At 43.5% G+C, this 61,949-nt stretch overlaps 2 protein-coding genes across 2 annotated transcripts; both read left to right on the top strand.

Annotated features, from left to right (window-relative positions):
• Window positions 1-32,438: 32,438 nt before the first annotated feature.
• Window positions 32,439-45,560, top strand: LOC310782382 (uncharacterized protein; the record flags this gene model as incomplete). Its single annotated transcript, XM_083643047.1, has 3 exons — window positions 32,439-32,557; window positions 42,015-42,562; window positions 45,422-45,560. The coding sequence occupies exons 2-3, from the start codon at window positions 42,021-42,023 to the stop codon at window positions 45,558-45,560; spliced, it is 681 nt and encodes a 226-aa protein (XP_083499173.1). The 5' UTR covers window positions 32,439-32,557; window positions 42,015-42,020.
• Window positions 45,561-57,032: 11,472 nt separating this feature from the next.
• On the top strand, window positions 57,033-61,347 carry chrna2b (cholinergic receptor, nicotinic, alpha 2b (neuronal); the record flags this gene model as incomplete). The annotated part of the gene is made up of 5 exons (XM_083643090.1): window positions 57,033-57,101; window positions 57,991-58,035; window positions 58,261-58,370; window positions 59,721-60,882; window positions 61,222-61,347. Exons 2-5 carry the CDS (start codon window positions 58,006-58,008, stop codon window positions 61,345-61,347), a joined length of 1,428 nt encoding a protein of 475 aa, XP_083499216.1. The 5' UTR covers window positions 57,033-57,101; window positions 57,991-58,005.
• Between the last annotated feature and the right edge of the window lie 602 nt (window positions 61,348-61,949).

Below are 61,949 nucleotides of genomic sequence, written 5' to 3'. Positions count from 1 at the left end.
TACCAAATAACAGGCTGGTTAGCTCAGATGGTAGAGAACCAGACTTACAATTTAATAATCTTGGGGTTCAGGGTTTGAATCTCACCTGGAGGGAGGGTTTATTTGATAAGGATATCTTTCACTTTATATTAGGGTGCGAAAAGAGTAACTAATGGACAGGTAATGATTCAGTATTCATAAACTACTGAGTATGATGCACCACTTTACAATAGGGTACACAAAAAGATTAACTAATGATTAACTAATGATTAACTAATACATTCACGCACTGACATTTTGGAATCATTAAGTAATGATTAACTACTCTATTCACGAGCTGACATTTAGTAATCATTAGGTAATGATTAACTACTCTACTCAGGAAATTAGATACTAATCATTAACTAATGACTACCTACTCATTAACTATGATTAACTAGTGATTGACTAATGCCAAATTTTTCATTAGCTACTCATTAACTGGCTATTAGTTAATGGTTAGTTTACTAGTAACTACTATAGTATTTGTGTACGTTATTGTAAAGTGTTACCCAATTTCCTACTACTCACCCGGGGCCGACATTACTGTCTTTCAGATGCTCCAGCGGGCGTTAAGAAGCTTATTTCATATCTTGAAACTTTACAACTGCAAACTAGAGACCTAGGGCATTCAGGGGATATAGCTTTATATTGACAATAAGGGAGTTTCTGAGCAATTTCCAGAACAGAAGTGCACCACCCAATCACCAAAAAGTGCTATTCTTACAGAAATCTCCAAATGTCAAAAGTTTTTAATAGCAAATCCCAGCATGAATTTTTCCAATTCATTCTAATGTGTCTTAATGTGGTATTTTGGAGGGATATCAGTCGTCCTGCACCATAGTTTATTACAGTAGCCACAATAGTTACCATCGTCAAAATACATGAAAAAGGAATTGTCCCCCTTTTTTATTTCATAGATAATAATATTGGATATTTTAATGATATATTGACTGCCGAATTGGAAATGTCCCCGATTTTCATTTAAGAAATCTGGTCACCTTACGCTAGTCAATGTCGACGGCCTCCCATCTCTTTCAAAAAGATGCAATTACCTCTAATTGTAATCACAGCTGTCTGTGCGTCAGAGGGAAGCATGAGAGCTACTGTAACGGGGTAGCGGGTGTCAAGGTTTTCCAATTTACAGCCTCAAAGTTAAATTGATCAAGATTACAAGCAGGTTGAATGAATTATTCAGGTCAAGAGTAATCCTGGCCCCAAGTGATGAGGGGGGTGAACTGTACATCAATCATTTGTCTGCCTAGTGCTGAGGAACGCGCGTAGGCCTTGGTTTCAGGATATGTTTGAGATAGCCGTTGGTTGGTGGTGTTTATGGCGAGTCTCCGTATGGGAGGGATAATTGACATGTCACTCATGAGATAGTACCTCATCCTGCCTCCCTCCTGTGATGTTGAGAGATTTATGATGCCGTGATTCACACAGATTTACAGGTCTGCCATAGTGCACTTATTTCTTTTGCAGAGGACAGCTTCTCTCACGGCTTCACAGTCCAGAAAAGAAGAAGAAGAAGAAAAAAGAATGGACAGTGGCTGGTAAGCACCACACACAGCCTGCCCAACTATTTCTGTACAACGCCACTCAGTACATGATGCCTTCCCTGCTTTTTTAAAAAGAAAGTTGTTAAAGTCCCTGGAAACCAGAAATATTTTTTTATTATTTAGCATTTTGAGCTGCGAGTGCACAGCGCTACTGTGTGTGTCAGTGTGTGTGTGTGTGTGTGTGCGCGCGTGCGTGCATGCGTGTGTGTGATTCGATTAAATCTTATGACGTGATAAGATCATGCATTTTAGCACCGCGCACACCGCTCTCTTCAATGAGGAAATGGAAATCCAGACCTTGTAGAAAAGTGTCGATTTTTGGGGTTAGGGTTGAAAGTAATGTCAACTTACTTTCTGAGGCACACAATTACTCACATAAGACCCTAAATTTAAGGGTTTAAGGGAGTACAGGGAAATAATACAATGTGCACACAAGAGAGAAGAGGGAGCCACCAAAACAAAGACTACTAAGGCCACGAGAGAAGGAGAAAGAGACAACTACAGCATAGTCCAGAAGAGAGCTACAAAACGCATTCTGAGGTAAGAATAGGACAATATACAAGCTCACTAGTACAGTGATTCTCGGTGATTCTATTTCCATATTAAGGACCTCTGATAATCAGAGGTCTGATCTGCTGGCCACTGAGCAGCTCCACTGGAGCGGTTGGGGTTAAGGGCCTTGCTCAAGGGCATCTCATTGGTGGTAATGATGGAGGGGCAAGCGCTGCCTTTTCACTTTCCCCACACAGATGTATCCTGCCAGTCCTGGGGATTGAACCGATGACCCTCCGGTCACAAGCTTGCCTCTCTAACCTTTAGGCCAACACTGCCCAGCCACCCCTGCACGTTCACAGCTGCACTTTACGATTGAGCAGGAGGGAGAAAAAAACATCCTCTGTGATGATCAGAGCCTTACAGTGTATTTAGTTTGTAGTATCATGATGACAAACAAATCCATTGATGTACTGACCTAGCCTGGCTCCAGACCTTCGAAGCCACACCCACTCCACAGTTATGGATTTGGCTCTTCTTGGTCTGGTATTGCTCTGTGCAAACGCCTTTTCTCTGGTTGAAAATCCAATCACGGGCGCTGATTGGCTAACGCTGTTGTCAGTCTTGACAACAGAAACAGACACAGCTGTGGACAAAGCTAACGTAGTTAGCTAATGCTAGCCAGCTTCTCCACGTTGAGCAGCCAAAGTGGGCCAACTTTGTACTTTTCGTTTTAACGAAGGTCTTATTAGTTACTGCAGTGTACAATAAAGACTTGCGTTAAAACGACAAGTACAAAGTCGGCCGACTTTGGCTGCTTAACGTAGAGAAATTGTCTAGCATTTGCTAGCTACGTTAGCTTGTGCTTGTGACTAGCAAAACTGCTGCGGCTGCTCTGCCGTGCCGCCCGGTTGCCTTGAGAAGAGCCTGGTGACACGAGGTTAGGTTGCCGTGGACACCTTGGTATCTAGTGATTGGTTAGGGAAGACCAAAGCCCCGCCCCCTGATAGAAATGCTCTGAAGTGAGTGCAATCTCAGACGAAGAGGAAATGAGTTTATGAATTGACGATGCAGTCTGAATATCAGGCTAGTACTGTCCTTGTTTGAGATGCAAAATAAATAAATTACTTCTTATCAATTACATTGATGAGCAATGAAAGTTAGTCAGTTAGTTAGTTGTTTATAAAGAGGCTCATATAGGCTATTGATGCTCTCTCTGTGCTTGTTTAAAGTGAAAAGTGCAAAAAATCTTTATAGTTTAGTTTTAATAGTCATAAAACCCATGGTAACCTACATGTGAATGTGGTAGAGCTACATGCATTGAACATGAAGGCTAAACATCATGAAGTCAACATTCTAAGGACTGAGCGCTCCTCCATGTTTGTTTGAGTTCTGTGACTCCCAGCAGAGTGAACATAGTCTGTTCTGAGCGAGGGAGACTATGATGATGAGGATGCTGCTGCGCTAAAACAACAGAGGAAGATGTCAACACAGCAATAATCCTAAAATGGCAGCTGATTAGGCTACATGCCAAAGAGGGTGTATAACAATTAGTTAACTTTAATGTCCCACTGTTGATTATTTTGGAAGCCATGCCTGTCTGAATACTAATTAGCATTGTTTATGTTCTAATGATACTGCTTAGTGTTCACATGGGAAATGGCTGGATAGCTACAGTATAGTTGCTAGTTTCATAGACAACTTTTTGCTACAGTATTGTTCATTTGCATGCAGACATAGTATACAGTATACAGTGTTAAATGGGGTTGTGGGCCTGATGTCTCCAATTCAATGTGGACTGCATAATAATCATTCAGGAAATGTCTTTTAGCCATTTGAATGGAAAACTTTTGGACTTTGTTATAGTTCTGAATATTACAAGGAAGAGGGACATACATGTAGCAATTTTCACTCTATCTATTTCAGCCAAATAATATCAATAATTAAGAGTAGATTCACATGGAGGCTGCATTCTATATTGCAAAAATGACTTGAATGTCACTTGTAGGCCTACTGGTCACGTGAAGCTGAATACCATTTATCGTCATCACACCCTGACATGCTGTCTTTCAACATACTTTGCTCAATCCAGAAACTGACAAGCAAGATTTATGGGGCCATCAGATGTTCTTTCTGAATGAAACCTTGGGGTGGACGTGGTTAGTAATTGAAGGCACAGATTAAAAGCTCAAACCAGCGCCCTTTGCTGCACAGGAAGACACTTAGAGAGTATGGTTGAGCGAACTGGAAAGGGGCATGTCATGTGACTGCACTTTGACTGTATTACCGAGTGAAAATGTCACAGCAGCACAATGTATTTGAATGCGTTCAAGAAGATGTTGGTTATAGCTTGAAATCTATAATGGCTTTGACATTTACTGTATATGCTTTACTTGAGATATTTTAGTCTTTTTCATGTTAATTAGTATGCTAACATGTGCCATGTCCACACAGACTTCATACTGTACTACTGTACAGTAGGCTATGTCTGACATCCGAAGATAGCCACTATATACTGTAATGTCTTATAAATCTGATCAGTCGAGAGAGACTAACTTCAAAATGACTGACGTGTTTTACATTAACCACAATTACGATAAAAAGTTACTGAACCCTTCATAAGTGACATATTAAATCACCCATGTGTAATGTGATTTAGACATTCTGATCCAATGTCAGCTAATTTTTGATGTACTACTGAGCCCAACCATGTAATTATTGCCTCTATATTAGAAGAATTCCATGCTTGACTCATCCTTTGCAGAACCTTGCTGTCCAATTATTTTAAATTTTATTCAACAGATGATCACTTGTCCCTCATGGGGGCAGTTATTAGTGACGCTATTCCCTTCAATTAGGCTTCCCATTGATCAACCAAGAACCAGTGACCTTGTGTCTGGAAAGGACATGCAGGCCCTGTAGTTGAGGTCTCCAAATCAATCAAAAGAAGCACTCTGCTTGGCTTTACTGCTTGACAAAGGGTTAAATGACCTTTTACAAAATGTTACACTCAAAGTGCAAATGAGTCTCATTCCAAAAAAAAGGTTGTTTATTCAGTGGTTTTTCATATTCTGCTATATTTTAACAAAATAATCAAGCCTTAGGACAGAGTTGATGAGATTGAGACCTGTCTCATATATATTTAGCTCATGCATCTGCAATATTACACCAGGCACGCACAGCCTGGCAAATAGAGATATGATAAGAATACTGAGAAAACAGACTTTAATTTCTTGTCTCTATATATTTTTTATTATTATTTCTTTTTTACATGTGTGCTTATTTGCATATCCACTGACTGTAGCCAAGACATCTAGCTAATGAGAAAACATTCCTGTCATTCTCAATCTTCTCTGCTTGGGGCCAGGCTTAGTTTGGCAGGCACACTATTTCAAAAAGTGTACATTATTGTGGGTTTAATTTCCTTCCAATTGTATTTTCCCCCATTACTTCCTTATCGCAGACTTGCGTATCATATCATTTTCTGGCAATTTTAATTAACTACTGTATGGTTAAAATCAACGTGATTTCAGATAGCACACAAGACCTGCATATATTTTAGCGATACAATAGCATACAAAAATGTGCTGGTTTCAGGCTTGTTGCTACCACATACATGCATATTGTTTTGTCAATTGTGTTCCTGAGCCTTCACTTTAATACTCTTATTTTGCATCTCAAGATATACCAGCTGCAAACAAGTGAAACTGCAATCCACAGTATCAAACCATTAGCAATAAACCTGGCTAAAAACCATCTGCTGTGAGTGCAGTGTGATGCCATGACTTTGTATTGATGTTTGCGTAAAAGAGACAATATAAATAATGCATTTCATCTGAAATGAAATTGGACTCCCATTCATACTAGTAAGCAATGTCTTTGTGAGCTGGGACATATTGTCCTCTAATCCCTTGGTTGACTCAGCATCAGGACCAGAGACGGCTGGTGTGGACTGTGTGTCCACCACACAGCTGATTAGCAGAACCGCTCTGCTGCTTCAATCAAAACAATGGAAGAGAGAGGTGACACGACAGGGCAGCAAAGTGGATTTTAATGGTGCCAACCCTGCATCAGCAGGAGAGGGCACTGTGTGTGTGTGTGTGTGTGTGTGTGCGCGCGCGCGCGTGTGTGTGTGTGTGTGTGTGTGTGTGTGTGTGTGTGTGTGTGTGTGTGTGTGTGTGTAGGGGGGTAAGAGGGAGGGACAGAGAGAGAGAGAGAGAGAGAGAGAGAGGGAGAGAGAGAGAGATGAACGTCCCCATTATGTAGGCTACACCTCTTAGGCTATACAAATGTCTTGTCCTGCTGTTCAGTAAACAGCTTTTAAGATAATTGCTCTAAAATGAGTGTTGTGAGATCCACTTTGTGTGGGATCACCAGATTGGAGCTAATACATTCAGGGGGGTGGGGTTTGGGGGGGTTCTTTATGTCAGAATTATTTGTGGTCCCTTATATGTTCAAAGATCTTGTCCACACACTAAGTCAACTCAACAGAAATGTGAAAGCATAATACAAAATGTGAATTTTGAAAGAAATCTGTGTTGCTTGTGGGCTCTAAAAAAAAAGTCTGCCTCCTGTGCTGTGATGTAGCTTCACGTGTAATCACAGGCTATCAGTTAGATCGCCCTCTATCTGCAGGGCAATGAACAGGTCAATGGCTTACATTACTCCACATAGCCCACCTGTGTTCTCTCTGGCGTACAGTAGGTACTGTAAGTCTCTTTTGAGGCACCATCATCGTCTGTGTGTCACATGTATAAAGTGTGAGGCCAGAAAAGGCCCACAAGCAGATTGCAGTTCAGCGTGAGGTTGCACACTGAGGGATATGAGGGGATAATACCTTCACTCCACAGATGATCAACAACACTCACTGTGCTCTTGACTGTTGTTGCAACTAGCAACCTTCCACCTGACGAGGGATATTAACAGTATTTGACAAAAGCTGATAGCGTCAGTTATACCCAAATGGAATATGAAAATATTTGCTTCCAATCGGAGTTGTAATTACGAGAGTGAAGACAGATGACTGCAGTGGATTAATACAGCTCCTCATCCAATCAAGTGAGCTGTCAGCGCTGGCTCGTTTCAACGTACCGACACTTGGACAGACTACAGCAATGTGCTCGTCCACTGTAGGGAGGTAATACAAAGTGGCATCTTCACTTGCAGGACACAGGAGAGATGGGAAATTAGCCACACCACCTGTCCACGGTCTTTGCCATGCCTGCTTTCAATATAATGAATTTCTGCAGGCAGCCTCCCGCAAGAGACTTCGACTTCAGCACACTGCATACTGTAACAGACCTCCACTTCAGCACACTGCATACTGTAACACACTTCCATTTCAGCACACTGTATACTGTAACAGACTTCCACTTCAGTACACTGCATACTGCATACTGTAACACACTTCCACTTCAGCACACTGCATACTGTAACACACTTCCACTTCAGCACACTGCATACTGTAACACACTTCCACTTCAGCACACTGCATACTGTAACACACTTCCACTTCAGCACACTGCACACTGTAACAGACTTCCACTTCAGCACACTGCATACTGTAACAGACTTTCACTTCAGCACACTGCATACTGTAACACACTTCCACTTCAGCACACTGCATACTGTAACACACTTCCACTTCAGCACACTGCATACTGTAACACACTTCCACTTCAGCACACTGCATACTGTAACACACTTCCACGTCAGCACACTGCATACTGTAACAGACTTCCACGTCAGCACTGCATACTGTAACACACTTCCACTTCAGCACACTGCATACTGTAACACACTTCCACTTCAGCACACTGCATACTGTAACACACGTCCACGTCAGTACACTGCATACTGTAACACACTTCCACTTCAGCACACTGCATACTGTAACATACTTCCACTTCAGCACACTGCATACTGTAACACACTTCCACGTCAGCACACTGCATACTGTAACAGACTTTCACTTCAGCACACTGCATACTGTAACACACTTCCACTTCAGCACACTGCATACTGTAACACACTTCCACTTCAGCACACTGCATACTGTAACACACTTCCACTTCAGCACACTGCATACTGTAACACACTTCCACTTCAGCACACTGCATACTGTAACATACTTCCACGTCAGCACTGCATACTGTAACACACTTCCACTTCAGCACACTGCATACTGTAACACACTTCCACTTCAGCACACTGCATACTGTAACACACGTCCACGTCAGTACACTGCATACTGTAACACACTTCCACTTCAGCACACTGCATACTGTAACACACTTCCACTTCAGCACACTGCATACTGTAACAGACTTCCACTTCAGCACACTGCATACTGTAACAGACCTCCACTTCAGCACACTGCATACTGTAACATACTTCCACTTCAGCACACTGCATACTGTAACACACTTCCACTTCAGCACACTGCATACTGTAACATACTTCCACTTCAGTACACTGCATAGTGTAACATACTTCCACTTCAGCACACTGCATACTGTAACATACTTCCACTTCAGTACACTGCATAGTGTAACATACTTCCACTTCAGCACACTGCATACTGTAACATACTTCCACTTCAGCACACTGCATACTGTAACACACTTCCACTTCAGCACACTGCATACTGTAACATACTTCCACTTCAGCACACTGCATACTGTAACAGACTTCCACTTCAGCACACTGCATACTGTAACACACTTCCACGTCAGCACACTGCATACTGTAACAGACTTCCACTTCAGCACACTGCATACTGTAACATACTTCCACTTCAGCACACTGTATACTGTAACACACTTCCACTTCAGCACACTGCATACTGTAACACACTTCCACTTCAGCACACTGCATACTGTAACATACTTCCACTTCAGCACACTGCATACTGTAACACACTTCCACGTCAGCACACTGCATACTGTAACAGACTTCCACTTCAGCACACTGCATACTGTAACAGACTTCCACTTCAGCACACTGCATACTGTAACATACTTCCACTTCAGCACACTGCATACTGTAACACACTTCCACTTCAGCACACTGCATACTGTAACATACTTCCACTTCAGCACACTGCATACTGTAACACACTTCCACGTCAGCACACTGCATACTGTAACAGACTTCCACTTCAGCACACTGCATACTGTAACAGACTTCCACTTCAGCACACTGCATACTGTAACATACTTCCACTTCAGCACACTGCATACTGTAACACACTTCCACTTCAGTACACTGCATACTGTCACATTTAGCAGCAAAACAATTGTGATTGGCCTCATTTGGCAGATAACAGGAAAGAACAGTTTGCCACAGAAGTTACTTTCACAAGAGTCGAGTGAGTCACCTTGTCGGAATTAAACTGAACTAGAGATAAAAGGCGTCTGTTTTGTTTTGTGACTTGCTGCTGTCAAAATCCAATGGAAATATTTTCTCCTATTTTCTAGGAAAAGATATATTATTTAGGACTGACCTCCTCTAACCTTCATGAGAGTGAGATCATTCTAACATAGTTAAGAGTCCAATTTTGCTCTCTCATTTTAAAACAGAGCCAGGCGCAGGTGCTTGTTCATATTGTATATTTTCTACCATTAATTTATCTGGTTCTGTCTGTGTCCTGGGTCTGTATTAAGGCCATAACTTATTCAGATATTACTTCTATTCGGATAGACCTGAGAGACCAAAGTGGGGTGTGTCGGACGACTTGATGAGGAGCATAGATCTTTCTCATCCTATGTTTTGAAGATAAATATGTGTGTAATATCTGGAGTATATCAAAAATGTTACCCAATAAACACACATTAGCCAAGAAGAAAAAGTCTTGTGGAAAAGGTGTTGGCCACAGAGAGGTCGAGTGGGTCAATTTACCACGAATAATGCTAATTCTATTATGAACACAAATAGGTCTGAGCAACCGCCCCCCTTCCCCTCCCCGAGAACAAATCTCACTCCAAGCTGAAGTCGAAAGCTGGCAGCCCTGGAATATTAGTATGCTCCCATAGAAATCTCACTTAAAATATGATGTGCTGAAGTTGGACTACGACTTAAAATGCGTGTTGTGGACCGGATGCTACCGATCTTGTGAGGAAGTGTGGTGACATAGAAAACAGTGCTGAAATGTACACATGTGCCTCCATTAGTCAGTCTGCGCCTTAGGACCCTCGATACCGATAAGAAACAGAAAGACTGAGGGTCCAGGTCCCTGCTTAGTTATTCAAGTTGTAAACAATAACAACATGTTAGCAGGAGATTGAAAACTCTTTAGGGCATTCTCACACTGACACAGGGGCAGGGGGGCCTTTTCTGCCTTTAATTAATGTCTCCATCTGGGGATAAATGACTTCTGTGGGGTTTTGGGAAACATCTCTATTCATGACGAACGCTTGAAGCTATCAAAACTGTCAGTCATGAGCCAGACTTGGGGGCTGAAAACATTTGTCACGGCTTCCGTGCCTCCTCATCGAAGAAGTACATCCTTCACTCTGCCACCGCTCTCCATCAGCTAAATCTAAGCTAATTAGCACCTAATAGGTCCATTTGTCACGCGACAGAAGCATAGGAGACCTCTGATAGATTGTGATTAATCTGTTTCAAACTAGCATTTGTTGTTGGTACTTTGTGGTCGACATTCATTCTGAGATGTATATATCGTCGAAAGGTCAATTATTCAATCCACTAATACGCTAAATATTTGAAAATCACCTGGTATACTGTATGTTCATTTATGCATTCATCTCTTCATGTGACGCTTTTTGCAAAGGCGGCACTAAGGGCGTATTCCCACAGGATCGAGCGCTGTGGTGATTAGCGTAAGGTTGCGTGGCTGTGGGAGTGTCACTACATGGCCCAGAATTTTGTGTTGTGAACTTTAACCCCCCAATCCAGAAGGTGGCGTTAATGCATATAAAAGCAGTTAACCAATCGCCATTAAACAACAAAACAATCCATCTCTCTTCCATCTTCACAGTTGCTTGGTAAACAGCGGAATGCTACACTGTACAATGCTACATGGTAAACAAGGTTCTTCGCTGGCTACACGATTGGCTACTGATTCTGGTTCTTTTCACCGCAGGACCGCTGCATTTCCCCCCCCCCCCCCCCCCCCCCCAGCACCCCCTGCTGAGCCCACCACCACAGCCTAAACGCACTACCCCCATCAAAATGAATGACTGACGTTTTCGCCGCAGAACCTGATCTTGTGTGAATGCAGCATATGACGCTGCATAAGGGACAAAGTGTGCTCATAACACCAGGCAGTATGGTAGAAGTCAGACAAGCTTCAACCTTCAACCTTCAACCTAATCTACGTCTGGTGCACAACTCTTGAGAAGTGGTTAAGGACCGCCCCCTAAGACCAAAACAAATGGGTGACACACATATGAATTGACCAACCATGGACGGCGTGACGCAACTCGTGGGGCGGTACATTTTGAACGATGCACCAATGCACGCAGACAGCCAGACTTCAGTACAGCCCAGCCAATCAGGGACTTCTCCTGGCAAAACCAGGAAATGCCGACTTGTGATTCAGACCCTCCATCACTGGAAGCGTGCTGAGGTAAGATGCTGGGTCTGACCACGTGAGACGATAGTTTCAACCCAACTGGAGGCTGGTGCGCTGAACATCCACATATATACCGGCAAAATAGCTATTCTAACTATAGCGGCTGATTCAATGCATGAATTTGACCACATCACTGGTGTGAAGTTTTTAATGTCAACGTAGCTTCACTCACTCCAGTCATGCATAACCCCTGAGCACGTAAAAAGCACAGCAACCCACAATAAGGGGCTTTTGTAAAATGTATGCTGTATGCAATTACGGTATGTATTCATCACTAGCATAAGTATGGCAAACTGTAGCCAACCAAGAAGTATATCAGAAATATACATCACAAGAGTAGCAGTAATCAACTGCAAACAAAAGTGGTGGTTATTCAATCCACATTAGACAAGCCTTCTACTTTGTTTGGCTAAGTTATTTGTCAAATAAAGTCAATGTCATAATTTTGATATAATCAAAATCTGTACCTTTTCAGGAGGAAAAAAAAGATTGATGATGTGTATTTCCTTCAAATGCTAAAAGGGTATCATAAATCTGGATTTGATGGTGTCATAAGTTATTTTTTAAAGTAGGGGTGGTGAGGGTGGCAATAGCGGCAATGGGCCAGCAGCACGCAGGAGCATTTGCAGGAAAACCCTTAATTAAACTACAGTTGTAAAATTGGTGTCAGATGGGAGGTAGAAAATGTATTTGCAGCAGGCTATAAATCATCAGGGACTCCTCATTGACTTCCCCTTTAAGGCACTCATAAGGCCTCTCACTTTCACTTACTGTGATGAGAATGAATTAGGCCAATTGCACAGAGCTGCATACTGTAGTGCTCACTGGAAGTCCCACCACAAAGTGCAAAATGGTAAATGGCCTGCATTTATATAGCGCTTTTATCCAAAGCGCTTTACAATCAGTAGGTACAGTACTCACCCATTCATACACCGATGGCGGCTTGCTACCACACAGGGTGCTGGCACACCATCAGGAGCAATTTGGGGTTCAGTATCTTGCCCAAGGACACTTCGACATGCAGAGTGGAGGAGGCGGGAATCGAACCACCGACCTCTTTTATCCAAAGCGATTAGTGGACGACCCGCTCTACCTCCTGAGCTACAGCCGCCCCTGTACAAGTACAATACCTCATATACAGTGTAGTAGACAGAGTCTCCACCAATGGCCTGATGTGAATCTACAGTCAAGGGAGGTGTATAAAATCCCCTATGCTCGAATATTAATCTCCAGGGGAAAAAAGAAAGAATCAGAGCACGGTCAAATGATGTAATAATGATTCCCCAGAAACATTTTTGGACGACGACAACACCAAGAAAGACGCTGTAGCCTCTTCAAGACACTGGTCAGATGATTCTAATTGAATCTCAGTCATCTCCTTGTTCTGAGCAGTAGCTGCCAGCAAGCTCATGGTGCTATTATTGTACCTACCTACCTACCTACCTACCTACCTACCTGCCTGCCTGCCTACCTACCTACCTACCTACCTACCTACCTACCTACCTACCTACCTACCTATCAATCAATAATGCATTTGATGTTTTAAAAACAAACCTGCTTCATACCTTCAATACTAATAAGCCGGGTGTCCTATTTGCACAACTGACAGTACTTTTTCTGTAGGACGCCAGACACTTGTGCACAGAATGACCTCACCATCTATCAGTTTGAGCATCAATCGATAAATGGTTGTGGATTCAAACGACACCTGTCAAAATATAAACCATTGTTTTGGATCAAGCAGTCCTAATTACAATGGCACATTTGTGTTTTCATGCTGTGCAGATACAATTAATTCAAACAGGCACACATGTCAAATGTCACATGAGTTCTGGGTTGCATCATTCCTGAATGATATATGACCATAGGCTGATATTCACACTGAATTGTCAACTCATACACTCATTTCCATCTTCTAGTCTGAGATTGCACTCTGAGTTATTTCTATGATGGGATCCACCAGGGGAATTCCAACCAATCACTAGAGACCAAGTCCAACGTATATCAGCCTGAATCTTATGTTACTCCAGTCGGGCGAATGTAAAAAACAACAAAAAACAACAACAACACGACCACTTTGTTTCTCGTCCTTAGGTAATATGCTACTTTAAAGAGTAAAGATAATACAAATTCGATAACAAAACGATACAGCGAGAGCAAACTGCTGCCCTCTAGTAACAGAGAACAGGTTACTGCATCATAGCGGCTGACCAATAGAGGGCGCCACCCTCCTTGAGCACAGAGAGGGGGGGAGAATTCTAGACATTTTGTCATGCCTGAGAGCTGCCTCTGAATATCGTAGTCCAGCCAGCCGCAGTGTCAAGTCGTGTTCTGTGAAGTACTGAGTCTGTACAGTTCCTTCAGTGCAACTTCAGGTCTGGTCGAAGATCGCTCAGACCGCTTTCATTCACTTTCACTTTTGGCAGTTCTCCTGAGCTGCCTGCAATAGGCTAATTAATGAATAATTGATTACAAATTAAATAACACTATCATTCAACAATGGAGAAATGCATTCTCATACATAATAATAATACCCCCCCCCCCCCCCCCACAAACATCGTAATGTTTTGCAAATGATTTGCAATTCCAGACCACAGGGTTGGAAAGGCTACACTAGCCCATATAAACTGCCAGTGTGGGAAATCTAAAACGAAGCCTTGACAACACACAGACAGCACTTTACTCTGTAACCCTGTTACAATTACCAGCATTTCTACATTCTATGAAAAGGAATAACAAGGCTTGATGTTGACATATTGACTTGTCTCTTTTATTTTCTTTCATCAGTGAAATTGGAGCTCAAATAGTCTCCCAACAGCCATCTTTTTGCTATGAGAAGTCGGGTAGAAGCACAAAAGTATAGTACTGTGTAGCAGAAATTCAAAGCTATCAAATGATGGCCAGCGGCTGCTATGTCCTTTTGGAACAGCGGCTTGTGCATGCAGTCCACCGGCAATAAGCCATATAGCCATAATGATAGCTAAATAATAGTTCTTTGCAGTCAACATGGAATTTGATCTAGAGTTGGGCGACAGTGTTTGACCCTGGCTGAATCCATGCCATCAGCTTTTTATTGTAACTAGGCGCAGTAATCTGAGAGGAACGAGGCAGCATTGTCCTGAACTGAGCCCTTGACCCAGAACAACACAGACAGATGGGCTGTTGACCATACTGTAAAGGAAACACATTGCATAACTGATCCCAATAGACAAGGGTAAAGGAGAAACCTAGTTCTTAAGTTCAGCAAATAATGCAGTGTAGGCAAGAGGCTTTGTTTACATCACCTTTCTTTGTGCAGGATGTTTCAATTTAGTTTAGCTCAACTCAAGGAATCAGCACCTTGGACAGCAACGCCACCAAGGAGCGCCTACGTGCGTCATGACGACTCACTGGTCTGATTCTATTCATTCAGCTCACCTGTGAGCTCATCAACGCTGAAACCTGTGCCTCTGAATGTCCCACCTCCCTTTTCCCCTTAATTTTAGAATTTAAACGTTTTATCCACCTTATTTCTAGCGGCCATGATGCCTCTGGGTTTTTCTTCCGGTGTGATCCTCCCAGCCTGGTTGCTGACAGCTTGACACCCGTCTGGGCGAACAGAGCAAATCACTAATCAGGTCCAGCTGGGCAAAAATCTCGCCGATAAATATCCCTTTAAGAGCGCAGTGCATTCATGGGTAATCGCCTACTGTGGCTAATATTAGCCGCTAGTTAGTTATGTTACATGGCAGTAAAACGCCACTGAATGACCAAATTGATATAACTTTTAACCATTTCGGGCAAAACCGTTTCCATATGGACCCATCAGCATTGGTTAGTTAGTTCTTTATAACGTGGATGGCTATATTTCTAACGTTCTATTCTATCTATCTATCTCTGCACACTGAAAATACTGGGAGGCGGGCCATAGCGTCTCTGTCGATGATTTGATTCAACAGTTCTGGGCGTTGGCATTGGCCAATCCTGGCGTGTTCCACCCCCAAATCGATTGTGTTCTGGCGCAAAGCGAGTGGCTTCTAGGACGAACAGGCTCTCTGAGCCACGCGCCACTAACGTTATTTTAGAGCAGCGCAGTAAATACAATATTCCTGGAATGCAAGTTTAATGAAACAGTTACATGTCCTCTGCATTCTACATCAAATAAAGACATTACTGTTTGTTTTATTTGGTATGTTACATACGTATTGGCCAAGCTATGTTCAATTCAGCCAGGGTACAAGGGAGTTTTCAAATCAAGTAGAATACCGTTTTAGGAAATGGCAAGCTGCAACAATAAGTCACATTAAACCGGAACTTGTACCCACAATTATTTGTACAGCGGGGCATTCAAAAATAAGGTGGATAGGAAATAAAGTTTATCCTCCTTATATAAAAGGGAGTAAGTGGGTTCTGTGATTTTGGTCACGTTTTTGGTTACAATGATGTCACAATGTCTATGACATCATCAGTGATGTCACTGAACCAAACCTCTTTGTACATTTGGATTATTCTCCCAGTGTTCGCCGGTGCCTTCTGCAAAGTTACTGTGTGAGTGTGAAATATAGACGGGACCACGTGGATCGACTATGAAACAGTATATCATGTATTCAATTAAGCGTATGGATGCAGCGGGTCCAACTTAGTGATCAAATGTACCATAAAATGCGTTCCATCTTTGAAGATGGTTTTACAGCCGGCCAAAGGGAGGCTGTTAACCTTGGGAGGAAGATTGACAGTGACTTAACAAGAGTCTCCATGGAGTCCATGCGTCGGTGCAAGTGTACGTATTAACTCTGGCTCTTCACAGTTCACTGTGTCCTCTTTGCGTAATGCTTCATTCACCTCTCACACACACACTCTGCAGTCTGCACACACTGTGGTTGGAGCACTTGCCTATTGCAGTGAGGAACCAATAAACATCGAGAAGCTACTTGACAGCTATACAAGCAGCAGTACTGGTGCTGAAATCAGAAATGCAAAGAGATGACACTTTGAAAGCATACGTGTGCTCGTCTACAGCTCTCCTCCCACAGATCGGCAGAGAGGGTGGAGCCACGACCGGGACAGCAGGGGGAATCGGCCAAGTGGAGAAGAAGTGGGCAGCTTATGATGCAGACTCAGGGTTTCATGGGTAATGGAGTGTGGTGCTATGAGCCAATTAACTCTCGTGTATGAGGTGGCATGGCAGAAGCCTGCCATCTAAAATGTTTCACTTATTTCAGTACTGAGTGAAGGAAGAGTGGACAGGTGCTATAAGCAAGAGTGGACGGTTGCTGTAATACTGTATTTTCTAAAGTAACTCGGCACCAAAGTAGCCATTCAAGCCAGTTTTTCAACATCACGATACTCCAAAAGCCTGCTGAACAAATGACAATCCTAATTGGCTTAGCTGTGAACAATTTGACTAAAATAAACTGTTCCGCCACTGAATATGCACGGCGCATCAAAATGTGAAAAGATAACAATCCACGCGCTGCATTTCAGCATGGCCTCACTGCCACTGGCGATAATTCTGCCATATAAATGCGGCACAAGATTCCATTTCCTCGCTCACTCCCAAGCACCCATTCACGATATGACCGTATAAAAAGTAGTGGTGCGGAAAAATGCACACAGTTGCTTTTGCATTCAGCAGAGTCCAAAGTATTCCCGGTCGTGACAGTACCTCAGCGGCCTCCTCATCATCCTGTAATAGGCTGCGGGGTGATCACTCAGCAATTCAGGGGACACACACACACACGCACGCACACACACACACACACACACACACGCACACGCACACGCACACACACACACACACACACACACACACGCACACGCACACACACACACACACACACACACACACACACACACACACGCACACACACACACAGCCACATCATCAATATCTGCAAAGTCTCTCCCTCCTAGTTGGGTCTGACCCGTATTGGCCAACAGAGACGGTTTGAGTTGACAGACATGTCTCTCTGTCTGTCTCCTGTTCCCTGTGATCTCCTTTGTCCTTTGACATTGGGAGGCTGCCGCCCAGTAAACATCTGAGGGCTTTTCTCCCCTAACAAAAGCAGAGAGCAGGTGGAGGTGTTGGGGCACGGTGCCATGGACCCATCTGCTCACGCTTGTGAAGCTGCACCGGAATCCCACCGAAGACATAAAAGATGCCCGAGTGACACTGCTCCGTAATAATCATAACAAGATTAATGGTGTTTGGGGGTCGTTACTCAAAAAAGTAATATATTACACATTACACATTACTTTAAAAAAAGTAATGCATTGCTTTACGTAATTACTCCCTGGAGAAAGTAATTTGTTACACTACTCGAGTCGTCATATTACTTTTGCGTTACTCCGCAACATTGCCTGAGATGCATTGTCAGATTAAACAAAAAATAGCATCTTGCGAAGCCGTGGCAGGAGAATTTCTGTATTCTTTAGCCTGGATCCTATTTTCGTAACTTGTTGTCTGTCTTTGCGTCCACTAAACAAGCTGTTTTTGGTCACTGACAGGCTCCGATTATTCCATGACATTATTATAGTTAGATATTTACCTTTTGCTTGATCCAAATCTCGCGAGAGTCTCGTGAGATTTGTGTTTTTGCAGGAAGTCAGCTGTGGTGGCAAGCCGGGAGGAGCCATGTTTGGTTCGGAGTAACAGAAAGCCTAGCTACGTATGTTATCTGAAATATTTTGTGAGTTATGGCTGAATATTCAGCTGATTTCGAGAATATGGACGAGACGTTTTAATTCGATGGCCGCCCGCATTTAGTTGAGCCGGAGTAACGTTGTACGGATGCAAACTGAAGAGTGGGGGGCATGGACAGACAGAAACGAGCAACGGGAGCTTCTATCCCGACCATGAGACGGACAGCAACAGGCAGAGAGAGGGTGAACACAATCATTCATTTTCTCTCTCTTTTACAATAACAGTCTGAGCCCGTGTCCATTGCAAAAATAAGCTTGTTTAGTCGACATTCTGGACACTTTTTAAGCTCACATAGTTACTTAGAGACAAAAAGCTAAAATAGGGTCCAGGTTGAAAAATATTGAAATTCTCTTTTAAAACAAATGTGGGCCAGGGCAGGACATAAAGTGGATGATCGGACCGCACCCATCTTCAAAACTCGTCCTTCATTGGGATCTCAACTACACACTCTATCGCGATAGCGTGTTCACAAAATCTGTCCACAGACACACATACTGTACACATGGCAAAGTACTCAAAACCCGTGTCTGTGGTGGTTCCCGCTAGGTGCCTCCAGGACACATGCACGTCTGCACATGAACGCACTCACACACACACACACACACACACACACACACACACACACACGCACACACACGCACACACACGCACACACACACACGCACACACACACACACACACACACACACACGGGCACACACACGGTGAAAACAATATTGGTAAATAAAGTGCTGCATTGAGAAATTGCTCCCTAACGTTTGTTTAATCAAAAGGGGGACTCTTTGTTGGCAAGTTGAACCAAGCAATATCTCTGCCGTTTCATTTCACATTCAACCCTGAAACGCGTTTATTCCACCATGAACGATCGAGCATCCCTTTACAATGAGAGAGAGAGAGCCATAATTTATGCAAAACACTCTCATATGATGCGATACACAGGGCGTTGTATCGAGCCACCCTCATCAAATTTCACAAAATATTATGGCAGAATGAGCATCCAGTGTGTGTGTGTGTGCGCGCGCGCATCTGTGTGTTTGTGTGTGTGTGTGTGTCATATGTGTGTGTGTGTGCGCGTGCACGTGCACGTGCGCTGTATTAGAGAGGAAGAGAACATGAAACAGAAAAAAAAAAGAGAAAACCAACAGAAATTCCAGAAACAAGATGCCTCGACATATTAGCACAACACACCGTTCAACCACAACGTATAATATTCATTGATATTAATATAATATGAATTGTACTAAGACGCATCCAGTGTGTGGCAGATCCAGAGCAGCAGCACTGTTTCATCACCTGCCTGGTGCTTGGCTGCTCACTGGACCAAAACCTGCCTGGGCATTACTCGTGCCTCACACCCCCTAGTTAAAGTCAATGTAACGTTCTAAATTCAATTTGGGACTTGAACGCACCTCTTCTTCCCGGAAATATTATTCTCCCACATCAGCGCCCATGTGGGTTTTTATGTACTGCAATGTGTGGAAATCCCATTATTAAGGTAGACTTATGAATGCCTGCAGGACGAGCTGATTCCCTCGGAGGTATCTGGAGTGCATTTGGAATATTGGTGTGATCTGAATTGCCAATGACAGTGAGAGCATGGTGTCGGCATGAAAACTAACATAAAAAAAGCTGAAATGGAGTTGACTCCAGTGTGGTTATATGCCTTACGAGGTGTAGAGGGAATGATGGCAAAATATAAAAGTGCTTCGGCGGTATCTTTTCTGGGAGAAGTGCCTGGATTTGAAGTTGAATCTTGTGGCACTATGGGAAAATGAATTTATTTATTTTTCTCGCTTTGTCTCAAATTCGTTCAGCACCCAATGACCCTCAGAGCCGTTCTCCACCTCTGGATTCCCGATGTTCAATCCGGCACATAAAACCGGCTTGACATTTGTGACCCTGACCCTCGCTATTCTTAACGGCCCTCTTTTGGCCGATTGATTAGGGGGTCCCACTTGTATGAGGGCACAGCTGGGGGGCCGGATTTACTTTCCTCTTTCTCTGACTTCTGACCTCCTGAGAGAGAGAGAGAGAGAGAGAGAGAGAGAGAGACAGAGAGAGAGAGAGAGAGAGAGAGAGAGAGAGAGAGAGAGAGAGACAGACACAGAGAGAGAGACACACGCTTGATGCATTGGTTTCGGGTGGGACTGACCCCGGGTGGCCTGCTAACACTATCCTCTGTTAGCCTTCCTGTCAAGGTTTTTAAAATGACTTCCTCAAGCAGATTGCAAACGACTTTTGAGACCCACTCAAACAAGCCAAACAAGCTCTTCAGTGACCTAAGAAGGACTTCTAGCAAAGTTTTCCCAATGAATTTACTGCTTATACTTTACTGCATGAATTTATTTAACCTTTATTTAACCAGGCAAGTCATTAAGAACAAATTCGTATTTACAATGGCAACCTGGCAAACATTTACATTTTTGTGATGAAGAGCCAGTTTGTTGGCTGGAGTCAAACACTATTCTTAAATCCAGTACAGTATGGATCCTCACGTTCTATTATCGTCTATATGTATTGTATGGAGAAGATCAAATGTGTATCATAATCATAAGAACAGATCAAGATGTCCAACCGTAATCGAGCAACCTTAGCAAGAGAATCTCCAGCTGTGATTTATATGGTATTCTTAACTCGGTATTATCTTCATATTAAAACTGTTGCCTAAAGGTCCGTTATCACTTTTGCAAGAATATTTCCCTAACTTCATGGGCAAGGGAAAGGGAAGACAGAGAACAGATAAGAAACAGTGCCAAAAATACAGATTAGCGTGTTATCTCCATATTGTAGGAAAGTTAGAGTAAGAAAATGGAAGCAAATACTTTGAGGCAAGAGTTTGTCTTTGCTCGTTGAGATTTGACCATGATGACAAATGAACAGTTCTGAATGAATGAAACGGTTGTCTTTCTTTACAGCTACTGCCCATCCTGCTTTGACTTCTCCACTGCTGGACGACAGCGAGCTGTGTGGCCAGAGGCCTGTCTTGCCAATACCATCATATCAAACAAATGAATGACCCCATCAAGAGGTCAGACAGGGGGAGTGTGTGTGCTAAACCTCTGCTGATGGGTGGGATGAAGGGTGGGCTCAGGGTCAGACAGGGGGAGTGTGTGTGCTAAACCTCTGCTGATGGGTGGGATGAAGGGTGGGCTCAGGGGAGCGCAAGAGACAAACAGGCAGAGAGTTCTGAGTGAAAGAGCTCATCCTTCATTGTTAGGCGGGTGGAAGAAGAGAGGGCAACACTTGCAACAATGGCAGAGCGCAGCAAATTAGCTCAGAAACTTGAAACTAGGAAACTTGAAACTTGAAACTTAGCAAGTGTAACCGAGTTGAATCAGCGCGGATTCCTCGTGAGTCCCGAGTGGTAGCGAGTGGATTGGTTAAACTCACTCCCCAGGTATAAAGGCATGTTAACCAGCTCCGCCAAGGGAGCTAGCTCTCTTGGTGTTGCGGTTAACATGCTGGACTCCCAAGCCGAGGGTCGGCAGTTCGAATCCACCCCTGGACAAGCCCTTAACATGGGTTGCTGCAAGTACCACCTACACAACGCCGTTACATTGGTGCCGTGACCCGGATGTCCAGTGGGTGTGGAGTGAGTTTAAGGAGTGTAACCGAGTTGAATCAGCGCGGATTCCTCGTGAGTCCCGAGTGGTAGCGAGTGGATTGGTTAAACTCACTCCCCAGGTATAAAGGCATGTTAACCAGCTCCGCCAAGGGAGCTAGCTCTCTTGGTGTTGCGGTTAACATGCTGGACTCCCAAGCCGAGGGTCGGCAGTTCGAATCCACCCCTGGACAAGCCCTTAACATGGGTTGCTGCAAGTACCACCTACACAACGCCGTTACACATGCATACAAGATCTAAGGGATTCCTCCACGGCATTGGACAGTAAGCAGATGGTATGGGTGTGTGGGTATGCGAGCTCTGTGTTTTATAGGTACTGACTGAATCACATCAATACCACTGGGCACAAAGAAAAAGACACCGGGTGCCAACTTTCAATACTTTCATTGCCAGAGAAATAAATATATCATCAGAGAAAAGGTCTTTTATTGCCACCCCTGCAGGAAGTGCTGCGTCAGCTTTTATTTGAAATTGGCAAGGTGACGTGATGTGCATATTTACATACAAGGTTACATTCCAGACAGAAAAACTGCCTCTGTGTGCTTTTCTGACTGGGGTAAAATTGTCTCTGTCCATGGAGAAAGGGCCTGGTGACGATAGTTGCAAAACATGAGTCCAACGAAAAACACCCAGCAATGACCACATGAAGTCATACAGCTGTGCTAACTTTTAGTTACTTTGTGGCTACTGCTTTCTTCAGACAATGGTGCTGATATGTTATCTAACAGCAGCTATCAAATCAATCTGATTTGACTATAGTAAAGGCACAGTAAGACACTAAAGGCTCATTTATACTCCATTTTCATACGAAAATAAATGCGTCCGTTTCAAACCGTGTAATCGTCACTGCCCACATACTTCCATGGGTCTCTCACGTTGGTATCATGTTCAGCAATACATCCACCAGTGGGCAGTAGAGAGTCAAATGTATGAGTGTGTATGTGGTTCTGCTCCGTTTCATGCGTATCCGGAAGCTTTCAGATGATGGACAGAAAACGCACGAAATGAACGCAGAGTACGGACAGAAGGCTCTGTCCGTCTCCGTCTTTATCGTAGAGTATAATTGGGCCTTAAGGGCCCTAGCGTACACCGGCGCAGAAGTTTGCCATCCCGCCCCCTCTCTCTCCCTCTCTCACAGGTGGATTTATAATTTCATAAAGATGGCTCACCTGCGGACCACAAAGGCTTAGTCCTTCGCGCAGCCGACCCAGGTTTAAATCCGACACATGGTCTTTTGCCGCATGTCAAGCCCCTCTCTCTCTCCCCAGCTTTCCTGTCTGCCTACTAGTGACCCGCCGGGCCCCGCGGGCTGGCCCGCCCCACAGGCGGGCTGGGTTGGCAAATTATGAAAATATCGCCGGTGCGGGCGGGGCAGGCTCAGAACTGACAAAGCAACATTATTAAATAATTTAGAGCAGTGAAACACGCACAGTAATTAACCTTAAAGACGTGAACTTTCTCTCACACACGGAGGCCTAATCAGACAGACTCCTGCTGTACTCTCTATAGCCTACATGGAGTAAAGAAACGCTTCAATGAGGTAGCCTATGTGTTCTCAAAACAAACATTTTGGAAGGAGTATTCGCTGTAATTATTATTTGAAGTCTCCATAAAACGAATGCCACCGCAGATTTTCTGTTGTGGACTCGACTGTGATCTATTTGTCAACTTTACTGCAACGTGAGTAGGCTGTGACCAATTGAGAGCGCATGAGGTAATTAGAATAAATCAGACAGAGAGTCTGAAGCCGTATCTGCAAGCCGTCTGCACACCTGCTGCACTACTACGTTTAGTACTACTGCAACGTGACCAAATGAGAGCGCATGAGGTAATTAAAAGAAATGGGGAAGAATAAGAACTGTTTCTGTAGCCTACCTCTACCTGCTACCTCCATTTGAAGACCTTGGATTAATTGAAGAAAGACCGACATGAAAGCAGCCGCCACTCATCCAGAGCAGTACAACTGTTGTCGCGCACGGCAGCATGTGAGTGTCTGTGTGTGTGTATGTCTGTGTGTGTGTGAGTGAGTGTGAGAGAGAGGGGGGAGAGAGACAGTTAGTAGCTACTTTGCACACCTTGGAAGCTCTGCTGTGCTCCTCCCGAGTCCGGAGACATATTACATTAAATTGGCCGTTGCGGGCTGCTGGGTTGGGCTGGGTTCGGAATTTTCAGATATTTTAACGGGCTGGGTGGGGCGGGCTGGCTCCAATGACGGGTTGGGTTGGGGCGGGCCTTAAAAAACCCTGACCCGCGCATCACTACTGCCTACTGTCCTCCCAAATCAAATAAAGGGAAAATGCCCCCCCCCCACCCCCACCCCCCAATTTTAAAAATAGAAGAAAATGTTCTCCTGAGGCTTTGCTTGGGCTTCTGATCTGAGGACTGGAGTTCAATTCCTGGTCGAGCCACACACATTTTAACAAGCATTTTTCTTATTTTAAAACGTTACATTACATTACATTCCAAAGATTGGTTATTAGGGTTAGGCAAGTACAACTATTTGGTTGGGGTTTGTGTTTGGTTTGAAAACACTAACCCTAATCTTAACCCATTTTTATTTTACTTGGCTAACCCTAACCATAACAACCAACATTCTTAAAGCAAAGATAGGTTTTCCAAAGCACACTTGACTTCATATCAACAGCAGTTGGATTCATTCCATTGCTAACTTTGTTATATTTGGTCAATATTATACACCCATTTGCTACATAATTTCAGAGAGATGGTGATAGTTCATCTATCTATCTTCTATCTATATATAAAATTGAGTATAGCAGACAGGGACAGCATGGCTTTGCAAAACAAACTAGTGCCCTTTTTGACTATAGACTGATTGAGACTTCAGTTTTCTGGCTGATTTTGCAGACATAGATCCAATTAGTTCACCGCCATGCCGCAGGCCTCAACCAGTGGACTGAGTGAACTCTAATCTTCCTGTAGGTAAGCCATCACACAATCTGAGAAATCAGTTAAAAAATAAATGTCTATGTATTAAACCTCTGGCGGCAAGCACGTTTCAATAAAATAAGTGAATATTACCGGAAACCGGAACTCAACCCACCCGGCCACGCCCATTTATGCTAATTTTACTGGCTGCGGTATTATCAGGATTTTCTTCGACCATGCCGACCAGATTTTCATGCAAATCGAAAAAATCTGTTTTGAGAGATTAGACATAGTCATGAACTGACCAAACAGCAACACTTAAACTGATACACATCTAGTATCCAGTCAAGCACAAAATATTTTGTTAGTAAGAATGTTACTTCTATTACTGCAAGACATACAGGCAGCCAAGTCAGAAAAACTACACTGATAAAAACTACACAGCTGCATGTCACACCCTCAGTAATAGACCCAATTAAAGCTAATTCAAATTAAAAACAAGGCAAGCTCTTTTGACATTAGTAACCCGTCATTGGTGTAATATCTGACACCTCATTCACTTTACACCTCTCAGTCTTGTGGAGCTGAACAAAGCTTATTTTGGTTCCTCTCCAGCAGTGTAGTGCACTGCCATTTAACCACACAAATCAATAAAGGAACCACGGGAAACTGTAAGGAGTCAATGGTGCATTATCTCCCTTGAATTTAATCATCACTGTGAAAGACTTCCAAGTTTTGAATGACATTGCAGTTAAATGGTCAAAAAGCTTTTCAAAGATTTACAAGGTTCTCTCTAGTAATGAGTAGTAATTTATTTGTTTCTGACAACACCGCGGCAATACAGTATTAGCATTGCCGCACGCTACTCACGCTCATGGCGCGACATTTTATGGGATTATTATTATTTATGGGAATAATATTATATTATATAATATAATATTATATATATTATATAATTTAAGGTAATAATAATATTATTTATGGGTTCACTGCTGATGTCACACTGGGTAGAGTTATGACATCACTGATGATGTCATTCATGCTGTTTGATTTATGACATCACTGATTATGTCACAATTCATTTTGACATCACTGATGATGTCACAATGAAAACGTGACTAAAATCGTGACTAACAGACACCGCAAATCATGACTAACAGACACTGCCCACAATAGGCAATTTTAATGATGATGATGATGTACCGGTACATGTTTTGCAGACAATACTATGGCACATGGGAACATCATACCGTATGTAGCGCGCGAGATGCTTATCAGATAAATGCTTTGGATCAGCTAAGCTCTTGCAGGCTTCATTTCTTCCTCTGACACTGCAGCTACGCCCACTTGTGGCCAACTTACTTCATAAACAATAATATGTCCGTTTCTATGATTTAATTTAGGGCTAATTTTGTTTCGCTGCCTTTCTGGTAAGTGATGACATAGTTGTAAGAGGAAGGAGTCAAGCAACGACTTCCATTATGTCTTCATGGACTCCAGGAAGCATGCAAAGTGGCTAATTATGTTTGCCTGATTTAATTTGGCCTTGCATTCTCACCATCTCATCTTCATCCAAGGACATTTAATAGGATTAAACATACCGGTAAGCTAAGAAAACTGGGATGTTAACGGATACTGTTTTCGATATGTATAGACACGATGTATTTCCATTGGTCCAAATCAGTGTCACTGTGACTGATCAGTGTTCAGGATATCCTAAGGCTGTCTCATTTCCTGCTGGCTGACTTATATAATGGGGTCTGGATGTAGGTCTGTTTTTTCTCTGTTCTGGGATAGCCTCTGTCAGGAAACACATAACATACATGGCCCAGACAGCTACAGTAGTGCAGAGCCAAGCGAACTTTCACAGCATTCGAGATATTCAGTTTCCACTTCAAGGCCAACAAGGGCTAGGCCAGGGCTTGCTGCCTTTTCCAAGCCCATGTTGACACTGTGAGAAACAGTGTTGGGGTAACGCATTACAAAGGTAATATATTGCAGGTAACATATTACTTTTAGCAGTACATGTAACTCAGTAATATATGGTAACTTGTTATTACCAATAGGATTTCAGAAATATTATACCAGTTACTTTGTCAAGTTACAAATTGAGTTTTTTTTTTAAATCAAAGCACATACTTAAATAAATATACAATCATTTCCTAATCAAATTGTGTGTTTTTATGCCAACTAGGCATCTCGCGAGCTACGCGCGCTCGAGTCCTAGGCTCGCCCGCTGCGCGGCCTCGCCCACAGCTCGGCTGCTGCATGGCCTCACCTGCCCTATTGGCGCACGTGCAATGTCTGCCTCTCTCCCTCAGTCTCTCCCCCCTCTCTCTCCCTCAGTCTCTCTCCCTCTCCCTCAGTCTCCCTCCCTCTCTCGCCCTCTCCTCTCCCTCAGTCTTTCTTGTATGTGTGTATGTCACTGATGACATCATCAGTGATGTCACAATGCCTATGTATGACATCATCACTGAATATAGCCTCAGCCTTAGGGCAATCAGCCTTAGGGCAATTAGGCCAATTCATCTGCCCTAATTAAAAAATCAGCTACTGCTGTTATTTTGGTCAAAGCAATGCAAAAGTAGTGTAATAAGTAACGAGTTACTCGACACAGACAGTTATATTGTAAAGTAACTTATTACTTTCAAATGAAAGTAACTAGTAATATGTAGTATGTATGTTACATTTTGAAAGTAACTTGCCCAACACTGGTAAGAAAGCAGGTTTATGTTAAGGGTTCAGGTTGTGCAGCATGCAGAAACCAACACACACGGCCATGTGAGGTTGTCTGCACTCCAGTTTACAGTCAGAGCCAATTCACAGTCGGACATTCAAACTCCAATAGAAACAAACATGTCAGGAAAGCCACAACAGATGTCTATTTTAATTTGACTAATGGTAATTGCAAACAATTTGCCTATTCTTCCAGTATCTGGATGAGTGCTTTTCACTTTAGTCAATTTATTATGTGATAAAATCTGGCTGCTCAATCAAAGACATAAATGAAGATTTATTATTATAATTATTATTATTATTTCAGAACGATTAAAAAGGTCTTGCTTCTTTACCCTCAACAGGAGGAGGAGGACGACAGGCACTTTCTGCTATAAATTTGCACCAGGTGAAAATAGGAACAATTAGACATGATTCTATGTTTGACGTTTTGTGATATAGCATGTGCCGCAGTACCTTATCGATCCACTCGCTGACATGAAACATGGCCCATGTCACATTGCCTGCCCAACCCATGTTCCACATCACACATCAGTTTGTCACTGTTGGAGAATATCCGACGGCAACAACGCTAAATTTCACACAACATTTCTACTGTCAGCTTTATTAATTGCCGCTCGTGCTGTGACGCATTGTATTGTGATTATGATCACGAGTCCATGCCTGTTCCTTCCTGTTGAAAATAAATGCTGGTTCTGAGTACTAAGTTCTGAGCCTGATGTAACCTCGCTGCTGGACTCCCAAAGTGGATTAGCAGGGAGTTTATCAGCAGCAGCAGCAGCACACTTTGGCACTCACTGCTGTGGATACGAAGCTACAGAGAGGAGCGAGTCCTTGGCTTTGGTCAATAACAGCCCTAGGGTGCAGGTCAAGAAACTCTTTCGTGATCAATATATTCATGGCCACACTCTAATCTGCTATGTATTCTGTAAACACTCCAGTGGTTCACTCTATGAATAAGAAATTTAGCTTTTTATCTGAAATTCAATTCTGCTTTGATTTATCAGATTATTACTCAGTGCAGGAAAGAGGAAAGGGAAGGGGAAAGAAATGAATATCATTTTTCATGGAATTCCAGGAGGCGTATTTGGGTGTCGTGTCAGTCATGCTTGACATTCTACAAGGTATAGAATGTGACAGGGATAGGACAGATAAATTCTCCGTGGTTGTGCGTTGAAAATGAACGTAATTTTATTTCCACATGTCCATGACTGTCAGTATTATCTGTGGCAACCTCTTTCCCCCCAGAAAGACTGTCCGGTTTCAAAATTCCAATTAAAATTCATACATTGTAATGGATCACTAGATCTGATACCTCTCTAGTTCTATTTCTGAAACCATGCTCCCTTCCCCCATATTTGTAATCACCACAGTTCATTGGCCACATCATGCAACATTCATTGCAGATGTGTGAAGGGTTTCACTGTTTAGATTTGAGAATGAAAAGCGACAGCTCCCATATGCTTTCCTTCCTGTCCTTTGGACCACGATGGAGCATCTTGGACCTGCTGCAGACCAAACATGGCTGAGGGCTTTTACCACTGTCAGCTTTGACAAAGACCATCTGGGCCCACTCCATATGTGCTAACGTGTGGCTCAACATGATGCAGTTTAAGTCCTTTTCAAGAACCATTCAATGTGAGAGAGAGAGAGTAGAGCAGGAGAGAGAATTATTTATAAATTTATTAAGATGAAACAAAAAAGGGAAATCATGTAAAAGGGTTGGGAGCATTTAAACAATAGATATTTTAATTATTCTGTCATTTATTATTATTACCATTTAAGTGGTAACGTGTTTATTTACATAGTTGATTGGAATGAATGAGATGGGATATTTCTTTTATGGTCTATAGAGAGAGGTTAAAGAAACTAGATGTGCCATCCAGTGTGTCTTGATCAACTATAAGTGGCACGTAGATTATTGCAAAAAGTGGTTAATTTAAAGTGCGCTAACTACGATTTTATTGTTCTATAGCACAAACTGACCATCTGCTGTTGTTTGATATAGTTGCTGATCAATACCATTACCAATGCATCATAGATTATTTGGCCAGGTGCTGAGATTTGACTTTCTTGTAACAAAAAACCTCTGGCCCACATGTTCAACTGCTCAAATGCAACAGCAACACATTCAGTGAAAAAAAAAAAAAAAAGGGACAAAGCGGTATTTTATCTTTACTGCATTCTGTATTGTGATATACAGTATTATCTCATCACTACAGTAGATGTTTCTGATGGATCTCTCTCATCATTACTATTGTAAAAATGGGACTTTATTCTTTGCATTAATTACAGCCCACCGTAAACTGTGCCACCTGTCGATGACGCTGCAATTCCTTGGTTGCCAATAGAGGTCGATAAAACTCATAGTTTACTTAAAGCAACTTTGAAATGTAGCCTCTGGTGTACCATTGTTCTGCTGTAGGATGAGGATGATGAATTATTCAAACCAAAGCTCATATGCATTACTATATGCATTACTATACTAGCTGCCATCAGCAGCTGTCTTGGATTTGCACCTCGAAGGTAAAGTGTGGCACCTTTCCCTTTGTTCTTGTCATGTCACCTACCTGCCTGTGGCCTTGTTCCAGGAGCATGTTCATTCTTTTTAGACATCTTTACCTTCTCCTACACAGCAGTGGTACTCAACCTTGCCCTACTCAGGAGCCACACTGACAAAAAAAAAGCTTAAATTATTTTACTTGATTTGTTATTTATTTATTTTAAGTAGGACTTAAAAGGACCCATAAAGGAGCCGCATGTGGCTCTAGAGCCTCGGGTTGAGTATCACTGGTCTATAGTGAAAAGACTGGATAGATTACGGAGAGGTGAGAGAGAGGATCACATGTGACAAAAGCCCCATTAAAATGCAACATGTACCTGGATAATGCTACTGTATCCCAATAATGATCAATCTGATCATGTTCTCTGTATTTACATTTAATAATGTATCCAAGGCCGGATTAGTAGTCACATGGGATTAACCCCGGGTAAACCCATGCATTAATTCAGGGCTGAATGTATCTATAATTCATTTGTGTTCTCGTTGTTGGGAATTGGTGGTGGGGGGGGGGGGGCTGGTGATATTGTCGCATGGTGGGTGTTGAGTTGTTAGATGTGATGCTGTACAGCTGGATTTACTTTACCTTTGAGGCGGAGAGGCTTGTCTTCTCTTTCGTAGGAGGAAGCAGAAATGATGACAGGTTGTTTTTGCCTCAACAGTGTTTGCTGCTGCTCCATGGATGAGGTAGCAGGAGTGATGACTGTTGAGAGCGGAGGAGTCCTTCAGTAAAGCTGAGTGAATAGAAACTTCATTGTGACATTTCTACTTGGACGGTACTTTATTTTTTTTGTCTTTTCTGCCTTTAGTAAACCACAGAGCCACTGGAAGGCCTCCAAATCAAATCAGAGTTTAAAGGATAATTCCACTTATTTTCAACCTGGGCCTTATTTCCCTAGTTTTTCTCCTTCGCACGGACCATATTCTGATCTAATTTCCATCAATTACCTTACTGTAGAGCAGGGGTGCCCAAACCTTTTTGAATGGGAGCCAGATTAGATCATGTGAAAATACAGGGGGGGGGGGGGGTCAGCTGCTTCTCGCATCATATGGATTATTAAAAAATAAAAAAATAAAAATCACATACAATACAATTGTGTTCTAAGTGTTTTGTTTACCATCTGAAAATACATTAGTTCTGCTTCCTACTTGGTGCTTGTCTACAAACTCTATGATAGTGATGTCATCGTTAGGTAAATGGGAAAAAAACTTGCTTGTTTAACCAATACTGTGGAGGGCCACCTAATACTATATTTTGAGAGACAAGCCGAGGGCCGCTTAAAATCGGTCCACGGGCAGCAATTGGCCCCCGGGCCAGACTTTGGACATTCCTACTGTAGAGCTATATGACTCTTTTTTGTAGTCCCCCCCCCCTCACACACACACACACACACACACACAATTAATCTGCATAATGGAAAAAACTAAGAAAATAAGGCTCCGGTTGAAAATAACCACATTATCACCACCACACCATCACACCAGGTGTTAATGGCGTTAAAGGTCCTACACCTGGGGTACAAACCCACAAAGTGGTGGGTTCCAGTACATGGTGACATGGCGTGCACCTCCACCACCTAAACCACCAGGAGCCCACAGAACATGCTCATTCTTAACGGACGGATGAGTTTAGGTTCAGGTTCGAGGCTATAGAAACTACTGCAGGGATTGTAGCGTGACGGCTGCAGGGATTTTGGTGGAAACATTTTGCTGAACATCCAGATTCTAAATGAGATTAAACATGAAGCGAGCCACCTCCCCATTTGTTCTCTTCACATTGCTTTGAAGTAGTCAAGTGTTTTAAAGAGCACATTTTCTAAAAATGGATACAATTAAACTGCACTTATCTGAACTTTTTCTAGATAGATAAAACAGTCATTTTCTTAAATGACTGTTTTCTATCGATATTGAAAAGAGCAGCTTGGTTTCGAAGCCTATGTAGAAGCCATGGAAACAGTGGCCTATATTGGTTTTCACCTTTCACATCATCTAAGTGCATATACTTTCAAAATGCTTTTTATGGGCCCGTTTGTAGAAATAGGAAATGGATGTCCGGGTATGGTCTCTCCGCCCCCCCCCCCTTCACTAAGGAACCCTCATACCTCATCTGTCCCCCATCAGAGCCATAGGATCAGAGCACACAGATGTGAACTAGATTACTCCCCCTCTTCTTTACCCCTCCTCCTCCTGCCAGCCCCTCTTTCCACTGCAAAGAAAGAAATCATTGAGTTTCTGCCTTTTCTATAAACATCCCCTCCCTCCCCTCCCCTCCCCTCCCCTCCCCTCCCCTCCCCTCCCCTCCCAGCAGCAGACAGGGGCACACAGACGACCACACACTCCAGCCAAACCCTAATTGTGTGTGCGTGTGTCTGCATTTTTTTTTCTCTGACATGAAGAAGGAGACAGAGTGAGTATTTGCTCTCTGTGCTTGTGTGCATGGTTAGCCCTGAACCCATTTGAATCTTTTTACTTGATTAACAAACAAAAAAACGGTGGAAGTGGCAGAATTTAACTGTGAAAAGTTGCTGGAGTTAGGTAAGTTTATTTTTATGAAACTTTGAAATGTTGGCAGTAGTTTGACTATGACTGAAGGCTGATGACCATGTTATCCATTGGTAAGAGTAGTAACATCCTATTGCTCTATTATAATGGCATTTATAATCATTAGCCTATGTGCAGCAGCAGTTCCTCTGGCTGTAAAATGTGTTTATAGATGTGGATGCTTGCTTTAGAATCATAAACTTTCTCTTGTCTTTCTGTCTCGCCATTAATGTTGCCATTCTATGTTTCAAGCTTTACATGGTTGTCTATCACTTTTGTCAAAACTGAACTTGCTTGCTAGGCTACTGCTTTACTGCCAAAGTCCTTGTTGTCATAGCAACATGGAATGGATTGAGTAATGTGACACCTGCGACGCACACCTGTTGACATTTGGACAGGATGGGCCACAGCACAGGGCTGAGCTGCAGCCCAGGACAAACACTCCGATTATCTGTGACCGCCACAACTAAAGAGGAGGGGAAGAGGCAGATTATGAAAGTCAATAAACTGCAGATTACTGAGGCTGGACAGATCCCCCCCATCCCCCCCCTTTCTTTAGGTCCACAAAAACTTATTGCACCAGGCTCATACACTCTCTTTGGCTTGACCATCCTAAATGTGAAGCCATCGCTATTACCTGCACAATATGAAATGTAAATCTATTTTCCAGAGATTGCCAAATTGAGTGCAATTCTGCGACTGACTTCATAATTTATTTCGATCTCATATATTGCATGACATGCAGTGTGCACCGATCTCAAATGCTACAATGTGCACTCACATACTCTACGATTTAATCAAAGTCACTTGACATTGCATGAAAAGTCAGCGTATGACAGAGACATATTCCCGCACTGTTTAAACATCACTTAACCAGTTTTATTAAACGTTACATAACATTATTATATTGCATATATTAAACTTTACAGAACATTATTATATTGCATACCGTATATCACATTATTATATATGTTAATGTTATCACATGATTATATATGTTCTTAAAAAGTTTGTAATGTCTTACATTTGGCAAGTTGATAAATACAAATGCATTAAATGCATTCATTAATTCACGTAGGAATATTATTCCTGCTGATTCCCTCCACCAATCACAGTCCAGTGTCTTGGCCTGTGAACCTTTTATTTAGGGGTGGATTTTTTTTTTTTATGATTTATTTAATGTTTGATGTACATGTGTATCTGATCTGTAATTGCTTTGAATGCCAAATAAACCAAACCAAACCAAACCAAAATTCATTCATTCCCTTACTGTAGTTATGACACAGACAAGTCAATTGTCTCTGTCAAACTGCTTGTTGGAAGCTGACAATCAATCACCACCTCATCAGCATTATGTGCAAACCTTACATTCTGACCCATTCTATAAGGCTTTGCTACAGAAGATGAAGAACCACTAAACAAAGAGTTCTTCAAGAACTCACAAGAAGAACTGAAATCTTCTCCTGCTATCTTCTGAGCTATTGGCAGTCCTCTGTGCTCCTTCTGCAGGCATGCCTTGGCTATTTTAAGCCAGAAGAAAAGTCAGCCTATAAAAGCCACTACACAATGACGGAACCATCCCAGCAAAGCCAAAAAAGGTCACCACCTCGAGAGTGTAACACAAACACCATTTAAATTAGACCCTACTCGAGCAAGGCAGCATGGAAAAATGTGCAGACATTTTCCAAAGACAAAGGCAATTGCTCCTGCCAATCTGGGATACAGAGAGGAGCATGTGTGCTTCTAGTTAGCGCGGCTTTTTTAGACGCACAGTTAATGTCACTCCTCTGACTTGGGCCTTTTACTGCTGATTAAACACAGACACAGTAAAGTTCGACTGAAGAAGGACATTAAATTTCCACTGGGCTATATTCTGTCATTTTGTCACTCCATGTCATACGCGTTTGATTTATACAAGTCCAAAGAAGTGCAGTAAAGCTTCAGAATAATACAATGTTTTGGTCTCATTGTGTTTTGCACTACTCTAACTATAAATCTCCACTGAATATGGAGACGCCTTTTTTGATAGAAATTGCATTTCAATCAATCGCAATCATCTTCTAATCTCACCTCAACCGATGCTGTCCATTAAATTCCCTTGCGGGTGTGCTTTGGATTGTGCCGACCCCCTCGAAGAAATAAGTTAAAAGCCAGTGAAAAGTTTTGATTGAGACGACTTTCTCTGACGTTCCTAAGAATCTGGGCCCAGTTGCACAAAGCACCTTAGGTTAAGATTTCCCTTAGAGTCAGAGTTAAGAGGTGTCCATAAAATAGAATCGGCTGCACAAAACACCCTTAAATCTTCTCCATAAGGTTAAACATTTTAAGGAAAACATAAGCACAAGATTTAAGGGTGTTTTGTGCAGCCGATTCTATTTTATGGACACCTTAATCCTGACTCTAAGGGAAATCTTAACCTAAGGTGCTTTGTGCAACTGAGTCCTGGACACTTGAAGGCACACAGTGTGGGCCCTGTAGTCGGTGATGTGTACTACAGTAGGAGGACACAGATTGATTGGTTACAGGCAGGTTGACCATAATAATACTTATCTGTTACTGCGTGACGCTGCTGCTGTTGTGAATCCACTGAAGCCCATTCGTTTGAGAATGTGATAAAGCAATCTATTTTCTATAAGCATGGAAACGCATATCCTCATCGTGACATGCGTCAGCTCAGAAAAGACTCATTAAATCTGAATCGTTCCAGAGGGTGATATCGGCTCATCTGGCACAATGCATGTATGCATATATGCCAATGTATGCATGTATGCCAATCAAAAGAGATGATGTACTATATACCCTGATATTATGCAGGATTGATATGCGTGTCTGCTTTGCATTGCATTCTGGGTTGGTTTGAAGGTGTAGTGTTTACTACTGTTCTTACAGCCCTCATAACATCTGTGAGGTCACCATTGAAAGTAATTAGAAACAGAGGGAGAGCGACAGAGCAGCCAACAGTAGGTGTTTTACGAGTCCGGGCTCAGGCCACACCGCAGCTCATCTGGAAATAAATAGACAATTTTACAGTGTCCCACTTTAATAGCACACATTCTAAAGTTTGCGTTTCTCAATGATACATGGCAGCAATGGATCCCCGATTCAAATTGTCAATTCGGCTATGAGAAGTTGAAATAGTTTTCAAGCACAGTGAGAAAGTAAAACTATGCTAACTGGGTTACTGCTGAAACCAAATGTGCTCTGACAGCAGAAAAAAACCTCTGTGATTCCTCCGGCTCTCAGATTCTCCGGGCCGCGTGTCTCAAATGTATTTCCAGATGCTGTGGAAAGGCAGCGCGTTTTGGAAGTGTGCAAAGTGATCCAGTGAAGACACGGCTGTTGTCTGACTGCACACTGTAATGATGATGCAGGCAGAGGAAGGTCACTCGCTCTGAGGGAACAAAGCCAGTCCCATCATGCTCGGCAAATAGAAAGGGAAACAAAAGCAGCTGGCTTCTCTGTACCCTCTCGCGTGTTGTCAACAACACCCAAGTGGTGAATAGATGTTATGAAAGATCCTCTTATATAGTACGTCTCTGTTCACCGGGAAAGAAAAACACAAACACGGCTACATGGACTAAGTCAGCTTTCACGGCACCTGCGTGATGCAACACAGACATCTGCTAATCCCCGGCCGGCACAACCACAGAGCGTCTCTGTGAACCTTCTAAAAAGTATTCGTAACCATAACACTGAGTCACAACTTTAACGCAATGTTTTCACAAGTCTAGCAATAGACAGCAGCAAAGACAGCAGTAAAAAAAAAAAACATTTCTGGAGGAGAAGCTTGCATTTTCACTATAAAAAAAAAGCCAGAGATATGAATATCTATCTGTACTATAATTCCGGTAGTGTGTGTATGTGTGTCTCTGTGTCCTTCGCATATCTCGAGGGTCGTACGTCGGATCGACTTCAAACTTGGGGAGTGCGCCTAGGGGGACCTGACAGAGTTCAGTGCCCAATTTTGTGCAATTCTGCATAGCGCCACATACTGGCAACACAAAAAAGCGTTTTTATCTCGAGAACTTCAACTTCGACTTCAAACTTGGGCAGTGCGATGCTGGGAACCCGACAGAGTGCAGTGCCGGATTTCGTGCTATTCAGCATAGCGCCACCTACTGGCAACGCAAAAAGCGATTCATCTCTAACCATTTGTCCGATCGACTTCAAACTTGGGGAGTGCGCTGCTGGGAACCCGATAGAGTGCAGTGCCGAATTCTGTGCAATTCAGATACGCACATAGTCATAGCGCCACCTACTGACAACACGTGTGCGCTGCTGGGGACCCCAGAAAGTGCAGTCTCGAATTTCCTGCAATTCGACCGATTGGGGGGAGCGGTACAAGCAGGGGGAGGATGGGAGTTGAAGAGTGGGAGAGCATGATGTGTGAATGGGGGAAGGGGAGGGAGGGGAACGGGCACTGCATTAACACGTTAAGTGCCATAGCCGAGATAATTCGTCTTACATAATCCAACGCTTGAGTGCCAGAGCCGAGTTTACTCGTCTTACATAAACATTTTTTTTTTTTGACGGTGGGACATCAATCAACAACTTTTACATCTTCGAGATCACTATTGGAGCAAGAGAATGTGTATAATCTATTTTACCGACCCACTAAGTGTTGACAGTGCTCCCCCAGACGGCCGAAATCAAAGAAAAAACTGCCGCGGGAGCAAGCCATTCAAGGAAATGGCGAGGCGATTTTACAGTAATCCATTTCAGACTTGTCTTGCCCGAGAGCGGCCGCGCGCAGGCAGTAGCACACAGAGAGCGGAGAGCGATTTGCAAAATAGATTATAGGTGAAACACACTTTGAAACACCTCAGAAAGGCCAGAATCAACATCTGCCCATCGCCCACGCATTCCCCGGCCCATCTTGACTCGCACAAGGAGCGTCCGCACGCAGGCAAGCAGGCAGGCAGGCACGCAGGCAGGCAGGCAGGCAGCAGCAACGCGCTTCTGACACGCCCGCTGTAGAGCCAGGAGGAAGGAGGAGAAGACACACGGAGGGAGGAGTTTGAATGAGAGGGGTGTTTCCTGTTGTTATGGAGGAAATTACTGTTCAAAACTATTGTTTAGAATGTCTGACGGTCTTACTGATGCCAAAAATGAATGGTTAAAGTGACTGTTTCACAAAAAGCCATTTATCTCTGAATAAATTTCCAGACGCTGAAACCATGCTGTACTCAACGGCTAATATCTACATAACTACTAACTCTGCAAACTAACTCTTTTAGACAGAGAAAGCACACATTCTATTAGTTATTTTTAGATGATTGGTGTTCATGAATTCTTAACAGAAAATAATCCTCGGCTGTTGTAAAATGAGCCAGAATCGTCAAAAACACCCCTGGCACAACTTACCTACAGGATTGAAAACATGGCTGGCACTCAATGTGTTAATAAAGATTTAATTCTAACAAAAGTCACAGCCATTGTACTGGAATATAACAGTCCATTTCTCTTCTCTTAGAGATGTACACACTTGCCAGTAGTGTGTATTATCCATCATTGGTAATGTGGGCCTTGGCAACTGATGAAAGCAAGACCTCTCCCATCTCCCATCTCTGTGTAGTTTTACTCGATCGAACTCGCACCATAACAAACAGAATTCTTGGACAAGAATATACAAAATACAAATAGGCCTCACCCCTCACCCCTCACCGGAAAAAACAATGGAGATGATTGTGGATTACAGGAAGCACAAAGCCCCACCTTCCCCCATCACCCTGGGTGACTCCCCAGTCAACACTGTGGAGTCCTTCCGCTTCCTGGGGACCATCATCAGCCAGGACCTAAAATGGGAGCTGAACATCAGAGCTCTCACCAAGAAGGCACAGCAGAGGATGTACTTTGTGCGGCAGCTGAAGAAATTCAAAGTGCCAAAGGCCACGATGGTGCACTTCTACACCTCCATCGTTGAGTCCATCCTCACCTCCTCCATCACCGTCTGGTATGCTGCTGCCACTCTCAAAGACATCAACAGACTTCAGCGCATCATCCGCTGCGCTGAGAAGATAATCGGATGCAACCTGCCATCTCTCCAGGACCTGCATGCAGCCAGGACACTGAAGCGGTCTCGCAAGATCATGGCCGACCCCTCCCACCCTGGCCACAAACTCTTTAAGACACTCCCCCACGGCAAGAGACTGAGGTCTGCCAAGAACAGAACCACCCGCCACAAGACCAGCTTCTTCCCAACCGCCATCAGCCTCACCAACAAGGCCCGGAAACCCCTTCCGCCATGGGCCTCACCAACAACCCCCCCCCCCCACACACACACACACACACACAAACTCACTACCTCCTCCTAAACTCAACTGAACTCCCCCCCCCCATAAAACTGGAACTCATACTGTATCTAATTTAATGCCTGTCTAACTGGTACTGTAAATTCATGTAAATTCCCTGCACATTAATGCCTATTTAACTTAGCCTGTAAGTTTCATGTACATTCAATGTAAACTCTTATGTAACTCTGACTGTAAATTCATGTAAATCCACTGCCTATTTAACGTCTATTTAACTCAGTCTGTAAATCTCATGTAAATCCAACGTAAATTCATATTTATCATCCACAGAACACTTCACCGTTCATGTACATATTGTATATATTGACTCGATTTGATTCGATTTGATTGCACTTGCAACTTTGCGATTGTCTTTAGTTATCTTCCTACTTCTTATCTCTGTATATTGATGTGACCGCTACGCTGCATACAGACACTAAGACAAATTCCTCGTATGTAACTTGCATACTGTGGCAATAAAAGTGATTCTGATTCTGTGTAGAGTAGAGTAGAAGAGTAGAAAATCTTTATTGTCCCCAGATGGGGCAATTTGATTCACTTGTTTGCGAGTGTTCCTTTTTACGTCTCCAGACTCTCAATATATTTCCTAATGGTTGTTTCTTCGGTGTAGGTAAGATTTGTATTTTTATGTGATGTCGTGTGCCTTCGTTCGTTTGGAAGTCTGAGGACTGTAATTGCTGGGTTCAACTCTCGAGGAATTGTAGCGGTAAAACAAAGTCCTTGAGTAATTAGGGCTTGTTAGTGCTTCATTGATTTCTTAGGAGTCAATGTGCTAACTGTCCTGCAGTGAGGGAGGGGACCATCACTGAAAACAACAAAACAAGCAAAGAACATGTTGGGTAAAATATTCAATCCAATCCACAATTCAATTCAGTTCAGTTCAGTTCAGTTCAATTTATTTCAATTCTCAATTCAATTCCACTGTGTCCCAAAAGGCAGATTTGGTTTGTGAACTGGGCTTGCAATATAAATAAACAATAAAAACATAATACTACTAATATTCCATAGTGAGTAGTATCAATGGTGTATTGTATACTATAAGCTGCAGGCAAAGGAAATGTTAGCCGGCAAACCATACATTGATTTAAAATGATAACTGATGGAGTATGCAGTGTGAGTATTACATTTATGCACCACAACGGCATTGGCATATTAAAGATTAATGAAGACATTTCTACATAATGGGATTTTACACTGTGCTAAAAGGCAGATTGACCTGCAATAAAGGTGTGAAGGTCATGAGACAAATCTGAACCCATGAAATGAAATGCAGTTTAGCCCGCCACACGCTGCTGCTGGTGTAATGTGTCACGGAAGCAACAGAACGTTCTGAAGATGGAGAACGCAAAGTCCAATTCAAACTACTTCAGATTGGATTCATTAACAAACACACTACTGTGATTATTTTGATTCACTAGTCTGCAAACTTTACTGTGTTTATCCCGCAATGACTCTGAGAGTTGAGTGCTGAAGCTGATTATTTAGAAAGGTGCTACTTGGTATTTAAATTGTTTGGCATTTTCATGCTTTATTAGACAGAAAGACAGGAAGGTATGGGAGAGGGTGAGAGGATGAGGACATGCAGCCAATGACTGTGGGCCGGATTTGAACCCGGGTCGCTGCGGGTAGCTGAGCCCTATGGTACGCGCTGTACTCAGTGAGCCACCGGGGGACCCCGAGGCTCCATACTGAGTATTTTCTCAGTGCTACCAGTGATATGCATTTTTAGTGAAAACCTAAGATGAAGAGTTAAACTGAAGATGTTGAATCACATATTGATGTTTCCCCCCCATCTGAGCAGTATGAGATCATGAAGATTTCTTTACTGAGGAGATTGTGTGAAAGAGTTCATTCTGAGGGAACCATGTAGGGGTGACCGCAAATAGTCGAGAGATAATTGGTTCGAAGGAGCCTGAATCGACTGTCAATCTCACAGTCGAATAGAATAGAATAGAATAGAATAGAATAGAATAGAATAGAATAGAATAATAATTACCCCACCAGAGGTGAAAATACACTGGGCCATGTCTACTCAAATATCAAAAATGCATACAACGCCTTCCCCTCCCCCCATTTGGGCCCATCTTGAACCAGTCTGCCAATAAACATCAGACTTGCCCCCGACCTGCACTGCACTGGCATTTACACACAAAATACCATAGGATGCTATATGACTATTTACTGACGGCACTGCACTTTAAGGTCATACATCTAGAGACGTCATGCACACACGAATCACGATATGAATGCTGATCTTAGTCTTTTCTATGCTTATTTTATTCTATTATCTTTTATCCTTATTTATTTATACGTATAGTGGTATATGTGGGATTTTTAGACTTATATTTTTTCTTATTCCTCCTATGTAGCTTGGTACTGCACACTGAATTTCATTGTACAAGTTACAATGACAATAAAGGCATTCTATTCTATCCCAAATAGTCGATGATTCGTTCGAAGGAGCCTGAATCGACTGCCAATCTCAGAGTCGAATAGTCGCAAAATGTGATTATGAATCAAGGATCATTCCATTCCGGCTGTACGGGGGTGTTGAATGTCTGATTTTACAAATAATTGCTTGGTTTCTCCCAATAGATTGTTATATATCGCCAATTATGGTATAAGTATCAGTCTAGTCGCAATTAAAAAACAAACTACACAAGCTCATGCCAATGGATTTTCTGATTGCCAGATAGTCTTATTAAAAAAAGAAGAAAAAATGAATAGTTGAATATTCGTATTGAACAGCCAAGTCCGATTCAACTGACAGAATTCGGAGTCGGGTACAGCCCTAGAACCATGAGCAGTCCATAGTTTTACTATAGATTTGCTTTGTAAGGATAGCTTATGATACAGGCTATTGTGCTGTTTCAAATTTGGATGAACCTCAATGTATGTAATGTACATTGTCTGTGTTAAATCCTAAAAATGGCATTCCACGCGGTCTATATGAGCTTTTTCATCTGTTCACATCACGTGCATTCAAAGTCACTCACCTCCTCCTCTTTCCAGGTCACCATGTGGCGCTGTTGGATGCCCTTCGTCTTGTTCTGGGTATCCCTGGCAACCCCAACGCTGTGCCAAAGCGGGGATGGTGACTGGGGTTCAGGCGTTGACATTTCCTCCGCTATAATGGCCGCCAATCACAGCTCCCAGGCAGCCGGTGATGAACCTGCGAGGACGACAAACAACCTGATCATGCCGCTGTCATTCTCACCATCGCCATCGGCCTCACCTACGCTGCTCTATGGTCCCCAGCCAGACAAGTGCTCCGTCCACTTCAACACCAACACCCTTTCAGCTCGAAGGCTTAAGGCCCAGAGAGAGGAGCTGGCGTATCTGAAGGCCATCCAGCATGGAAACCAGGCGGTGATGGAGAACTTGGTGCAGTATGTGGGGGCAGAGCTGGGCGAGCAGAGCTACACAGATGTGATCCAGGAGAACATCGTGGGCATCAGGGAGGATCACGTCAGCTGCCGAGGCGTGGTAGAGAAGGCTGTCCAGGATCTAGAGAAGCAACTGGAAGGGGAGGTCTTGGAGGCCCTCGCTGGGATGCATAAGTGAGTGGAATTAATCAGCTGTTCGTGAAGTTAATAAGAACATTTTTGAGCTGTTTGGGGGGGGAAATCAAAGGCTAAAATGCATGTAGAAGGTAGTGAGCTAGCGTAAGTTCGGCAGATGGTTGTTGGTGTACTGAGAAAGTAAAGAAATGAATAGCTGTAAGCAACACAGTCACAGATATAGAAATATGTGAGCAAGAATCTGTGTTCACATTATGGTAGAAGAGACAGGAGATTCTTCCTGATTTACAACATTAGACTGTACATACCGGTGTACATAGTGGCCTTTATTACTTAGTTTCAAGGCTATGTAGGAAAGTCAGGTAGAAAATTGGTTTGAAAGGCTACTTGCACTAGCACAACAAAATGTATTTTCACACAATTTTCTTTTTTTTATTGGATTGTTCCCCTCCTGCTCACCTTTCTGATCCTTTAATCGGTCATATTTCTGTAGTACCACATATCATTCCATCTATTCCTTTGCATACGCTATCATCATACCTAGCTCTGACAGCTACTGACTGCATGCTTTACAGCCCCAACACACCACCATACGCCAATCCCACGCTGAAGTAACGCAGCGCAGAGGCGGTTTCATTTCAGCGTCTTTGTCAACAGGCGAGACCGATCACACCAGCCGCAGCGCTTTGCCTCGCCACGCAGCGCTGCACGCGTGCTGCAGCGTAGCTTCAGCTTCTGTTCTATTTTTCAAGCGTGCAGCGTGCTGCACGTGAGCAGCCAGGCATGAAGTCAATGCAAGCTGTGAGCGGGGAGAAGGGCAGGGCCGGGCAAAACAGAGCGAGACGTGGACAAAACAGAGTGCTTCTGGTGTGAATGAATGGCGAGGCTGATTCAGCGCTGCTTCTGAGATGCCTATGTTGAACCAAGCCTGATTCCCTATCACAGCCAAACTTAACACCTTAAGTGCCATAGCCGAAATAATTCGTCTTACATAATCCAACGCTTAAGTGCCAGAGCCGAGTTTACTCGTCTTACATAAACATTTTTTTTTTTTGACGGTGGGACATCAATCAACAACTTTTACATCTTCGAGATCACTATTGGAGCAAGATAATGTGTATAATCTATTTTACCGACCCACTAAGTGTTGACAGTGCTCCCCCAGACGACCGAAATCAAAGAAAAAACTGCCGCGGGACCAAGCCGTTCAAGGAAATGCCGTGGCGATTTTACAGTAATCCATTCAAGACTTGTCTTGCCTGAGAGCGGCCGCGCACCGGCAGCAGCACACAGAGAGCGGAGAGCGATTTGCAAAATAGATCATAGGTGAAACACACTTTGAAACACCTCAGAAAGGCCAGAATCAACATCTGCCCATCGCCCACGCATTCCCCGGCCCATCTTGACTCGCACAAGGAGCGTCCGCACGCAGGCAAGCAGGCAGGCAGGCACACAGGCAGGCAGCAGCAAAAGCGCTTCTGACACGCCCGCTGTACAGCCAGGAGGAAGGAGGAGAAGACACACGGAGGGAGGAGTTTGAATGAGAGGGGTGTTTCCTGTTGTTATGGAGGAAATTACTGTTCAAAACTATTGTTTAGAATGTCTGACGGTCTTACTGATGCCAAAAATGAATGGTTAAAGTGACTGTTTCACAAAAAGCCATTTATCTCTGAATAAATTTCCAGACGCTGAAACCATGCTGTACTCAACGGCTAATATCTACATAACTACTAACTCTGCAAACTAACTCTTTTAGACAGAGAAAGCACACATTCTATTAGTTATTTTTAGATGATTGGTGTTCATGAATTCGTAACAGAAAAGAATCCTCAGCTGTTCTAAAATGAGCCAGAATCGTCAAAAACACCCCTGGCACAACTTACCTACAGGAATGAAAACATGGCTGGCATTCAATGTGTTAAGAATAAGCGGGCCACTTTGAACTGTGAAAATCTTCCCGGGCCCACCCAACCCTTTACTCATAAAGCTATGATCAATCATAAGACAATGCAGTGCAAATTAATACTCCATCCACATCCAAAAACTGAGGCAAAATACCCCAAAGCCCAATAGCCAACAGTTTCTTCCCCCTTACTCATCAGAGGTATTTGTGTGCATGACACAGATTAGATATTTGTTGAGACAAACTGTGATGAGCAACAACAGAAGAAAATCAATCCACAAGCTATTAATGCTATTAATGTCTCCATGGACAGACATTTGACATTACTAAGGTCAGGCTCTACAAAATTAAGAACTTTTTATGTAAAATGCATGCAAAGGCTGTGGAAAATGCTATCTTAAAGGGGAGACTTGTGGATAGGCTACCCAAAGAAACCATTCTCATTCAAATATCTTGAGGTGACAGGTCAAGGGACCCCTTTGAAATAGTTTTTCTCTCGCCAAAGTTTTGACTAACTTCAGAGTGTTATTTAGCTCCCTTCCCCACAAGCTAGCATGGATGCATCAGGTCATCTCATATGATACCAGAAACTTCACTCTGGCTTTAAAACTAAGACCACTACAGCCTCGGAAAGACAGTAACGGGAGAAATGACCAATCGGGGGCACAGCGGGAGAAAGCAATCTGGAGTTTTGGTTCTGCAGGTATGCCTCTCACGACCCACCTGCAGTACCTTCATGGCCCACCAGTGGGCTGCGGCCCACACTTTGGGAATCACTGACCTATTATATCATTATTACAAACTCCAGAGCTGTTTCCCACTGACTCTGGACCTCATCCTAACAAATCGTTGACACATACCTAACGTGTGTTCTGTCCTCAGCTCTTCTCCTCTCTCTCCATCTGGCCCTGTTCCCCTCTCCCTCCTGATGTCTGTTCCTCTCTCCTTCCCCCTCACGCTCCCGGCTGACTCGCGCTGTTTGTCTTGCTGAACAGAATCAGAGCAGAGTCCCTGGCCTTTGAAGACATGCTTCGTGCAGCAGCAGACGTCGCCGGCAGGCTGGAGATCTCATCGCAGGCCCTGCATGCTTCATTCACCAAGCAGCTGAAAGGCGCCGTCAAGATCCGTCGCTAAGGAAGTGTTGAAAAGCGTTGCACAGCGATCGCAGGTGCCGTGCTCTAACTTGCATTTAATGATGTCTGGCATCCGTTGCGAGACACAAAGCTAAACGAACCCTCCTGCAATTATATTTTTTAAGTATGTCCATGTGCTTTGCAGCAGCACTTAAGATGCAACTTTGTGTCCAGCCCAGCCACTACATCAATAAAGTAGTGACATTACACTTCTCAGTTCGTGGGAATCAACAGGACTTAGAAAAGGAAACTTTGACAGGAAGGTTGCTACCTTCAAATAACATGATCCATGAAAGAACTTATAAAAAGGGAATTGTGGGGAACAGAAAGCATCCCCCCCCCCCACCCCGCTATCACTGATTGTAAAAAGGCAAAGACAAGAGGATATACAAACCCAAATATTTTCCGTCCGGGCATTATTTCTGGAAATCTGTGAAGTAAACATGGCGACAGCGTGTGGTGCGAGCGAGAGCCAAGCTGAGTGTTTATGGATCGTGATCTATTGGCCTTCAGAGAGCAAACAGAGTGGCTTGGCTTTGTTAGTTTTCTCCATAGGAAGCTATGGATTGACCATCTGGTTTCCAGGGTAAGGATGGAGGCCCGGGATCAGCTTAGAATGACTGTTTAAATTGAGATTTATTTTTTCCATGTGGGGGAAAAGAACTATGGGAGAAGATCTTCCATATAAATATCACTATTCACCTTATGTTCATACGCGGGGGTGGGCCAAATTCTTCCGGGTTGTGCCAACACTTCCGCTGGTCACGGCGCGAAATACAAAAGAACATCAGAAGAAGAAAGGTGTTTTTGTAGCGGACAGTGCAGGGGGTAAAACAAAGAACGTAGCCTACTACTTTGAGCTCGGTACACAGCAAGCAAGCGGAGTATCCACTGTTAGCCAGGTCAGATAACGTTATCGTCGACAATGACGAGCACTTTCTTGTAAAAAAATACCTGGACTCCAACAAAGAAAGCTTCCGATGGTTTTCTCTCCTCCGAGCAGCAGCGTGAGCCACTTACGTCAATAAGACCCGCAGACGTTAACGTAATTCCCTGGAATGTGAGAATTAACGAGCCAGTTACATGGCGCTGCATTCTTAGACATTGCCGTTTGCTTTTATTTGGTATATTACATACAATTGGCTAAATTATTAGTTAATTCAGAGTTAGATGATATAGAGGGTATGCACACCCACTGGAACATGCCCCCTCAATCGGGAACGAGTGTCAAAATGAGTGTCAAATTCCTCCCTGAGCAGCAGGTGTCACTTATCTAGGCTGATTACTGCATTCAAGCTCAGTCTTGCTGTGACTCAGTGGGCGTGACCCCACAGTGACTTCTGCCTCTGTGACATCACATGCATACCCTCTATTGGAGCAGCCGGCCTTTTTCTTTTTTTTAGCCGGAAGTCGTGACACGACCACACAACCGGGTCAAATGGGCGTGGCTACATAAGGTGAATAAGGGTAAATGATGGGAGTTCGGCCAACATCAGACTATTCCAATTATTAGGAAATACGCTGGAATACACACACACACACACACACACACACACACACACACACACACACACACACACACACACATGCAGGGAGAGAAAGAGAGAGAGAGCATGCCCCTAGAAATGAGATATACTGTATAGAGAAATGATGTGTATAATTTTGACCACAAAGGCTCTCATCATGTGAAACCACAATATATATATATATTACATCCTGATGCTGGACCATGTGGTGATGATTAACACATTAAAGTGATTGGCATCATGGTTCTGAATCTGAACAGTGTAAGGAATCTGTTTTCCTCTGTGATTTACTCGACTCCAGTGCTGTAGGTTAGAATGAGAAAACTATCTATGTGCCGAGTCAGCTGTATTGACCTGCTCAAACTCACACAGAGAACTCAGCCTCCGTTCTGTGTCCAGATTCAATGTGACCCTCTCTCTTGAACCCTGCCGGGGTTCTAGGGAGAGAGTGCTATCATGTTTGCAACCATAAAATGTGTATTATGTATTGACATGTATATTTTAAGGTTTGATTCAGTAAATGATACCAGCAAACAGAAAAACCAGACTTTTGTTTGTTTGTTTATTTGTTTGTTTCAAAGCACAAACACGTTTCCTCTGTGTGTTGTCTGTGCTTCACAGCTTCTACTCATCTCAGGGTTATTTTGGGAACTCAAACTTCACTGGGCCTATTCATTGATTCACCTAGTCTGCCCTCTAGCTGTTTTTCACGGAAATAACGATAAGCGTTTGTTCAGCTGTGCTGCGCATCACTCCTCATTTAATGATCTACAAAACAACCACATGACCGTCAAACTTTAGCTACTCTAATGGAGCAGGTTCTCTTTTCATTATTGATGTGTCATTTCCACTAGGTGCAAGGCCTCGGCTTTCTGTTGCCACCACAATATGAGCACTGGAGGAATAAAACTGTGCACCCGGTCGGTGTGTGTGTGTGTGTGTGTGTGTGTGTGTGTGTGTGTGTGTGTGTGTGTGTGCGTGTGCGTGCGTGCGTGCGTGCGTGCGTGCGTGCGTGCGTGCGTGCGTGTGTGTGTTGGAGACGAGACCACCTAAACTGAGACCAAGTTGAGACAAAGACTGAGGTCAATTTTCATGACCATGACTCTAATGATGGCTTAACCTTTACAGCATTGCTTTGCTAACAGCGAAAGAAATCATTATTTAGGAATTTTAGTCAAATACAAATGGCTGTACAGTATGTATTATACTCAGTGACGGAAGACAATATTTTGATCTGAAACACTGCAATTCCATATCACTGACCTTCGGCTCAACACAGTGGGCAGAATGAAGTGTAAAAACACCTTACTACTGCTTATGCCCCACCCAATCTGTCAGCCACTGATTGGTAAATGATACAGTATGTAATAACCTGTATGATGATACAGTATATGATTTGTATGTGGGAGTTTGCTCTTACTGTAATTAACAGAAGCACGAGTCTATAGTGGTTATGTTGAAACAAACATGTATTTGAAATGTAAACCTGTTGGTCTGCAGGAGAAAATAATTTCACACTATGGATAACTCAGAATGGGCCTATTATGGTCTTGAAATAAAACCCTAAGTCCGGCTAGTTGTCTGTGTGTGTGTGTGTGTGTGTGTGTGTGTGTGTGTGTGTGTGTGTGTGTGTGTGTGTGTGTGTGTGTGTGTGTGTGTGTGCGAGAGAGAGAGAGAGAGTGTGTGTGTGTGTGTGTGTGTGTGAGAGAGAGAGAGAGAGAGAGAGAGAGTGTGTGTGTGTGTATGTGTGTGTGTGTGTGTGTGTGTGTGTGTGTGTGTGTGTGTGTGTGAGAGAGAGAGTGTGTGTGTGTGTGTGTGTGTGTGTGTGTGTGAGAGAGAGAGTGTGTGTGTGTGTGTGTGTGTGTGTGTGTGTGTGTGTGTGTGTGTGTGTGTGTGTGTGTGAGAGAGAGAGAGAGAGAGAGAGAGAGAGAGAGAGAGAGAGAGAGAGAGAGAGAGGGGGGGGCGGGGCGGGAGGAGGCACATCATGGGTACAGGCACACAAGTATTCAGATGTATCATCTCTTCTCAAGGGAGCAGGTGGATTTAGCGGCCAGAAGATGCTCGCAAGTCGCAATTGTCTAAACAGAATAGGCTACTAGTACTCGCCGACCTGGAAACGGGCAGCAAGTGCTTAGATTTTAGACGTTATCAAGGATGCGTAAAGTTCTTGGCACCGTGCGTAAAAAGACGCAAATGTTTTGGATGATATGATATAGCGCCTCAAGACCCGGACAATTTCCTTGCGAGTTAAAATTCTTAAAACCACATTTATAGAACCGCAATTGCAAATAGACGTAGACGAGGGAGGAGTAGAGTGCCCCGCTGCCCCCGACTGAGCAGCAAGTGATGGATAGTTCTCCGGAGAGAGGAGGCAGACTGGTCCTCACGCTCATCTAGGCTAAACACAGGCTGAGAGTGGGAAGGGTGACCGATCGGTGTCGATGCTGAGCGACGGGGAGCAAGTTATTCAGCCAGAAAAACGTCACGCTCGCCCGCCCCCGCCTACCAATATAAGAGGAGCTATCTGACAGTTGTGGAGTAAGTTGCCCTGTTATGCCTCCCAGCTGCGAAGATGACAGAGTTCGCTCACACATCACGGGTTCAAGAAGATAACGCTCTGCCACCGCCAGTGGATGTAACGTTACGAACCTGCTCCTCCGCGCTCTCCTCCGGCGAAGCCGACGCTCCTCCTGCGCAACATGGGCTCCGACCACCTGTTCCCCGCGAGGACCACGAGGACGGCTCTCCTCCTCTTCTTATGGCAAGCAAGTAAGTTCATGTTCAGGGTTTCTAACGTTGTGGCTTCCACTTCTGGCTAACGTTTACCTTTCTCAAAATGTCTCGTCGTGTGTATCAACTAACTTACATGTTCTTCATTGTTTATAATTAATACAATTGATTAACTCTGAATATTCACACTGTAGCTGGCTGCAGGCTTCTTTCGACGCAACTCTCCACAATCCGCTTCTGTCGGAAGGGTTGCCAGGTCTGTGTGACAAAACCAGCATAATGTTGGCCAATCATCAAACCAGCCCAAAACCTGCCCAACGGCCAATAAAACCAGGCCAATTGTGTAGGCCTACCATAACTCAAAATATGCCTGTGCCAAACCATACATTACTATCATTGCCAAATGTAGCCTATCGTAATATCTACAAAGTAACATCATAAATGTTTAGTGTGCAGGTATTAAAAGCAGTCCCCTAAAGATTTCTTTCACTTGGGTCCTAAAATGGCCTTGTGTAGCTAATTAGATAGCCTACAGTAAATTTTCATAAATAAAATAGCTCTGTGGTGTAGACCAGTGGTTCTCAACCTTTTTGTAGTCTCAGGGATCCCATCTGATACGATTTAGCCTAATAGCCTACTGTAGGAGGCCAACCTGGAAGAGGGAGGAAGAGAATGTTGTTCCTTCCATTGCCAGCCCATAGAGTTAAGAAGACCACTTTCTTTCACCTCCAAGAACCCAGATGTGATCACTTCTGAGTTTCAGTGAAATTAACATAATGCAAGTGAGGACAGAATACTAAGGCTGTTAACGCTAGCATGCGGTAACATCTTGATAGTTTTTGTCTCCTTTGTCATGCCAGTTTGTTAAATGCCAAAGATAATCTGTGCACTTGTACTGTGAACTCTCTGAAAACAGTGTGGGGAAAATACGGCACAGCATGAAATTCATTCAAAATGTTAAGGATAAAACCCTTGAGACAGATGCACCATCTCGTTTTCAAGGGGGTCCTCATAAATCAGCTTTAGTCCGTTAGCATTTAGTGTTTAAGTGCATTTTAATGGTCGTGAGTTTGTTTCTATGTGACAAACAGACAGAGGGCATGTTTATTGTCAAATGAAGGAAAAGTTATGACAGCTTCAGTAGGAAAGAGAACAGTTGATGGGGCAATCTGTGTATGTATGCATGGTGTGTCTCCTCTACAGTGAGGTGGAGGGTCGACCCCAAAAGAGTTGATTCCCTGATTGACTCCAACAAGCTTCAGAGTCTGAGTTGAGTTGACTTCAATGTTTGTGACAAACTCAATTCTGCCCTCTTTTTTTTTACCAGCCGCGACAGCAAGCTTTGCTTTGAATGACTAGAACTCACTCTCTGGTCTGTCGGGAGAGACGATCTCTGACTAGGTACTTGTGAAATATGTGAGTGAAGCCCTAAGCCTTAAGCCTGCATGCATACAGTTATCTAGGTTCTATGCTTTAATGTAGGCTATAGGAGTCGATTCCAGCCACTCCCATCATGTCCTCCCCCTCAGTTACTATCTACTGCAGCAGTGGACAGCGCTGGTTCTTAAAGATGAGAAAGTTCCTTGTGAAATATGGGAGAGACACCTTAATGCTTAAGCCTTTAAGCCTGCTTATACAGTTATCTAGGTTCTATGCTTTAATGTCCTCCCCCTCAGGTTCTATCTACTGCAGCAGTCGACAGCGCTGCTGGTTCTTGCTCACTACTTGCTTGTGTGGTTCACATTATATTATGACACGAAGAGATTTAATTTATGTTTTCTGAGCGGGAACGCACAACTTTAGTCCACGCAAGGAAAAGTGTTGCATGTTGTCGTGTCTTGTGAACTTTTTTAAGTACTCGGCAGCCCAATTTTAGCGAGAGCACCCCTGGCCTGAGAAGTTGCTGACTCCGTCATCCAAACTGGTCAATGTTTCATAAGCCTCGCCAAGGGCTTTGGCCTGGCTCCAAGATCCACGGCCCCGTGCTGGATGTAGTAGGTATCATCTCATTTCAGGTCTCTCCACTGGCAGGAGGCTTTGATCTGTGGTGCTTGAGTCCCCCCCCCCCCCCCCCCCCCATGCCCCAAGTCTGCATCTGGTCCATCCCAGACAGGGGGAGGGGGGGAGGGGGGGGGGGGGGACACCCATGCACCATCTTGACTGTCAGGAGTGGAGACAGCTGAACTCGCTGGTGCACACTAGTTTGCCAGAATGAAACATGTCCATGATGGAAGAAGACGAGAAGCCACTGTATGTATTAGGCAGATTAACTGTGAAGTCACATCATGTTTACCTGATCTAATGCATCTACCAGCTGTCACCAAAACCTTTTCTCTATCCTATGAATTTCACTGAACCTTACTCTATCAGTCAGAAATGATTCTAAAATGTGGAAAATATAGTAAAAAATGGATGGGTCCAAAACTTTTGACTGGTAGTGTATATCTACAGATCTTTAGGAATGTTTGTGGGACGTAATATATCTTCATATAAAGTCCCTCAGTGAGGGAAGTAGCAATACATCTAAAAAAAATAGATTTGTATTTGTACGTCCCCTCAGGGTAGCAGTTTTGAGTGATACACCATCACATTTTAAGCTCCTCGCCTGGTTCTCCTCGACTGGGCTGTCCTAACATGTATGGCTTCTAAAGACTTGTCAGTGTGTTTGACTTCTTCAGGAGTGCCTACGACTCGCCCATGGTCAGGTAATGGCGTGGCCTTGGCTAGGCGAGCATGACTGCTGCCAGATGGGAGCGGTTCAAGGTCTGCTTTCAGGATCGTTGATGGTAGCACACTTCATTGGCCTGCACTGGCCTATATCCTTACACTATCAAACAGAGCTCCAGATGGACTGAGTGGGTGTTAATGATGGTGATCCCCAGTGGCTGAATAGATGTATTTGTATTGATCGCGGTTTGATTGATTGAGGTTTGGCTTTGGGGCAAGGCTTCAGGCAGGGGTGGGGCTTCAGGCAGGGGTGGGCAATTCTTTTTCCTGGGGGGGCCACATGAGAAACCCAGATTGTTGCCGGGGGGCTGAAAATACATTGTGATGCCGTTACCTCAAATTTGATCACTAGATTGAATGATAGAAAACATACTGGGCACTTATTCTTCAGCATTTATTGTATTTGAAAACCACTCCAAACAACCAATTTAGGTCATCTCATTCGATTTTCTTTTAGCTTCATAAGTAAAATGATGTGGTTTGTCTTAGACATCCCGGGTTAGACAGAACCATCCTGAGGGCCGGTTCTGGCCCCTAGGCTGCATTCTGCCCAGGTCTGGCTTAAGGAGTAGGCTACCTCCATATTTCTTTCAATAAATTTACTGTAAAAGACAGAAGCAGATGCGAGGTAAAAGTTGATGTTCGCTGACCGTTCTCCATCTGGATATTAATTTGCCAAAACATGTACAAATTTCAAACATCATCAAGGAATATGACTATTTAACATTATGACTACAGGTTAAATGACGAATTAAAAGCCCCCCCACCCCCACCCCACGCACAAACACACACGAATGCGAATGTCTGCTTCATATGTCAGATGTCATTTATTCGTTTTCCGCCTCAGTTGTAACTCAGAGTGACGGACAGTTGTGGCGGCTCAACAACAAACAGGCTTCACTTGTGAGGGATTAGCTCACCTCCACTTTGCAGACGCGACTAACGATGTGTGTAATTGACCCTGATTACATTGACGAGGGGGGAAACGGTCATCCCCATGAGAACAGGCCGGGATATTCCTCTCTATTTCCGTTCTGTCCATCTCGCACGACACAATATACAGTCAGCCGGCGAGCTGGTACAAAAATCTGTCTAGACTGCGAAACTCAAAAGTCAGTCCCATTAAGACACCTATCAGTGCGAAATGCCACACATCCATAATGTCCCCTGAGCTCAGAGATGAAGAGGAGGACTGTGGGAAGATACAGAGATGTATATCTGCCGTCTCCGCCTGTTCACCTTGTGAGATTTTAGTATCCGCGTGGGGAAGCCGAGATCAAAAGATCAACGGCTTTGCTGAGATGTCGGGGAAAAAGCGGTATGCTAAGACTTTTCTAAGAAAGGTCTTGGATGCGTAGAGAGATAAGATGTTCACAACCGCCTTAATACCCACAGCATCAAGTATCCTATAGCTTAAAGTGCTGTAGTGTGTTCAGGAAGGATTAAAGAGATGATCCCTACAGTACCTACGTTGTGTAACTTCCAAACTTCTCTGCTTTCCTCTGCTATAGGCCTAATATTACTCCATTTCTGCTGAATTTCTCCACATGCCCTTAGACACCCTCTATCACACTCTTTTCATTTTGCATCATCCAATTTTAGTTGCTGATGGGCCGGCAAAAGAGAGCCATAACTCAAATGACTTCAGTGTCAAAATACCAGATGACATTAAGTTCTAACATTAATTACTTTTTTGCCGTGTCAAATTGGGTGGTTGAGATAGACACAGGGCCGGCCCTGTACATCTGGGGGCCCTAAGCAGGATAGGTTTGGGGGCCCTGCCCTGCCTGGCAGTGGATAGACAGTGAAGTATTTCTATGAACCAGGTACCTTGTGCAATTATAACCCATATGCATTTTATTTGTACCTATAGAGCTATCAACATGATGGGCTGCAGTTCTTTTACTGCTAATTAAATACACTCATGGAAACACTCAAGTAAAGCTGACTGAACTTGCCATTTTTACTTCTTTGTTTTTGTCTGAATGCTTAGTGTTGAACATTTTTAAATGACATTAACTGTGTTTGTCCTCTAGGCAGCTCCAAACCACACTTCAGTATTGCTCCTCCTGAGATTTTTTTCCTCAATTAGCCTATTTCAAGCAGAACATAATGCTAAGTGTAAATTAATGTAAATATCTACACCACAGTGTGCAGGAATAGGGAAAGAAAAAAGGTGAGAATAACATATTTTCACTGCTTAGGACCCTGGAGCTCTTAGCTGACGTGTCGGAAATGGCTGGAATGCTAGACTCCTGCGGTTCCAATCAGGGCCGTAGCTAGCTATGAGGACGGGGAGGTCCGGACCTCCCCTAATATTTCAGAGGATTTTTTTTTTTTTTTTTTTTTTAATAAAACAATCTGCATGGAAAAGCATGAAAAACACGGGATCGCTTTTATTTTGAAACGAAAGGCAGGTCAGGCAGGAAGTTATCTGACGCCGCGTCCGCGGTAACTTGATTCCGAGAGAGCAGCAGCATGGTGGTGAGTGATGACTGTCTGTCTGCCTGGTGAGATAATTGAAGGTGAGCGACCTGCGAGACAGTGAGCGAGTGAACGACAGACAGTGAGTGACACTGACAGATTTTTTAGCAACAACCAAGAAAGTAAGTGTCTAGTCTGTCTCTTAAGTAATGTTACCTGTGTGACACGTTGGGATGCTACTGGCTAATCATGCATGATGCCAATTGCCAAGCTCCCGAAGTCAGGTATGCAGGTGGCTATATGCATGGTTTCAGTTTCATGACCCAATAAGTAACAAAAAGAGGTGGTGTAAAGTTAAAAACAACATAATATATTTTATTTTATTTTTCAATCGTTCCTATCAGGAATAAATAAATGTCCCTCTGTATGTTTTTTTTATTATCGATGATGACTTTGTGTGTTGTGTACGGCTTGGGTTGTGTACCTGTGTTTGTAGGTGTCATTTTGATATGAATTTGGCTAAAACAGTTTGTGTTTGTTAGTTACAATTATGTTGACAGGAGAGCTGAGCAGGTGGTGACATGAAAGAGAATATACTGAATAATGACATCACAACAGTATAATCCTAATGTTGATTTAAAATGATATATTACTCTAAATATGGCTTAAAAAGGGAAAAAAAAAAACTCAAATTTTTTTCGGCTGCTGGACCTCCCCTATTTCGGAACCCTGGCTACGGCCCTGGTTCCAATGAGTCCAATTTCATCTTTGATGTTTTATATTGCAAATCTCTTACCTTTTACCTTATCATTATTATTCTGTAAAGTACTTTGAATGGCCCGGCCCCAGTAAGTGCATGCCTGCTCTGACATGGCATTCTTACAGAGGTTCCACCAGCACGACACAATAGGGGATCTACCATTAACAGACACTCTATTTGATTACAGCAGGACAGCCTCAATTGCTCTTTGGGTAAGCTAAATGGAGGCAACAGGAATACAATGATTTGCCATTTATGATAAGAGGGAAAGTTTTAAAACTATTTTCTTTGTGTGTGGATGTATTTGCCAGAGTTACTTCCTGCTGCATGAAATTGATGTTTGGATGAACACCGAAATGTCTTGTTTTCTACCTTTTTTAGTCCAGTGTTTTTTTCCATCACCTTGAATGTTTGAAAATGAACTTACACAGATAAGAGGGAATGCATTCATCTGTAAGGAAGGGTTGTTGTATTTAAGTTGCAGCTTGATATCGTAATGTGAGAGGTCAAGGGACCCATTGTCGAATTTGGAGCTATTTTATGCCTGCTTCCCACTAAGCTAGCATAACATGGTTGGTCCCGACGTATTTGTCTCGATGTCTAGTTTCCGCTAATACCAGAAGTTCTGCTCTAGCTAAAAGATTTAGCACGCAAGTGCTCGTCAAACATGGACTGCGCACTGCCAACCTCTTCCCAGATGGCCCCCTGGTGGCTGAATTAGTTTCAAGGAAAATGTTTTGTGGATAAGTTACTTGTACAATTGAATCTAGACAAAAAAAACTCTTGTGGGAATTGATCAAATCTATGCAATTGAGGGGCTCTGCGGGGTCTTGAAAAGTATTAAAAGTCCATAAAGTAATTTAGGGGAAATTAAGGCTCTTAAAAAGTAGCAAAAAGTCTTAATCGCCATTTAATGAGGTATTCAATTTTGCAGCTGAAATGGGCTTATATCATCTCATATCGATCTCAGACTCCTGAATGGAATAAAAATCGTATCGTGGCAGACTTTGTGATATCAGCAAATATCGTATCGTTGTCCAAAGAATCGATATAATATCATATCGTGATGAAACTTGTGATTTACACCCCTATCGCTGATGTGACGAAAGTGACGTTGAGGTCTTAAAATAATAAAAAGGTCTTAAAAAGGTCTTAAAAGGTATGCAATTTAACTCCAGGATTCCTGCATATTTTGCCCATTTCTATAAATGTTTCACCAGGGAGAAAAATATTATTTTAATTAAAAACAAAACCCAATGCATCCACAGTTGTTTGCCATGAGATGACCCACGCGCACGCCGAGGACGAGCTTTTCAAGAGGCTGTTCATCGGTTACAACAAGTGGTCCAGGCCTGTGCCCAACATCACCGACGTGGTCATCGTCAAGTTCGGACTCTCCATAGCGCAGCTCATTGATGTGGTGAGTGTTCGCACACTGACACTATGTATGACTATTTTGGTCATGGGTTTCATACTTTCTGTAATAAAATCTAAATCATCATCTAAAAGTCTGATGACACTCCCACTCTCCTGGCCGTGTCTTGCAGGAGCCTGGTGTTGGGGTCGTTAGGCTGATTTGGTGCAACTGGGTCCGGGTCACTCATAGGCCTTTTTCACAGCAGCCATTTTGTGTCTAAAGGCAGGAAGTAACACAGGTGGACCAAAACATTAATTGCGGTTTCCAACTTCCAGTCCATTTAGTTGTTCCAGTGCTGGGGGCTTAATTAATGAGTTGGTTGAACCTGTGTGTTACCCTGCCTTTAGACGCAAAATGGCAGATGTGAAAAAGTGGGTTTATGAAGACCATCACCCCACTTACACTTGTATTCTTTGCAGAACTTGAGGTATCATATTAGCCGCTGCAGCGAAACGCGTCTTAACTCTCTCGCTCTGTAAGGTCGATGCTGTCTGAGGGATCAGGGATGCAACATTATATATTTGGGTATTTTTACATACAGCAGCAAAAACAAACTCAGGAAAACTAGATGATGTGCCCTCTGCCCTGTTGAAGCAGCAACTGCTACAGAGTCTCACATCCATCAAGATATTGAAGAAAAGGTACTGCTGGGCTGGCTATATGGAGCTGCCTTGACAAACCTCCAAGAACCTCCTGTATTGTTCTGGGCTAACCCAGAGAGTTCACAGTCTTCTCTCTCTCGCTCTCTCTCTCTCTCTCTCTCTCTCTCTCTCTCTCTCTCGCTCGCTCTCTCTCTCTCTCTCTCTCTCTCTCTCTCTCTCTCTCTCTCTCTCTCTCTCTCTCTCAGGATGAGAAGAACCAAATGATGACAACCAATGTGTGGCTTAAACAGGCAAGTAAAATTGTGTATTGGGTATTGAATGTTACTTGTTTTTTTTATTAATCAAACTCATATTCAATGAAGTGTGAATTCACAAAATAAAAATCTCTGGGAAATAGCAAGTTACCTCCGGCATATTCATTTGACAATGTTTTGATACTATCAGAATCTAATGAGTCATGCGACGTTATCAAACAACGGGTTATAAAACAAAAGACACCTTTATTGTTTCCTCAGGAGTGGAACGACTACAAGCTCCGCTGGAGACCGTCTGACTACGACAACGTGACTTCCATTAGAGTTCCCTCACAGCTCATATGGGTGCCGGACATCGTCCTCTACAACAAGTGAGTGACAGTAACCAGACAGTGAACAACAAACATATAAGCACAACAAAACAACAAACAATAAGCATAATGGCACACACACGCACGCACGCACGCACGCACGCACGCGCATGCACGCACGCACGCACACACACACACACACACACACACACACACACACACACACACACACACACACACACACACACACACGTTTGTTTTCTTTTCTCCAGGGGTTTTATGGTCAGTGTCAGTGGTCAGGTCAAATCCACAGCTTCTGACCATTTCTGTCCATTGTAGTAAAAAGTTGGTAGAAATGTTAAGGAAATCCTAAGCCATATTGTCTTCGTAACAAACCAAAACGGATGGTTGTAACAGAGCTGCATAAAGCAGATAAGAGAAAAGACTCTCAGCTACAATCGGAAAATGTTAATCATTTCAAGTTTCTCACTCTCATACAGTACTTCAAATGTATGCCTGTTGACTGTATGGATTCTGATATGAGGATGGCGCCATCTAGTGGACGCCCCAACTCTATACTAGCTTCTGCTCTTCTCCGTCTGTGATGACATTTGATCAAAGCTTTAAAATAACATTAGGTCAAAATCTGCTGTTATGTTTACAGTCTTGAAATGTGAGCTATATTTAGCTTTATTTGTACAGCACCGAGCTATATTTAGCTTGATTTGTACAGCACATCTCAAAAGCAAATGCTTTTGCTGCTGTCAGGAGCTGCTGGTGCATTTGATTCAAAAAGCAAGATGATCACCAGATGCGTGTTGCTTTTTTGTGAGATCTTTAGTGGAAGCCATTACTTCTGAGAAACTTCTCCTAAATTAATTCCACAAAGATTAAAGCGAGAGATTTTGATGTAGTTCGGCTCCATTGAGCCTGTGTAATCACAAGCTGTAAGTGGATTTAAAAAGGTGAGAGACCGATGCGATGATAAGGATGCGTCATTATCTCCTCGGCAGCAGCTATTATCACCATTACCGCGATGAATGGGGTTTTTGACTCTGCTTCAGTTTGGAGAGGAAAATTAAAGTCCGCAACCTGAGGACATTACTGGAGGAGATTATTCATGGCATGGTTTATAAAAGGACATTTGTCATTTGTGACTTTTTCTCAGTATTTCTCGAGTAAAACCGAAAGAATGTGGCTTTTACAGATGATGATTCACATTATAGCTATGATAGATTATCTTCTATACACATACAGTAAATACAACAGAATTTAATCATAACAAAAACATGATTGATGACCTGCTAGTCTTTTTTTTTTTAATATCTGAAACGGCCTTTGGTCTTAGATATTTAATACTGAGGTTTCATAAATCACCATGATTCATACGACAATGCCTGCTTTTTTCAGCGCCGACGGTGAATTTGCCGTCACTCACATGACAAAAGCTCACCTCTTCCACAACGGCAAAGTGCGCTGGGTCCCTCCTGCCATCTACAAGAGCTCCTGCAGCATCGACGTCACCTTCTTCCCCTTTGACCAGCAGAACTGCAAAATGAAGTTTGGCTCCTGGACCTACGACAAGGCCAAGATCGACCTGGAGCCCATCGACAACGCCGTGGACCTCAACAACTACTGGGAGAGCGGCGAATGGGCCATCATCAACGCCGTGGGCACGTACAACACGAAGAAATACGACTGCTGCCACGAGATCTACCCGGACATCACCTACTTCTTCATCATCCGCAGGCTCCCGCTCTTCTACACCATCAACCTCATCATCCCCTGTTTGCTGATCTCCTGCCTGACAGTCCTGGTGTTCTACTTGCCCTCGGACTGCGGCGAGAAGATCACCCTGTGCATCTCGGTGCTGCTGTCCCTCACCGTGTTCCTCCTGCTCATCACGGAGATCATCCCGTCCACGTCCCTCGTCATCCCGCTCATCGGCGAGTACCTCCTGTTCACCATGATCTTCGTCACCCTCTCCATCGTCATCACCGTCTTCGTGCTCAACGTGCACCACCGGTCGCCCGGCACCCACAAGATGCCCCGCTGGGTCCACTCGGTGTTCCTGGACCTGATCCCGCGCTGGCTCTTCATGCGGCGGCCCGTGCTCGACGGCCGGCGCCGCAGGCTCCTGCTGCTGCAGCAGGCGGAGAGGCGGCACCCCCGGGTGGCCCACGGGCACCATGCGGGCAACTGCCTCAGCACCTCGGCCAACTGGCTCAGAGAGGGCAACGCGGCGGAAGACCCCGAGAGACGCTGTTACGAGGACTTGGAGCTGGGAACGCTGACGTCGTATTTCTCCTTCCGCCCGCCTTCGCCCAGACCTCCGGGTTCGACTCCGCCGTCGCAGCAGAAGAACCCGCAGAACAGCCTCAATCGCCAGGAGGCGGGCGGAGGGACGAACAGGCACTTGACGGGAGGCAGAGCCAACGCCACGCAGCGGCCAGAGAAAGTTGACAACACGGTGTCAGACTCATCGTTCCTTCTTTCACCAAGTGTCATCCGTGCTCTAGAAGGCGTGCAGTACATCGCAGACCACCTGAGGGCAGAGGACGCTGACTTTAGTGTGAGTATCAGTGAAACAGAATACAGAAAGTTACCAGACAGCAGTATATAAGGATACCATGGGGAAGTACAACTTCCTCATGGTATCCTGGACAAATCGGATACTCATCACACTTCCCTCTACATTTACAACCATACTGGAGATTTCAGTTAACATCAAATCATATTATTTATTCTACAAAATGAATCTATGAATATTGCTGACATTTCTGTTTTCCTCTGTCAGTTACATACTCAGCCAGGCTAGAGTAAGTTTATTAGATACACAGAAACTTCACAGAAAGTTCTAAATGCTAAACAAGTTGTTCATGTTTTCATATCCCCTTTCCACTCTACACAGGTGAAAGAAGATTGGAAGTATGTTGCCATGGTGATTGACCGCATCTTCCTCTGGATGTTCATTATCGTGTGCCTGCTTGGTACCATTGGCCTCTTCCTACCTCCTTGGCTAGCTGGCATGATCTAGAACCTTTAAGTGTCGAGAAGGAAAATAACTCGACTAAAACGTGAATGTAGTTTAACTACCACCAAACTACTTCTAAATGTACTCAAGACTATTTCTTCAAGACTGGGAATGTCTCCAACGTTTGCATAAGACTAAGCAAATAACAATTATGGTGGAAACGATGAGCAAGCATACGAGTAATGAGAAGATGACAGTTTTGCTTCTGATGGAAAAGCTCTGATGAGTGAAATGACTTCATTTCACCTAAAATGTCATGGCCTTTTATCATAGAGGTTTCGCTACTTTTTGGACCAACTGTGGCATGCTGTGCTGGGAACCCGTCTAACACTGGAAAACACACTTGGTTTGGAAAGCATTTTGTAAGAATCTTTCTAAGGGCAATGCTGCCGTGATTAATCATATTTTGAATGACCATGGTATGTAATAAATGCCATGAAGAAAATCCCTGAAAAGCCTGTCCATATGACATTTGTTGAGTGGTATGAAAATGCCATTTTAGCATCTCAGTCACACTGTAGCTGTCTCATCCTAAATACCCTTTTATGAAAGTCAAGTTTTGTCAGAAGACAAACTATTATTCATGGTAGAAGATCTCATTATGA

This window comes from Poromitra crassiceps, assembly GCF_964638095.1.
Source record: "Poromitra crassiceps genome assembly, chromosome: 9".
NCBI lineage: Eukaryota > Metazoa > Chordata > Actinopteri > Beryciformes > Melamphaidae > Poromitra > Poromitra crassiceps.
The sequence above is the reverse complement of the archived record's forward strand: the minus strand, read 5'-3'. Positions and strand labels throughout refer to the sequence as shown.